Below are 57,414 nucleotides of genomic sequence, written 5' to 3' on the forward strand. Positions count from 1 at the left end.
CTGAAAAAAAATCCATAAGTTTCAAATAAAATCCTCCAATTAAAGTATTCACTTATCACTTATCCCACTGTGCATATATCTGCCAACATGTGTGAGACAGACAAAATTGAATGTTTTTTCACACAGCTGGGGTCACATCACACGCGTTGTTACTACCTGCCAGAAATGCATGTTGCACCATATGTGTGCAATCAGAATTTCAGAGTGGCAAAGCTGGAAACTGCTGCACTTTTGAAAATACCAGCTTCAGTTACAATCAGATTTTAGGTTAGGTTAGATTAAGAGGCTAAGACTGCATCCCAACATTTTGAAAGCCTATAGTCACCGATCTCATTCATTTTCACTTGTTAATTCATCAGTGGTAATAAACATAGGGTGGGTAGTTACCAGCAAGTTTAGTTTTCTACACAAAAGACAATGGCTCTCAATCGCTGTGTAAGTCAGTTTCTATTCTGTCAGTGTGTCATATTTAAAAGTTTAATGCAGACTGAAGACCTACGTGTTTAATCTGTCTGCTGTAAGATTAGACTTAATGTTTGCCTTTTAGTTTTGATATTGTTTAGCCTGTGTTGTGTGTGTGTGTTTTTTTTATTTTTATAACATGCTTTATTTAATGTATCAAATGTTTATTTACTGTAATGCTTCTATATGTAACTATCTAGTAACCCTAGATTGTAGGGTATTTTTTTTTTATATTTTATTGTCTCTGTTTCTGACATTGCAAATAACCTAGATAGTCTTCTTAGATTTACTGTCAGTATTTGTGTTATAATGGAATTTTATACAGCTATGGGCTCTTATTATATTGTAAAAGTAGTATCATCTTTTAAACGTTTGAACCCTAGATTATTAATAACCCCTTAAACCTAGAATGTATTGATAGTTTGGATTAAACCATTTTAGAACATGACTAAGAGAGAGAAATTGGACAACAAGCCAGAGTCTAGTGGTGCTTTATTGCAGAGAAGGGCCCACTTGATAAAAATATAATTAATTAATTCCAGACACTTCACAACAACCCAAACAGTTTCTGAATGAAGCTTCCACAGAGAAGCTTCTCACAATGGACTGCAGCACCTCCCCTTTTCCATCTGATGTCACAGAGCTAGACCTCTATAAAAACAGTTAGCTGGTGCAGACCTTATACAGCTATACTGCCAACGCTACTATTGAATCGAGCTTTGGTTTCAGTGAGTTTCTAATCGATTTTAAACATGAGTAAATTGACAAACAGGTCAGCCAGCCACTTCGGTGTCCAGGAGAACCATGAGCTGGACAGCAGGGACAAACAAGCCTGGGTGAATCCTTCTTACAATGGCTCCCCTCCTTCTTCTCCACGGACAATCAGAGCCATCTACAACCCTCAGTCTTTCATGGCAAACCCTTATGGGAACCTGGGGAAACTGGAGGTCCTCCCGCCTTACCCAACTGATATGAAAGTCATAGAAAGTGCTGGAGAGAAGAATAAGGAGGAGAAGCCACAAGGATGTTGCTCCTTCATCGCTAGAGGAATCTGTGGTAAGTGACTTGTAGGCATATAGTAATATAGGGTGGTGGCAAAAGGATGGTAAACTGTGGAATTACTGTCCAATTGTACTATGTGGAATTACTGTCCGATTGTACCATGTGGAATTACTGTCCATTTGTACCATGTGGAATTACTGTCCAATTGTACCATGTGGAACACAAGGTTATATTTTTATACACAAATTGTTTTTTTTTTTCTTGATAAATAGTATTGTGATATATACAAATATAAAAAAGTAGGATATATTTAATATAAACCGTAGCAGATCCTAGAACTACAGATTTAAAGAGCAAAAGTATAGATCATTGAACCAGATCACAGGGTCTCTTAAGCACTGAGTGCAAGGCAAAATGCAATTTCATAAAACATTGTTATCATACAATGCAAGAAACAACTTGATGGAGCTAGGAGCAAGTACACGCTTCCAGTTATTTGATTCCTTTAAGAACATTTGCCCTTGCCCATTTTGTTAAATATTGTGTAATAACATTTTAGTTTTAGTTAATTTTGTACATTGCCCAATGATGATTTTATATTGAGTATGACGCAAATAATAATAGCCTACTAGTGAGCCATAGTGATTCAAAAATATTATCCAGAAAATAGCTTATATCATGATCATTTTATTATAAGCACTGAACACCTCCTTGTTCATTCCAAAAAAATTGGTACACAATTGGTGATTCACTCTGGCGCTTAGAAAATAAATTCATAAATGTTATCGCTGATAAATTAATCTTGGTTTTTAATATTACCTCCTGCACATGAGAACTTGGGGTATTATTATTATTTGTTTATTTAGCAGACACCTTTATCCAAGGTGACTTACAGAAACAAGAGTGTGTGAACTATGCATGAACTGCAGTCACTTACAGTGTCTGATCTGAAAGACAGAACACAAGGAGGTTAAGTGACTTGCTCAGGGTCACACAGTGAGGCAGTGAGTGAGAGAGGATCTGAACTGGGGTCCTCCTGGTTACAAGCCCTTTTCTTTAACCACTGGACCACACAGCCTCCTATAGATTTATCAGAATGACAATTCAATTTTATTTGATATTCCCTGATACACAGCCATCCTATAACAAAAATTGTTTTTTCAAAGCTTTGTTCTTTTGAATTGGTCTTGAGGTGACCAGGGAAGGTGCTAGAGAAATTGCAGTTGGGTTGCTTTATTTATTCTTTTTCATTTAGAATACACACCAGACAGTGTAGTGACTCCCATTAAAGAATGTAAACACATTGATAGATAAAGAGGATTATGAAATGTCTTGGGTGAACAAATCTCTATGAGTTTCTGATGAAGATTTTAAGCAACACCGTTCGATATCCCTCAGAACTAAAAATATGAATAAAAATATACAGGACATACAACAACAACAGAAAGAAAACGAAATATGTGGGTCTTTAGCTAAATAAAAAAAAAAAAACACATTTAACTTAAATGTGGGTTAAATGTGGGTTAAATAAATAAATCTTTCATTGAATTAAGGGAAGTCCTGAGTTGGTTTGACTTTCGGACCAACCCCGAACACAGCAGTACGTTCCCTTTAGTATGTAATGTCCCGCCTCTGTAGTCAGTGGAACACCAATCCCCAGCTGACACGTGTCCTTTTCCTTCACTTGACTTTACATACTCGTACTTCCGCCCCTCACCAAGGTTCAAAAGATGACATGGTCACGAGATCTTGGTAAGGGAAGTCCCGAGTTGGTTTGATGCCATCTACTGTCGGGAGGCTGAATCACAGACCGAAACCCCTTTGACTCATCACAGTGCCTTTAGCTAAATAAAAAAAAAAAAACACATTTTGCTTGTTCTCCATGTTTTTGTGTACATCTGTGTGGGTTTTCTCTGGGTACACCAGTTTCCTCCCACAGTCCAAAGACATGCTGGTTAGGTTGATTGATCACTCTAATTGCCCTGTGTGAGTGTGTGTGTGTGTGTGTGTGTGTGTGTGTGTGTGTGTGTGTGTGTGTGTGTGTGCGTGTGTGTTGCCCTGTGATGGACTGGCGTCCCTTCCAGGGTGTAGTCCTGCCTTGTGCCCTGTGTCTGCCATGTTAGGCTCCAGCTCACTGCGACCCTGTAAAGGATTACACGGTTATTGATAATGGATGGATAGATGGATGGATGTTCTGTGTGGAACCACAATGGCAATACTATATTGGTAGAACATTACCACATATGTGGGGACATTTTCATTATTTAACTAGTGGCATCACAATGATTTGAATCTATGGCCAGCCCATTGCAGTTCCATTTCAATAGCAGTATGCTGCCATATCTGGATCCTTGCTATTTGTTCAAAATCCATTATGAGGCTGGTTAAGCTACTGTATTGTTTGCTAATAGTTCAGCTAGGTTTCCTCTAATACACTTTTTTTAGATTCTGCAAACAAACAAATGGTTTGCCTTTCATTGAGTACAACCAACAGTTCAACATCCCTATTAACTCATTCAGTTCTAGTATTACTATGTCATATACTGGTGTGTGGTTACATAACAGGTCTACACAGTTTTTACATTTTTTTTTTGTTTGTTTTTTTTTTACAAATGCTGTAGTGACAGTCCTCCTTGAGAATTTACCATATTTCAAAAATATAATTCTTATAAACACAATTGGAACCTGTTTCATTTCATATTTGAATGTTTGTTTATTTTATTTATTTATTTATTTATTAAACGTTTCTACAGAAACATATATGGGCCAAATATTGTCATATGGGAAAACGAATTAGCGCACTGGTGGAGCACTACACTTGTCAATCAGAATTCACATTTCATCATTCAAGAGTCACAGACTACAAGTAGCTACTCAGAGTATTTAGCTATTATCAAAATTTACAATAAAAATATTTTAGTCAATCTGTACAGCAATGTACAATGCACACAATGTGCTCAGGAGTTTTTATTACGTATCTGATCGCGTCCACAAGCATAACAGAAAATAGGGGGGTGAGCAGGTGTTACGAACACTAACAGATTGTTTTCTTTTGGTGATTAAAGCTAAAAAGCAGGAATCATCATTTTATTAAAAACACTTTCTTTGTATCATATTCACTGCTTGCAATAAATTAGGCTTCGTATAGCAATAAAACAATGCTTATAAGATATACAGAGCTTTAATCCAATCTTTTGACCAATACAGAAGTGTATTTTATATTTTTGGACCAGAATGCTGAGAAGAAAAAAAAAAAAACATGTGTGCTTCTGTTGCCAGGACTGTGGGGGACCACGTTGACTGAAGACACAGCTGGAAATCGAGAGAAGTACGTGAAGACAACCCTGAGGGAGCTGGTGGTGTACCTACTATTCCTGACAGATATGTGTCTCTGTAAGTGTCGTTCAAATTGAGAGCACTTTTTAATTCCTCAAATGTTAGTTTTTATATCAATCAATCAATATTTATTTTATATAGCGCCTTTCATAGTGGACCACCATCACAAAGCGCTTTACAAGATAGTGAGGAACAATGCATAATTCATTACATATAAGGCATAGTTCATTAAATACAGTGAAATGCATGGCATATTACATTAAATACAAACAGTAAAAAAAAAGCAAATAGATTAAATACAGGCATAATACATTAAATACATGGCTTGGGTTGTGAATTCTAAACATTGTGGATGAATGTGTCATACAGAATCATATGAACAAGATGGAGTGAAAAACCTGAAATAGCAATTTAGACAACAACTAATAACAGATACCAGGCTTAAGAGCACTGAAAGCAAGAGAGAAAAAGTGAGTCTAAGAGTTGATTTGAAGCGAGTGACTGTGGAGCTACACGCATTAAATATACTATACACATAATATGTGCTGAAATCCTGACAAATCATTAATGCTGTTTGATTGATTTCTTATATGTGATTATAAATAAATTTTATAATGTTACATTATATTTATGGAATGTTATATTATAATTACAGAATATGGTAATACCTATAAATTGCTACTAATTCACTGCAGCAACTATTGCATTGTTTCAGAGTTATCCAGTAAAAAAACACCAGTGGGCTGTGTGCTATGACCACTAATGATTCAATCAGAGCTTCTTTATGACTCTTGTTATTTCTCTGTTATGGTGTAATTCAATCAAATTTTCAAACTTGCAGTCAAACGAAGACACACCTAAAAAAAAAAAAAAAAAAAAGAGTAAAATCTCATATTAGCATTTTAAAAGCCCTTCATTTAAAAGACATTCTGTAACTCTAGAAATTGTCATTGAATGTGGTTATTGAACAGGGTTATAATTTCATGCATGCATAAGTCAAATATCAAGAAACCCCCAAAATATAGTCATTGGCTCTGTATGGAATATACTGTACTGTGCAGCTAAACTGTTGTTCTTCTAAAAATTCAACAATCAAGGCACTGCGAAAAAGTGTGTCCTGCTATTGCTGAGATTTTGGGAGAGCTGAAGTCATTTAATTGACAAGATTCAGATTTTGCAAAATAGGGTCAAAAGTGAGTATTCATAATTTGGAAATTATCTATTTCAAAATACCTCTAACCCTTGTGTGCTAAAGTAAAAACTATAAGAACAAATGACCATGGACCATATAACATTAACAGCATATGGGACTGGATGTCATCATGTATTTGCTCAGCCTTTGAGCAAACAAAACATCAGCATTCTTTCTACATTGATGCTTTTGTGCAAGAGATGAAGCAGGCAGCATGTTATCTTTTTGCCCGTACTATTTGTTGAAATTAGAGCTGCTTTTACCACCTGTCCCAGTATCAAATTAATGTTTGAACTACCTAGAATTCAGATAGATATTGTTCTGACAAGCATCCTAAGCTTCAATAGCGATGCGTTGCACACGCAATCAATGGGAATGAAGTCTTCATGTGTTTGAGCCTGATAAGATAGAAGCAAGCTTACATTGATGTTCCCTTGTTCTTTTTACAGGGATTTAGGGCCATGTAGATTGTTAATATGAGCAATTAGTACACAGGTTTCTTCTTTGTGTGTAGCCAACAGCCAGGACTAATTTACGATTTGCTTTGCAATGTGCTTATATCACTAAGTGGCACCTGCAGAGTATTGTCGCTTGTTGCGACTGACATTTCTCAGCTTGGCTTTAGGAATTATAGAATTTTACAGACCTGATAAAATGCCCCATTCTTCAGCTAAGAAAATGTATCAGCACCAAACAGGGAAAAATTAATCAATCTAAAATTCATATTATAAATTCTGAGATTAAACAAATTAAACTGGTTTAATGTGCAATGTAAGTCAACAACAAACTAATCTTGAGACATGGGCACTCTGTCCTGCAAACATCCTACTGTCATAAAATGTTCAATGCCCAGTTTACGTCTGTCAGCCGAGCCCCATCTATGTTAATAAGTTTAATTGCACATCTTTTTATTCAAGTTTTAATGTTGTTTAGTGTCAAATGATAAACGAGGCATCATATATATTTCATGAGAACAAGTTATATATATTAAGCTTTTAAGAGATTGCTATAGTCTTGGCTTTGTGTCATCCAATTGTGTAATAAAGATTACAAGTTGCATATTTCCGGACTTTCAGTGACATATGGGATGATGAGTTCAAACACATACTACTACACCAAGGCGATGTCTGACCTCTTCCTTGCAACACCCACTAGTAGTGGAGTTGACTTTCAGAGTATCACCAATATGGAACAGTTTTGGGAGGTAAGTATCCAAGTATAATTATTATTTTTAAACCGTATTTTAATGAGCAGGAGGTCTGTTAGATATTTTTGTAGTTATTTTATGGTTCGGTCAGGCTGCAGCTTGAAATATTCTTTTAAAATCCAGCTATTGAACCCACTCGTTCCCTCCTCCGACACCATTTTCTAACAAGATGATATGAAAAGCACGTTCATGTGGCATATAAGGATTGACAGGCACTGTTGAGGCACTTTCTGTCATACTCACATCACTTAAGGACTAGGTTAAACTGTTCTTTTGAAACTGAAAATTATCTCTAACCTTCTCTAAAATAGGTTTTTGTGAAACGCAAACTTAATTTAATTGGCCCTATTCACAAAACCTTAAACTTTATCTTAGGTTAAACAGGATAACCCCTCTCTAGAACTACTGAAGGGGGTTTTCAGGAATAGCAAACCTTATTTACTTAATCAAAAACGGCTTTAAAAAAAGAAAAGATTTAAAACAGTTCTTACAGTTTTGTGAATGTGTGCAGTATTCATAAGATGTAATTCATGAGTTGTTTAAGGAATGTTGGTTTTTGTAAATTAAATAAAGTTTGATATTTATAAAAACTGTTCTTTATTGTTAATGAAACCATCAATAGTCCAGCTTCAGGAATGTCAAACTGTCAATTTTATTCATAAAAACAGACTTTGAAGAAACATTCTTTAATTAACGCAGGAGTTAAAGCTTTGTGAATGGAGCTCAGTGTCAAATATTTGGGGGTCATACCAGATTGTTGACTCCATCTTTGCTTTTTTTTTTTACTATGGTGGCATACTTTGAAACAGCTAAATAAAAATCAGCATACAATATCGCATAGGAATATAGATCATATCTTCATCTAAACAGAATAACTAGCAAGGGTTAAACTAACAATGCAGATTGTATGCAAGGTAAGTCACCTCTGGATAACAGTAAAGCATGAGTAAATACTAGATCATAGGAATTAATGGATTTGTGTAATTTATCTTGTACTAATAGACACAAGTGGGATCCGATGTCATTGGATTTCAACCAACAAAAGGGCAAACAAATTATTTGTTTACCTGACAGAGATATAACGCATATCATCCATTAGTTTGGGAGGCCCAAAGATGAAATAGTTTGCGTACAGGCCACAGCAGCTGGTATTGATAACACCATGGAAACCAAAGTGATCATTAATCCTGCCTCATTATAGAGCTGCATTAGTTCATTTTGTCTCTTCCTAGCTTGGCGTGACTATTTTTTGTTTAGCTGACAGCTGCGCTGGGATAGCAAATACGTTTAAGAAGAGAACTTGTTATTCCCATGTTTATGGTTTTAAACATCAATTTTTTTCCAAATTCCTCAATTAATATTTAGTTTTTTTTTTTTTTTTTTTTTTTTTTTTTTTATAGCAGCTGCGCAAACAGGTCATTGCACTTACAAAAATATACTGCTGTATCAATGCCTCTTTTTATTGAGTCAGAATTATTTTATACATTGCCTATATACTCTGCATTCCCTTCTAGAAGTTTTCCATAGTTAAAGCACAGCAAAATGCAATGAAGTATAGTGAAAGCATGGTAAAGCATAGCTAAGCATGGCTACAAAATATACATCATATACAAAAACATGGCAAACCATAGTAATCAATGCAAAGTATCAGCATGAAGAAAACTACAAAATGGATTTACTATGATAAACTTTTAAAGGGCTAATATACAGCACATCCCATTAATCAGACATCCTATAATCATATTAATATTGGTTGTTGCTCTATTTATTTCAGATGTGAAATGTCTTTAAGCAAAGAGAAACCACATCATATCACTTTGAGGTGTGGCACAGACAGTCCTCTAATCATTTTCTGCCCAATTTAACAGAGAACATCCTGATTGGGGCTATATGATATTCTCTATGATGCCTGACATGTAAAATACAGTGCCGATAGAAAGTCTACACCCCCTTGAACTTTTTTTCACATTTTGTTGTGTCAATGCCTCAGAGTTTCATGCATTTAAATGAGGATTTTTTTTTCCACTTCTCTACACAACATACTCCACACTGTTAAGGGGAAAAAAGGTTTGATTGAGAACTTCTGTCCCAGTTTCAGCTTTCTTGCAGAGGGCAGCAAGTTTTCCTCAAGGACTTCTCTGTACTTTCCTCCATTCATTTTCCATTCTATCCTGACAAGTGCCCCAGTCCCTGCCAATGAGAAACATCCCCATAACATGATGCTGCCACCACCATGTTTCACAGTAGGGATGGTGTTCTTTGGGTGATGCGCTCTGTTGGGTTTGCGCCAAACATAACGCTTTGCATTTAGGTAAAAAAATTCCATTTTAGTTTTATCAGACCACAAAACTTTTTGCCACATGGCTACTACTTTGTTTTTTTTTTTTGCATACTTCAAAACAGGATTCAAGGTGGGCTTTTTGAGTAAAATACAGGCCAGATTTGTGGAGTGCTTGGGATATTGTTGTCACATGCACACTTTGACCAGACTTGGCCATAAAAGTCTGTAGCTCTTGCAAAGTTGCCATTGACCTCTTGTTAGTCTCTTTGATTAGTGTCCTTCTTGCTCAGTCATCCAGTCTGGAGGGACGGCCTGATCTAAGCAGGGTCTTGGTGGTGCCATACACCTTCCACTTCTTAATAATTGTCTTGACCGTGCTCCAAGGGATATTCAAAGCCTTTGATATTTTTTTATACCCATCCCCTGATCTGTGCCTTTCAACAATTTTGTCCCAGAGTTCTTTTGAAAGCTCCTTGGTTCTCATGGTTGAGTCTTTGCTTTGAAATGCACTTCTTAGCAAAGGGAACCTAGAGGAACTGCTGAATTTATCCTGAAATCATGTGAATCACTACAATTTAACGCCGGTGGAGGCCAGTTAACTTGATGTGTGATTTTGAAGGCAATTGGTTACACCTGAGCTAATTTTAGATTGCTATCACAAGGGGGAGGCACTTATCCAACCAAGCTGTTTCAGTTTTTATTTTTAATTAATTTTCTACAAATTTCTAGAATATTTTTTTCACTTGGAAGGTGTGGGGTAGGTTGTATAGATAAATGAAAAAAAGAAACTATTTTAATGCATTTTAATTCCATGCTGTAAGGCAACAAAAGGGACAAATTTGAAAGGAGGTGTAGACTTTCTATAGGCACTGTATGTCTAAATATTCTAGACTGCTGTTAAGAAGCCCAACAGGATAGAACAGTTTCAGGAATATTGACCTTTATTGAATCTGTCAAGACAGGCATAAAGAACACATTATTGCAATAACCCATGAGTTTTAGATTTGTGGTACATTTGAGATAAAGATTGTGTCCAGTTATCTAATTGAATAGACATGTGCACAGCTAACACAGTAAGTATGATAAATGGAAAAGAAAGAAAAGAATAATATTTGATTTGCTTTAACCTTTTTTTAATAACTTAATTGCAGCATCACCTAGTGGACATCTTGAGGTTTGCACAAATCTGGGCTGAGCTATTGTATTATCCTTATAAATACCGTAATAATGATAATATTAAAATTTTAAAAATGATTGAATTGTGGCGATCTTGGTTAACACAGGCAGGTGCATCACATAGGGCGAGTCAATCCTCACATCCTTCCACAGGCGGAAGGCGGGCGCAAACCCGGGACTTCTCGCACTAAAGCATAGTGCTGATACCGGTGTACAAAAGAGCTGGTGTTACTTTTAGTCACAGTGAAATTCAGATTTCTATTTGGTGTGTGTGTGTGTGTGTGTGTGTGTGTCATTTGTAAATTGACAGTTACGTCAATGCAAAAATTTTATATATATTTATCATATATATATATATATATAATATTATATAATATATATATATAATATAATATATATATATATATTACGCTAAAGATATGCATATATTTTCGTGGTTGTACAAATTAGATTCCCAGTAAAAAATTCATTTTTATGTTATAAATATTTTCGAACTTAACTGAGATATATCTTACTTGTTCAATATATTTACGCTTACAATGAAATACGTCTTGCATTTCATTTTTTTATATTTTGGAACTCCCACATCATCATCATAATAATAATAATAATAATAATAATAATAATAATAATAATAATAATAATACCGTTTTATTGGTTTTGCGTTTCAAAGCATAGGCCTATACGTACATATTATTGTTACTTTTCTCATTCTTTTCATTCTGAGCATTTGCAGATATTGTGTAAATAAATCGTTTTGTGTTTGATACATTTTTCCTTGTCATATTTGCTATTAAGCAGTGCTTCTATTTTCAGTGACGTGGACATTGTATCTTTATCTTCTCGTATGAATTGTTGTTAATTTAGGACTGTATCGGTGGTTCTTTTAAATATTGAATACATTTTGTTGAATAAAGTAATGAAGTATTCAAATAATACAGGGGTTGTATTTACAATTGTTTCAAGATTGACCACCTAGCACTGGGCAATGTTGTCCTTGCCTGGCCAGTCTTGTTATTTAGATCTTTATGATGACATTGACCGACAAAATTGGACAGTGTTGTCATTGACCATTGCTTTTGGGCTCTAACAGCAGATAAAAAGGATGCACTTGACAAAACACTTTACAAAGATATCTCACCCTGCATGCCAAGGGAATCAGTTAATACGTGGCCTTATTTTTATATAAAGATACAAAATCTATTAACAGCTTGTGGCAAAGTGGCTGGTAAGGGGAACAGGTGTAGCGGTGATGCGATGCAAGAGTGGTAGGCAGACAACAATATTTCACTGAAAAAGGTTATATAATTATAATCCAGGTTTGGTGACTGTAAAATAATAAATCCCCGGCTATACAAAACAATGTGTAAAGCACAGGAATAACGAAAACAGGGCACAGTCCCGAACAAAACACAAGACGCGGTCACCAGTCCTGGGTGCGTGCAGACCTGCAGGTGCTCGGTGCAGACATAGATTGTGTGGTGTGTAGTGGTGCTCCGGATCGTGCTTAACTGTCTAGTGCTAAATACAAAAACAGTCAGTTGCACGGACAGACACAACAATACAAAACACGAACACAATCCACTCTGAGAACTCCTCTCTCAGTCCTTCTCTCTCTCCAAGCGTTTAACCCAAACGAAGAAAAAGATCAGCATTACCCTGGCACCTATATGTAATCCCACATGATAGTTAGGTAAACGGTTGCAGCTGCCTTATTACTTGCAGCTGCCCCTCATCTACGTTTCAAATCAATACGGTCTTACAACAGAGTCTCGCTTCTTTCCAGGCTGACCCACTTCCCTGTCCCGGAAACGAACTGTCAGGCCAGCCCATCCAGATACTTCTCCTCTCGTTCTTTAGCGCCCTCACAGGTCGGGAGGAAGATTTATCACCAGAACTCGTATTTCTGTCACACCGCTATATTAACAATTTTTGATTAACAATATTTGACTGATAAGCCTGCATTTAAATACAGCAATGTCTGTGTGTAATGTTACACAAATAGTATTGTCCTTAATTTTACATTTAATACAAACTGTTTTTGTTTATCAAAACTCTGTTTTGTAATGTATTTCTGTTGTTTTGTTGTCTGTTGTTTAATGAAGTTCCTCGCTGTTGCTTTATATTGCTGGGCAGCACTTGCAACCTGGGATTGTTTAGTTTGGGGTTGTGGGGGATATTGTAACATGTGAAGCCCTACAGTATGAGGATTGTCAAAAGGGCAACTATTAGAACAGGGCAAGTAGAGAAAAAAAGATCATCGTATTTATAGAGTGCTTCTTTAAATGTCATTAATGATGTATTTTTCTTACAGAACCAATGGAAAGTCAGGTTGCCTATACACAATTCCACAGAAAGAAGTTTTAAAAAGTATTGCAAATACATGTTCTTTGGCTATTTAATCATACTCTGTACTACACATGTAGTTATTCTGAAGCATATATGGTACATTTTGTATATTTAATTAGCCGGCTTGTTACATTGATGTCCCTTTGCCAATAAGCTTTGAATTTAGAGTCCTCCACTGCAACTTTAAAGATGAATCCATAAAAAACTCAAATCAAATGACTTTATTAAATCAAATAACTTTATAAACCCTTACTACGGATTGCTCTAAGTGTTAATAAATAAAGTATACCTCGTTGGGACAGTGAGTGGAAGTTCATGTGAATAAAGGCCTCATTAAGGTTGTTTACAAAGTCCTGGATATTCATTTCTGTTTTATACAGTTTGCTCAGGGCCCGTTGCTGGATGGTCTCTACTGGAGTAAATGGTACAACGACCAGCCCCTGGATCTCGGACCTCAGTCTTTTATATACTACGAAAATATGCTGCTGGGGGTCCCCCGAATTCGTCAGTTGAAAGTGCTGAACAACTCCTGTAAGGTTCACAAGGACTTCAGGAATGAAATCGATGGCTGCTACGATGTGTATTACGAAGATAAGGAGGATGAAAACCCGTTTGGCCTCATCAATGGAACTGCGTAAGTGCTCTTTGTGAAATAAAGAAAAAAAGCCCTGAATGTTCTTTTGAAAGGTGTACGTACTAGTGGACTGTTTTTGAATGAGGCCTAATTCAGGCTCCAATTTGTAAAGCGACTGTTTCTGAGAAGTCTCTGGGTTAGGCTTGAAGGACTTTGTGAAAGGTTTTTAAACTAGTGCAGTAGCAGCTTTAATCTAAGGGACTACATGTAGGCCTAAATGAACAGTTTTTTGGTTATCTACCTGATTCTGTCGAGTCTGCCCCTCAACTTATATATATATATATATATATATATATATATATATATATATATATATATATATATATATATATATATATTATATATATATATATTAAGTCCCTAAAATATCCTTTTCTTTTTTTCTTTTTTTTTAATGAAGGTGGAACTACTTTCCTGAAAATAAACTAAATGGATCGTCCCACTGGGGCATACTAACAACTTACAGTGGCAGTGGCTACTATCAAGACCTGAACATGACCAAGGAAGACAGCGCATATCTGCTGCAGAATTTAAAGGACAATCTGTGGTTAGATCGCGGCACCCGAGCAGTCTTCATCGACTTTGCTGCTTATAATGCCAACATTAACCTGTTCTGTGTAGTCAGGTGGGAAGATAAGTAGTCATTCTACCCCTAGCAACATCTTGTGGTGTGCCACTTTGCTTTACTGGCAATACACTTCTGCGCATTAGGTGGAGCTAGTGCTTACTAATATAAAGACATTTGGATGATTATGTTATGTGTCTCGATGGCAGGAAGTTAAAACTGAAGAGCAGCTCCTAAACTCATAGTCAAAGCACTTGCAGTAATTGGAATAAGTACTCTCAGACTGATGGAAAGGTGACAATAGACAAGTTAATTTCTGGAAATAAACCCTGTGGTAGTTCCATTAACCCTTTGTGGTTCTATATCGGACCCTGTCCAACATCATCAAAAAGACATAAAGCAATGGTCTCTAGTCGTTTTTTCTCTGGAAAAACCCAAGAAAATCTTGCAGTGAGTGAGACAGATAGGAGCTAGCTGCTTCTGCATCCAGCGCTCAAAGAATAACACACAGACATTTGAAGAGCTTTTTGAGATGTTGTAGTAATAAAATAATGACTTCGGACCTTGGATAAAGGTGTCTGCAAAATAAAGTAATAATAATAATAATAATAATAATAATAATAATAATAATAATAATATGTATTCTGAATTAAAATTCCCACTTTATTTTCTGTTACAGGCTTGTAGTAGAATTCCCTGCATCTGGTGGAGCAATACCATCTTGGCAGATTCGGACAGTCAAACTCATTCGTTACGTCAATAACTGGGATTACTTTGTCATTGGCTGTGAAATGATGTTTTGTGTCTTCATCTTGTACTATATGGTGGAGGAGATACTGGAAATCCGGATCCATAAACTGTCTTATTTCTCATGTGTCTGGAACATTCTGGATATCGTAGTAATCATGGTAAGCCTTACACTGTCTCTTATACAGGGTCTGTCAGCAGAAATGCTGAGGGTTCTGTTTATTACATTGTTTCATAGCTTTCAGTGCAATATATATCAGAATCTGAACCTTCACCATTTAGTTACTCTTCCCTAAAAGATTGTTTAGTTTCATTTTCTTGAAAACAATTTGACACAAACATTTTACTACTTGCAGCTGGAAAGGGTGTATATATATATATATATATATATATATATATATATATATATATATATATATATATATATATATATATATATGGTTTGCAGAAGTATTCACCCCCTGCCAAGTTTTCACATTTTGTTGAATTACAAATAATGTATGCACAGTTTTTCAAACATTTTTTTTTTTTTTTTTTTATTAATTGCTGTAGTGGTTAAACTGAACACTGTTATATGAGGACAAGGTTAAACGTCAGCAAAACTTGCAAAGAAAATGTACAAAATGAAATTTACTGGTTGCATAAGTATTCAGCCCCTTAAGTCAGTAATTGGTAGAAGCAGCTTTTGCAGCAATTACTGCTATGAGTCTTTTTGGATAGGTCTCTACTAGCTCTGCACAGTAGGATGGTGACATTTTTGCCCATTCGTGATGTGAAAATTTCTGCAGTTCTGATAAGTTTGCTGGGGATCATCGATGGACTGCAATCTTTAAGTCTTGCCATAAATTTTCAATTGGATTCAGGTCAGGACTTTGACTGGGCCACTCAAGAACATAAATTCTCTTCTTGTTCAACCACCCCAGTGTGGCTTTGGATTTGTGCTTTGGGTCACTGTCCTGCTGAAATGTAAATTTCCTCCCCAGTTTCAGAGTCTTGGCTGACTCAAAAAAGACACCCACGTCCCCACACAAAAAAAAAAAAAAAAAAAAATATATATATATATATATATATATATGATTATAATATATATATATATATAATATATATATATACACGCAGCAGCCTGTGGGTGAACCCACTCTGCCCCAGTTCTCGGGCTGGTAGCTCCCACCTCCACACTCCGTCCAAAGTAGTGGCTACCCCTGCCCCCTAGTCCGTTCGCCCTCCCTGGTGCCAGTAGAGGGGGTGACGCTGGAGTAGCTTTGTTTCCAGGCAGCTTAGTGGGCATTAGTTCTGCTGTCTGGTACTGCTTTGCCATTTGAATCACCCTATCCAGGGTTCCAGGTGCCTGTCGCTGCACCCACAAGTACAGCCCTGGAGCCAAGCACTGCAAGAACCGCTTGACTACAACCACCTCCACCAGCCTGGCAGTGGTGGTTGATCCCGGGTTCAACCATCTCTGGGCATAATCCTGCAAGTGGTGTGCAATGGCCCAGGGTATTCCTCCTCAGCAAAGCTCTCCTCCCGGAATTTGCAGTGATAACCGTCCGGAGTCGACCCCATGCTGTTGAGGATGCCCGCCTTCAGAGTGGGGTAGTCCATCATCACCATGAAATCCAAGGTCCTCGCAGCCGTCTGCCCCTCCCACATCAGTTGTGGCAGGAGGTAGCTAGCCCACTGCTCTCGGGCCCACATGGCAGAGATTGCCATAGCCTCAAATACCTCCAGCTATGCTTCTGGCCGATTCTCTGCCGTCATTTTCATGGGCCACTGTAGCCATGGGTCTGGCCCTGCAGCTCTTGCACTCCCCTGCACCACCACAGTAAGGGTTTTGCGCAGAAGATCCATTAGGGTGGTGAATTGCAGGGGATCCATTCTGCTTCCTGGTTTTGCACTGCTGTGTTTGGGCAGTACCAATGAATGCAACCTCTCATACCGTGTGTGGACGGGTGTGGGTATTCACTGACACGGGAGACGGAAATGTGTATTTGCAAACACCGCACAGGTGGCCAGTTTTATTTATCTATTTTTATATTTTTCCAATTATCTATTTTAGCCCACAGAGGGCACTGTTCGTGGCCTGAATACCAGCAATGGTAGACAGGTCCACAGAAATACCCACAGGTAAACAGGCCCACTGGAGCATTCACAGGTGCTCTGAAATAATAATGAATGACAAAAGGCGAAAGAAAAAGAGAAAATAAAACACAGTAATAAAACTGCAAAATAAAGGTGCTGCACTATGCAACGTTACCCCGACCATCAATATCCGCATGGCCTGGGTCTCCATCCTAAGATCACCTGTTCCCTCAACCTGCTGATACTGCTTGAGTTTCTGCCAAAGTTTTTCCCCGCTGCTAAAAATACCTTTTCTTTCTTTTTTTTTTTAGTTTATTGTTGTGCTTGTTCTTCTCAGGCTGTGCTCAGTCCAACCACAGGGCTTCCACCAGCTGGCTTATTTCATATTAGAGGGGCAGGCTGAGGGAACAACAGAGCTTTGTTTTATAGTGTCAGCAATCCCCCAAGGCCCGTCTCTCAGCCACTCAGACATGTCAGGTCCAATTTATTCTTCACACATGCTGCTTATTTTACACGCGCTGTTTAAAATAATATATATATATATATATATATATATATATATATATATATATATATATATATATATATATATATATATATATATATATATATATATAACTTTTTTTCACATTTTGTTGTGTCAGTGACTCAGAGTTTCATGCATTTAAAAGAGGATTTTTTTCCACTTATCTACACACCATACTCTGCAATGTTCAGGGAAAAAAAAAATAATTGAGAAAAAAATTATATATTAAAAATACAAAACTGAAAGATTATAATTGGATAAGTCTCCATCCCCCTGAGTTAATACTTGGTGGAAGCAACTTTGGCAGCAACTACAGCTGGGAATTTGGTGGCATAGGTCTCTACCAACGTTGCACACCTAGGTTTGGAAATATTTGACCATTCTTCTTTACAAAACTGTTCAAGCTCTGTCAAGTTCCTTGGGGAGCGTTGCAATCTTGAGGACAGCAATCTTCAAGACATGCCACAAATTTTCGATTGGATTTAGGTCAGGGCTCTGACTGGGCCACTCAAGGACAGTGACCTTTTTGTTCCGTAGCCACTCCAGTGTAGCTTTAGCTGTGTGCTTTGGGTCGTTGCCAAGCTGAAAGGTGAACTTCCGTCCCAGTTTCAGCTTTCTAGCAGAGGGCAGCAGGTTTTCCTCAAGGACTTCTCTGTACTTTGCTCCATTCATTTTCCTTTCTATCCTGACAAGTGCCCCAGTCCCTACCTTTGAGAAACATCCCCATAACATGATGCTGTCACCATCATGCTTCATAGTACGGATGGTGTTCTTTGGGTGATGCGCTGTGTTGGGTTTGCTCCAAACATTCCTACTTGCCACCCTACCATACAGGCCAGATTTGTGGAGTCCTTGGGATATTGCTGTCACATGCACACTTTGACCAGTCTTGAACATAAAAGCCTGTAGCTCTTGCAAAGTTGCCATTGGCCTCTTGGTAGCCTCTCTGATCAGTCTCCTTCTTGCTCAGTCATCCAGTTTGGCAGGACAGCCTGATCTAGGCAGGGCCTTGGTGGTGCCATAGACCTTCCACTTTTTAATAATCATCTTAACCGTGTTCCAAGGGATATTCAAGGCCTTTGATACTTTTTTTATACCCATCCTCTGATCTGTGCCTTTCAACAACTTTGTCCCAGAGTTCTTTTGAAAGCGCCTTGGTGCTCATGGTTGAGTCTTTTCTTTGAAATGCACTACCCAGCAGAGGGAACCTACAGGAACTGCTGAATTTATCTTGAAATCATGTGAATCGCTACAATTTAACACAGGTGGAAGCCACTTAACTTGTTGTGTAATTTTGAAGGCAATTGGTTACACCTGAGCTAATTTAGGATTGCTATTACAAGGGGGGTGGACACTTATCCAACCAAGCTATTTCAGTTTTTATTTTTAATTTATTTTCTACAAATTTCTAGAATATTTTTTTCACTTAGAAGTTGTGAGGTAGAATGTGTAGATAAATGGGAAAAAAAAAAACTATTTTAATGCATTTTAATTCCGGCTATAACGCAACAAAAGGTGAACATTTGGAAAGGGGGTGTAGCCTTTATATAGGCACTTCACTTACTTTCTAACATTTTAGAAGAAACATCTAGGGGTTTAAAATACCATGAGTGTTATAGGGCATTTAAAAGAGTAAAATATTGTCAGCCATTAAAAAAAAAGTTATTGTGATCAGTAAACAATATCTTTACTAATGTAAGTCTATTCATTTGATCTAAACTAAAAATATTGCTGATAATAATGCTATTTTTCTTTCCACAGCTGTCCATCGTAGCCATCATATTCAATGTGTTTCGCACCCTGAAAGTGAATGCTCTTTTGGGGAAGTTACTCAAGAAACCTGATATTTATGCAGATTTTGAGTTCCTATCGTTTTGGCAAATGCAGTACAATAACCTAAATGCGCTGAACCTCTTCTTTGCCTGGATTAAGGTATTGGTTCTACTCTTCTGGGTGTATGTTACCTGTTTCTGTTGGATGAGGACATAATAGGAGCTGTGATCTCGTTTTCCATGGTTGTAACCAACTCTACATGTCTAAAAGGTTTCTGTGACAATTTCCAGTATGCCAGCCAATTCTGTGATTACAGTTTCTATGTATGCATGTTTATAAAACAATGTTGTCACCTTTAGCCTTTCTGATCTAGTCACAGCTCTGCATTGTATGGGTGCTTTTGTCACAACACTGTACACTATCACACAGATTGTTCCTCGGATTTTAGTTTAAACTCAAAATGCCATAATGGTATCTTTTTAACACAAGTGCACTGGGTCCTTGTTATCCTGTAGCATTCGCATGTTACCAGAAAGGATACAGTTATCTGTGTAAATCCAGTTTATACAAAATTACTATAAGAAGCTAGGTAAAAAGCTGAGTAGATTAGTTGTTTTATGATACCCTGATGTCTATATTATTCATATGTATGTATCCTTATTTTTTTATAATACCCAGAATACTGCTAGCATATTCCCAAGTTTGTGGTTATATGAGTTCCTACCAAGAATACTTAGATATTAATAATGTAAAATAAAAATAATGTAACTGCAGTGAATGTAGTCATCCTTCACTGTGTTCATGATTCCACCTGCTAGGGTGATATAAGAACATAAGAACATAAGAAAGTTTACAAACGAGAGGAGGCCATTCGGCCCATCTTGCTCGTTTGGTTGTTAGTAGCTTATTGATCCCAAAATCTCATCAAGCAGCTTCTTGAAGGATCCCAGGGTGTCAGCTTCAACAACATTACTGGGGAGTTGATTCCAGACCCTCACAATTCTCTGTGTAAAAAAGTGTCTCCTATTTTCTGTTCTGATGTCTCCTATTTTCTGTTCTGACCACCAGTTTTAAGATTGGGGTTTAGCTCCTATGGAAATTAATAATAACTGCTACCTGAATACTGGGTTTTGTAAAGTGCAACCATACTGTTGGTCTTTATGTTTTTTCAGATCTTCAAGTACATCAGTTTTAATAAGACCATGGCACAGCTGTCTTCAACCCTGGCCCGCTGTGCAACAGATATCCTGGGCTTTGCCATCATGTTCTTTATTGTGTTCTTTGCCTACGCTCAGTTAGGCTACCTTCTCTTTGGAACCGAAGTGGAGTCCTTCAGTACCTTCGTCAAGTGCATGTAAGTTAAGCCTTAAGGTTATTACTGAGTTCATGTTTCCCATATAACATACAATATCTGGCCGCATTCTTGTAAATATTTGTTTGTGAACGATGTTCTCTTCCTTTCTAGCTTTACCCAGTTCAGAATCATCCTTGGTGACTTTGATTACAATGCTATTGACAAGGCTAACAGAATTCTGGGGCCGCTGTACTTTGTCACCTATGTGTTCTTTGTCTTCTTTGTGCTGCTTGTAAGTTGGCTTCTCAAATAATAATAATAATAATAATAATAATAATAATAATAATAATAATAATAATAATAATAATAATAATAATTAATGTTATAATATGTGGTTTGTTAAAACCCTGCTGTTTTGAGCTTTCATTAACCCAGTCCCAATTTTGTTTTCCAGAACATGTTCCTGGCTATTATAAATGACACATACTCTGAAGTCAAAGCAGAGCTTTCTAGCCAAGAAGATGAATTCCAGTTTTCTGATATCATAAAACAGGTATACCATATAACTCCTAAAACTGTATTTAGAAAATCATTTCAGTAAATTCCTGTTGCATTACTTCACATGAAGATTAACTCGTTGGGATACAATCCGATGGTCTCCCTCATTTAGCATCAACTTAAGATACAGAACCATGATTAGATGGTGCTACCATACAGACAGGGTCGACCAACAAGGCAATGCATGACAGTAAGGGTTTTATTGGTAAAGAGTGCAGTTTTTATCATTGTGCAGTGTGGTAGAGCGGCCGGGTGTCTATGTTGGTCAGGAGGCAGAAAGGAAACTTAAGACTGAAGAGCTGCAAGTTTATTTTCATAAATCAAAATTAACAACAAAAACACAGCTCACCAAGCTGGGCAAACAAAATGAAACAGAAAATCCCTCAACTAAGTCTTTCAATATCACTGTGGGTGAGGTTTTAAATAAAAATACAGGAGGATTTCTCTCTCTCTCTCTCTCTCTCTCTCTCTCTCTCTCTCTCTCTCTCTCTCTCTCTCTCTCTCAGAAAAACCTCCTTGTTTTCAGCTCCCTGGTCATCTACCTAATTGAGCTTTAGGCTTTCTTTTTATATGATGTGGCTGTTCCTAATCAGCACCAATTACACTGGTTATGCAGCAAGCTCATGAAATAGCCTTTATTTACAGGGCTATTTGAAGACCATGATGAAGCTGAAACTGAAAAATGAGAAGATATCTGATGTGCAGAAGGCTTTAGGATCTGGATCCAATGAGCTGGAGTATGAAGATTTTAAAAAAACCCTGAGACAGTAAGTCTGCTATCTGCCCTGTATAGATTGGCAGGGATGGGGTTAAATTCCCCTACCTGCCTGGGTTTATTGTGCTCAGGTGGCTGTTGTTGTAGCAGCTTACATTTCTTCGGCTGCTTCATCTCCTACCGCTTCTGCTCTTTCCCATTTTTGTTATATATATATATATATATATATATATTATTTTTTTTATTTTTTTTTTAAACTGGCCCTAAAGTTTAAAAAAAAAAAAAAAAAACCCTTGCAGTACTGCTCAGAGCCTCTTCGAGGCACTATATCCCACCATTAACACCATGTGTGACTTATACTTTTATTAACAAATAAACACAAAATAAAAGGGCGCAAGGGCCAAAACAAAGGTATTTAAACACAAAAAACAAAACACAAAGCAAAACTTACAAAATTAAGGTTTCTAGGCTGGGCGATGCCTTCACTGGACCGGAAAATACAAAAGAACAAAACAACAAACCAGAAAACAGCAAGCACAACCATCAGCTTGCTTCCTCAGCTCCCTCCTCTCCCTAATGGGAAGCTGAAGCCTCCTTTTATGTCAGGTGGCTGGGTGGAAAATAAAGGGAGAATTATCAATCAATCCATCTATGTTGCCAAAGGCTGGCAAAGCCTGTATTAGGGTTACTAGCAATAGAGGCTTTACACCTAGTAGAAAGGGTAAATGAAATAGTAGAGCCTGAAAATTTTTTCAAATGAAACTTCCCAGATGTTTTTTTTTTTCTGGTTTGGGCAAATTAGAAGGTGAATACAACATTTTCATTAAAGTTGATGCAGTACCCTATGCCTATACCACTCATGAGAAAGGTGAAAGAGGAACAGAAGAGAATAGAAGACATGGGAGTCACTTCACCAATAGAGAACATGACTGAGTGGTGTGCTGGAATGGTGGTAGTGCCAAAATCAAATGGGAAAATCAGAATTTGCCTTGACTTGACAAAGTTGAATGAGGGAGTGCACTGGGAGCAATCGATCGCTCAGCTGAATGGTGCAAAAATATTCACAAAGCTAGATGACGTTCAGGGTTCTGACAAATACCTCTAGTGAAAGAACCAGCAGAGATAATAACATTTGTCACACCATTCGGGAGGTTTTGCTTTAATAGATTGCCCTTTGCTATCTCATCAGCACCTGAAAATTTTCAGCAACGCATGTCTCAACTACTGGACGGCCTGACTGGAGTCCTATGTCAAGCCGACAATGTTCTAGTTTTTGGCAAACACCCGGCACAACATGAAGATTAAATGCAGTTCTAAACAGGTTTCAAGAAGCGGGCCTTACTCTAAACGAGTTTGCTCAGTTGGAAGTTTTGTTTGTGGGACACAAGATTAGTATAGCTGTGACACAACCAGACAGAAAAACAGCATGCAACAAGAGAAATGCCTACAGATGTGAGCAAGTTTCTACCACATTTAGCAGACGCCACCAAACCACTGCAGGACTTGCTAAATAACAGAAATGGCTGGTCATGAGACTACTAACAACAAGAAGCATTTGAAAAAATCAAAACAGACTTGAGCTCACCGCGAGTCTTAACACAATATAAGGCAGAAGCCAAGACAATTGTGTCAGCTGACCCGTCTTCATTTGGCATTGGAGCTGTGCTAATGCAATTGCAAGACAACAATGAGTGGCGACCAATAGTATACATTTCCAGAGGACTGTCAGAAACCGAGCAGCGGTATGCACAAGACGAAAAGGAGGAGGAGGAGAAGATACTGGAGAGTGAGGTCCAGGTGTACATTGATTTTGTACAGGACAACCTGCCTGCCTCTCCATCAAAGCTACAACAAATAAAAACAGAGCAACAGCAAGATGGAATCTGCCAGCAACTAATCCAGATGTGTAGAAATTGGTGACCAAGACAAAAACAGCTGACGCTACAGTTGATACCATACTGGATACATCAAGGTGCTCTACTCTGTGTAGGGGAACTGCTCTTGAAGGGACATAGAATTGTGATTCCTGAAAGACTACAGAAAGAAATGCTAACAAATGTGCATGAGGGGCACATGGGAATTTTGAAGTTCAGAGCAAGAGTGCAACAATCAATCTGGTGGCTGGGACTCAGCAGCCAGAATGAAAAGTTGGTGACACAGTGTGAAATCTGTGTGAAGAACCAAACAACCTACCCAGAACTGACGATTCCAACAATTACCAAAGAGGCCATGTTAGAAAGTGGCACCAGATTTGTTTTACTGGAAAAACCACACATACCTCCTAGTAGTTGATTATTATTCAAGATATATTGAGATCCTAAAAACACCCACCTCAACGACAGCATATATCATAAATGGACTCAAGTCCATCTTTGCTAGGCACTGGGTTCCATAGGTGTTGATGTCAGATAACAGGCCGCAGTTGCATCAGGTGAGTTTTGAGAATTTGCAGTGGAACACGATTTTCAAAACATTACAAGTAGCCCCCACTACCCAAGAAGCAATGGGGATGCTGAAAGAGGAGTAAGAACAATAAAGATGTTGCTCAATAAGAATTCAAACCCATACAGAGCTTTGTTAGCATATAGGGTCACGCCATTGCAGCATGAGCCATCGCTGTCTGAACTACTAATGGGAAGTAGACTGTGATTCGCCCTTACCAATGACACAAAATCAGCTAACACCATGTTGGCCTCATAGAAAATCTTTTGGCAAAAACACAGGGTTTTGAAGAGCCAGCAAACAAAGAACTGCAACAGGAGACACCACACCACACAGAAGACTGCGTTGCCACCACGATAACGTGTGAGGATCTCCAACAGAAGGTCGTCCGGCACAGTGTTAGGAAAAACTGATGTGCCTCGCTCATGTAATGTTGAAACATCTTCTGGGGATAAGAGAAGGAACAGGGCACATCTTCAGGCTCTTCCAGGACTCCCAGAAGAAGATACTGACAGCAGTGGGTCCCTAGAAGCAAGCCCTGAGCCAAGCAAGGGGGAGCCCAGGATACGGACAAGACGAATTCTACCAAAGAGAAGGGCAGGGCCACCTTTGTAGTTAAGACTTTGTCATGTAAAGTTGGTGGTAAAGAAAAGAGCGAACAATGGACATTTAAAGAACTGTTGCTAAAGACCAGCTCCAACAGTATTTTAAATAAATAAATATGTAAATAAGTTATGGGTTAAACAGAATTAAAATGCTTTTCCTTTGGAGGGAGGGAGATGTGGTAAGATATGGTGTTACACTGACATCTACCATTAGGGGTTAATATAGAAATGTCCTACATGGGGCTATGTAGGAGAAATAAAGATTTTGGTTGTGTTCAGTACCATCCATGTTGATCTCTGTTATTTTCCATACATGCTTAAAACACAGAAAAATGATTTTCATTACATGAGAGTAGATGTTGAACTTCATGCTGATTTGAACTCGGCTCTCGCCAAGATAAGCACCAACTAAGACATAGCTTTACAGTAAACTACTGTGACCCATCTGCATCTTCATCCATTTGCGTTTCTTTCCACCTGATGATGTAGATATCTTTCTGCCTGGTGTTGATAGCTGAAGTGTAATGCTGGCTCCAGAGATCAGCTTATTTTGCCTCCCAAACGCATTAGCACACACAATGGCTGTGATGCTGGCTCCAGGGATCAACCACAGTGCGGATTGAGCTAAGTAGGATACATCTCTGGGGTCTTCAAGTGGGCACCTTCCATCCTCAGTGTTTCGTCGACTAGCCCACAACACCTCAAGAGGGCTCGACAGTGATTCTGGCATCCCAGCATCACCCCCCTCCATCCCCCACTCATCTCAGACCAGCTTACTTATCTGTACATCAGTGTTGCTTTCTTTCTATTGTGCTTGAGATCCCCAGCCAAAAGCTTTTTGTCTCAATCACAGCCACTTGCTGCTCCTTTCTGCTGCTTCAGATAAGTTCTTCACTGTGCGACACAACTCTTAACCACTGAACCCCACGTCTCTGAGAAATTGGGTTGTAGAAGAATGTGCCACAAATCCTCAACAACCCACCTCCACTGGGTAAACCCGGACTCTCCATCCTCACTGTTCTGCTTCAGCAGCTATTTGAGCATACCAAAGTTTCTTCCTCTCATACGCCTCATCCACAACATCCTCCCATGGCACTGTTAACTCTACCAGATGAACAAGGCGTGCTGATCCAGACCACAAGACAATGGCTTGTCAAAGGTTAGTGGTGGCAGTCTCAGGTGGAAAAATAAGCCGCTGACTGACATCTGCTAGCATTTTTCATTCTCTAGCACCTTCTAGCTTTCCTGGACAAGGCTTTGTTTTAACACCTTTTCTTGGTGGTTGCTCTCCTGGACTGAGGAATATTGTCTTTTTTGTGTACAAAATAACAAAATAACAAAACGAATGAGAGATAATGTCGCTAATGTTAAAGAATAATAATTTAAAATGCAGTCAATCTGAGTGATTCTGATTTCTATTGCTCTAGTATTGAGGTTAATATTTTGTTTACTTGGCTTTGAGATATTCTGGACAATATTATGATTACTCTTCATTATCATTAAAGAAGGTATACTAATCCTTTACATTACAGCAGTGTTCCAGTTATGCATATGGAGTGAAGCCCAATGTATACAAAACTCTATTCCTCCTCGGATTTTTAAACCACGGCTCAAAACTTCACTCAAGTAACCTCTAAAATCATAATTTTTCAGAATGGGTCACAGCAATCATGAGATCTCTGAAGCCTTTGCTAAGTTCGACCATGATGGAAATCATATCTTGGATAAAGTAGAGCAGAACAGAATGATAAGTGACCTGGAGGAGAAGAAGGTAAGATACTGCATTAGGGGTTCACATCTCAAATTGCTAGGGTAGAGTTGGAAAGAAATACTGTTCCTGAAATTGTCTAGGTCTGGAATTTATATGGGTCCATGGTGGCAGTAGCTTATGGAGAAGCTTAATGTGGTAATGAAGTATAGAAAATGTACCCAAAATATTCGGTTACTCAAAGTATCAATATCTATAGTTGTATATATAGTTATGATCAATATGTGACACAATTCAGTAAACTTTAATTCCTAGAAAAAAAACAAAGTAATTACACAATTTACTTAAAGAAACTAAAAAAGCTACCAACATTATTGTTCTCTTTTAAACTGTTTTAAATGAGTAAACTTTTGTAATAGAAGTGTGTGTGGTTAATAGAGCAGATACATACCACTACTGTAAAAGCAGAGAAGTGATTGCATAATACATTTTTTTTTTTACCACAATGAATATGCAGTTTAACATAATATGATTTTATTGTATATTGATACAGAATTAAAATATGTACCTTTTTAATCTTTTCCTGCTGTTTCTTACCAAACCTGATGTTTTACAGATGTCCCTAAATGCAGAGATAGAAAACCTTGGAAAAGACTACAGCAACAACACATTTAACAAACCAGTGGAGAATAGTAACAGCAATGGCATATCACAGGCAGAGTTTCAGATGTATGTAATTCATTATTCTTCTGTCTGTCACCGTTACATTTATCATTTTACAGGGCTATAGCTGAGGTGGGTGTCTGTATATCCGTACATACCAATGTCACAATTTAGAGATTTCCATATATCTAGAGAACTGCTTATCCAACTGTGATATGTAAGCAGAAACCCACTCCAGAGTGTGTGGCAAGACATGTCTTACACACGCCTTCAACCATGCAGAAGTGCGGTAAGATATGCCTGACTGCACACCCTGGAGTGGGTTACTGCACATACAGTGGCTCTATGTTTATTTTGTAAAAAAAAATAAAAATAAAAATAAAAACAATACTATTTTAAACTTTAAGTTTTATTGAATGTACCCTTCCACCAGCACAGAATAGTTCCTATACTTTCTCTTTAGAATCTACAAATTTGCTGGAAAAATGTAAGACTGAGGAGTACATTTTGTATACATTTTTTTAAAAGCGCAGTTTGAATGTATTATTTTCCTGCAGAGGAAAACTACAAAAAGAAAACTAAAAATAGAACTGCTTGTTTACATGTTTTATACACTTTGGTAAGAAAAGTTAACGTTTGAAATCACTGTTTTCCTAGTAATCACGCTCTGCCCCTTTATTTTGTATTCCTCCAAACGCTCCCTGCGTCTCTTCTCATCACTACAGTAGTTTAACTTCTCCAGAGTCTCCCAGATGATCAGTGAGGCATGATGCAGAATGTCACCCATATGAGTTAAAGTGAACAAAACTATTCACTGCAATAGAATTGATGTCTGCATACTGATGTCTGCAGTTAGCGTGCATTTACCTTTTAATACTCATCTAAATGTGAACCTAGGGTTGCTGTTTTTTTGTTTGTTAGTTTTTTTTTGTCATACAAGGCCCCTTCATTGTTAAGTTACAGTGCAACTGATCTCCACCCCAATTTCAGATTCTGCACTCCGTTGAATTTGGTACTTCAGCCTGGGGCTTCCAGGGAACTATCAAGATCGAAATGTTGAGATTGTAAAGAAAGTAAATCTAAGGAAATGGATTATCATTTAAAATTTTTGATTCTGTTTCATTTCTGTTAACGGGCAGTATGGTGTCAAGAAGCATTTTATTAATTTTTTAAAGCTGTTGACCCAGCGCTGTTTGATCTTCACAGGTGATCCGCCCCTAGTTATGCAGTAAGACAATTTTTACTGCCCGGTCATGTGATCTTGTTCAGCTAAACACGGCCTTTACTTTATCCAAGCCGTTTAAAAAAATGCACTGGGAACTTTACGTAGCTCCAGTTATTGGAGTCTTGGAGTATATGGAGGCTGTTTGATGGTCCAATGCCTGTCACACTTACATTTTCACTAAAGAAATCTACTTATGATTGAACTTATAAAGGACATCTTCTGTGCTTATATGGCGGGTGGGGCTTAATTTAATGTTCTCAAATCATTCAGTACCTCATGATCCCCTTGCTTCTCTGCTTCTTTCTATATTTTGATTGATGCTAACTGAATTAGTCTTGTTTCCAACAAGGTCCTTTACTACACACAGAAGAAGCAGGTGCAAATGTTACGGCAGAGGGCAGCCCATGTGGAAATGATTATATTCTGGCTTAAGAAATGCATCTGTGTTTAAAATCCTACAGTAAGGTAAACTAGTTGTGGAACATACGTCTGTGATTGAGCCTTTTTAACAGAGTCTCTGTTCTTTTAAAAGGCTGGTGCAACGAGTTGTTCAGTTGGAGCAGTCTGTTGGCAGCCTTGTGTCTAAGATCGACGCAGTGGCAATGAAACTGGACACACTTGATGAAAGTAAAATAAAACGCAAAGACCAGATGGGCAGGATGTGGAATATCAATGAGGTGAGGTTTGTTTTACACTTATGCAGTTCCTAACATAGCCCCCCATCCACCCATAATATGGCAGTCTCCAGTTGCACTTAAGTTGGGTTACAGATCTCTGTCATACAGCAGGTCATAGGCTGATAAAGGTAGTTGATCAACCTTCAGCAGTCAACAGTGAAAGATAACGAAAAAGCTTAAAGGGTTTAAAGAATCATAGCTTAACTTTCATTATAATGTACTTCTAAATTATACCTTACTTGAAAAACATTCTGTGCTGTATTTTGTCGTTTCTTTCATTTTCCATTTCGGAGAGACCCACTTCCTGCTGGACTAACTGAGCGAACCCTTCGTGTGTTTTCTGATTTACCTGCTCAACACAATCGAAGTAGCCTGTCTTTTAAGTACTGCCACCTTATCAGTGGAGAATGACAATGTTAGCTTTTTTCTAAAATGACTAATAAGTTCTTAGAATAAACAATTGCAAAGCATTTATTTGAGTTGAGAATAAAAGTGAAATGCTGTTCTGTTTTATTTATTGCTGGCAAATATACAAAAAGATACTTTTAAGTCAAGTTTTTCAGAGCTGGTTTATTTCTACTGTTACATTAACGTTACTGTAACAAGAAAAATGAACAAATGAATTAATAGCCTATGCAAAATGTGAGAATGACAGTTTACTAGGCTTCTGGTTCGAAATGGCACAAGATGACAACCAACCATTGGTGGTGACCTCAGCTCACAAACAGAGTAGAGAATAATAGGTGCATCAACTGACTTTTATCATGGTGCACCTGACCGGAAAAAATGAAGATGCTAATTCCAGGACTGCAGCCAAAAATGTAAACATACCACCAAGCTTCGGGATAGATCGTGGTTGTCTGAAGCAGTTCATAATGCCTGACCGGGATGACAGGATACAGCACAAGTTCTAATACACCACAGGCATTGTTACAACATATATGGAGGAGATACTGGCTCTTTAAGTACCAGTAATGTAAAAAATGCACTAAAGTTTCCCACATTAAATATTTATACGCAATATTGAATGCACAACATTCATTAAATGGGTGTTGTATGTGATATATTAGCTAAAAATTACTATGTCTAAGGGATTAAATATATAACAATATTTTCTCCAGGGTGGGAAGCATTTTCAAGGTTAGTGCTTGGTGAAGGAGATGGATGACTTGGAGGGTCCTACATTCGGATCCAAGAACAACTGGCTTTCCAACACAGGACGATACAATACCAATCAACAACCATTTCTAGAGAAAGAGTCACAGACCCCTTCTGGCCTGCTGTACACTCGCAGAGAGAGAGAGAGATAGAAAGAAAGAAGAACAGATATAACAGATATATTTAAACACTGTACTAGAAAGGTATTTCTGCCATTCTGATACAACATGCACTTCAAAACTACACTGTGGCTGTGCACATGTGTTACATTAATGTTGTAAATGTGTTTATACCCTACTTGGTTATCTTTTCAGTCTCAAAACTGCAAGAAAGTTATGCTAGAATGAATGTTGTAACAATGTAGTTTAGGACATTAGGGCATTGTGACTACCCCCTACTCACACACACACACCTAATATTGGGTTAGTCTGCCTTTTGCCACAGTGACAGCCTGGAGTTGTTCTGGCATAGACTCCACAACCTGACACAACCTTATAATACCCTATAAAGGTTCATTCAGCACAGTGAAGTTTGCTGTGTGTTGCAATATGCTTTGTCATACCTCTTGAGCTTTACAGTGGTTACCTGTGCTTTAAATTACATTCACTATGCTTTATGGCACTTTGCTTTGCTTTTACTATGGTAAACTAAGTAAAAACATATTAACAAAGTTGTTGTACTTTTTGGTGAAGGTTAAGAAATCTATTTATTTATTTTGTCGCCCCTCAGAGTGACACAAATATACCAGTAGTAGATCATTTCTTATTTTCAAAGCTAATGGAATGTAATGTTGGTAAATAAAAGCTGTTAGTTATGTAAATCTTTTTGTCTCTTAAGGTCTAGGAAAGAACAACACAGCAACAAATCTTCTCTAATCTTCTTTTTTTTTTATTTTTTTTAAACTGAGAGTTTGTGAGCCATTGAGCCATTGCATTATTTTCACTTCACTTTCACTAGGGTTAGGGTTAGGGTTAGGGTTAGGGTTAGGGTTAGCTAAAATATAATATGAAAAAATTTAATTTCCACATTGGTCACCAAGAACTGCTTTCTAAATAGCACAGTGCTCAGAAGGCTATACTATGGTTGAATGTGTACAGACTACAGTGTACAGCTATGGCCAAAAGGTTTGCATCACCTACAATTTTAAGATTGAGAGATAATACAAATTTAAATAAACTATATGAACATAATTTTTATATTTTATTTAACACTGTGTAATCAAAGAAACTCCAAAAGTCTACTGGAAGACATAATAGTACAGTATTTCCTGTTAGATTTATAAATGTCAGTTGTTCCCATTTTTGTCAGTTATTTGTTAAATATATGGAAAACTACAAAGCAGTATGTGATTCATGTTAACCTAACATTATTTAGCAGGTTTCATTCAATTTTATGAAACAAAATTAGTTAATTATATAGGGTGATGCAAAACTTTTGGCCATAGCTGTAAACTGTAATATTATTGTGGGACACCTCTAACCCTTTACGGTCCATTTATTCAGTCCTTGTCAGGTGCATCAGGTCCAGTTCATTTTCATACACACTGTTTTTTACATGCACTGTTTATTTTAATTTTTTTCAGAGTAAAACAGGTTTAAAAGGCACTGAATCGCAAAAGAACACTCAGTACTGTATCTCTAGCCAAGCACCACCCCTTGATCGCTGTATTTTTCACATACCTCTTTATAGATGTGCATACTGATAAATCCTCTCCTGATCGTTCGTTTTATCACCAAACTCCTCAATAATGCGATCCAAGTCATTACTTTATTGCTATAACAATAGAGACTTGTACTTTAACTCTGGAAAGGGAAAATCGTAACATCGGACCTGGTCCAACATAGGGCCGCACAGGGTTATTGTTAACCTGGTAGAACAAAACAGCGCTTATAACTTCAAAAGACCTAAATGTATATTGGTGTATTGTAACATTTGACTTTAAAACAAAATAGACATGTATTTATTCAAACCTATTCATGTTTATTTGTAATAAATAATGTCATGTATACTGCATGCAGGTGTGTTAGATGATGTGGTGGAGACTGGAGTTGTGTGTAATGTTGACAAACTTCTTCTGGAAGTTGCCACAGTGAAATTCATTTTGTGACCTATTTTTTATGTAATAATAGGAACTGTATCTTGTGTGCCTTTACTGTGTAGAAGGACAGCTATATATTTAAATGACATTGTGTAATGAAGCGTGGGCCCAATACGCAAAGCTATTTTAGTTATTTAAATAATGTTTTTTCAAAGTCTGTTTTTTATTAATAAAATTAAGTTTGATATTCATAAAACTAGTCTTGGAGTTTGGTAAAGGAACCGACAACAGTCTAAAAGAGTTCAGTGAATACCACACTTAATTTAATCTATCAAAACAGATTTTGTAAAACAAATTAAGAATATTAAAGGGAGCGTCTCATTAGGGCTTTGTAACATTAACTCTAAGTGTACAATTGATGCATTTGAAATTGCAAATAAAGTATCTGACCTGTGTGCTTGCCTTTACTTGCTGTAGCTGCCCACATGTTCTGACTGCTGGGTTACATGTCCCCCGAGGAGGAATAGAGAAGCATAAAGTAATATAGCAAAAATAAACTGTTCTCTTGTGGTAAATTTGGGGTCTCATGTTGCATGCTTGTTGCATTACTGTGTCAAGCCCAAACATTAGATTTCTCTAATGTCTTTGCTGCAGCTGTGGAGATCCAATGCTTTCCAATGGGCTGGGCTGCTGTTATCACATCACACAACTGCAGAGAACAAACCTGCTCGTTTCAGCTCATATCACTCTCGAATTCAGCTGGTGATTGGTCCCAGTTTGAGATACAAATTGTATTATATTTAGAGGTGAACTGTTGACAGCAATGCAGTCATTCTCCAGTAGGATTCTGGAAAGCAGAAGCACAGAGCAGTGAGCATGGGTTGGGGTTAGGGTTGGGGGTAGTTATAAGGGATGTTAATCACATTTATACAAACTCAGCCAAATTCATTAAAGATAAATACAATGAGACTTCCCATTTAAATAGAGTTGTAAGTCTAAAGATTCCTCGTGTAATCACAGATACGCTCTTTAATTATTTAAAACCTGTACCAGAAGCTATAACATTAGTATAGTATGTAAAGTAATACTAACAAGAGGATGCCATTCAGCCCATCTAAGGTCGTCTGGTTCCATGTAGCTGATTAATCTCAGAACTTAGTCAAATTGGGTCTTAAATGATCCAAGCAATTGGCCTCAACAACATGACTAGGCAGCCTATTCCATACACTCGCCATTCTTGTGTGAAGAAGTGTCTCCTCCGTCATATATAGTGTGGGAGAACTTACTTTTTAAAAGTAATCTATTACAGTTACAAGTTACATGGACGAGATTTTAACTAGCTACAGTTATAGTCAGAAATAGCTACTTCTCAGACACAGCATCAATTTTACAGGGATATATATTTTTTTGTTTGGTCAGGCTGCAGCTCAAAATATTCTTTAGGGATCCAGCTGTGAAACCACTTGTTCCCTCTGACGCCATTTTCTAGCAAGATGATATGTTCATGTCACATGTAAGGTTTGACTTGCATAGTTGAAGCGTTTTCTGATCTCCACGTTATATAGTCCTTTTTCATATTTAACATAAATTTAATCAATTACCATATTTCATTATCTGTCTTAAAAGGGAACCATTATAGTTACTGAAAACTGTAAACAGATTACAATTACTAATGGTAATCTGTTGGTCTTTTGGCCTTAGAATTGTTTGTTTAATGAGTCCATCTTTAATTTCAAGCTATGTCTGTAAAATTTCAAAATTTTAATTTTAAAATGCGTGTAAATTGTGTAGAAAACAAAAATCACCTTAAAGTCTTAGTAATGGGTCCATTAGATGTGTTCTAGGCATTAATATAGTGGTTTACATGCAACCTCAAAAGCTGCTGCTGGGGGATGGTGCCCCCTTAAAATGTCCTAATAAAACAATATTATTTTGCTCTTCTTCAATAAACTGGACTATAGTAGCCTATAGGCAAAAGAAAATCATAATTGCATTTCAATAAAATGCAAAAAAACATTAGAGGAGGACAGAAAACCACAGATCTCAGTTATTTTTTAAATCTGGACAACTGTTTTAATGCTGTTAATTACATCAATGTTTCAAAAAGCATTGTGACATTTGGACAAATAATTTCTCTAAAGTTAAATAGCTGAATACAACCACTGTAAGAGCTTTTAACATTGCTTGAACAGGAAAATGTGTTTTAAAAAGTGCAGTCAGAAAAGAGGTTAGTAGCCTACTATTCCAAGAAATTGCCACTGGACAAGCCACACTGGTTTCCACTTAAACAATGTTAAAGAAGGCCATTCTCTAATTTGGCAAGTCAATGTACATTAGTATTTCTGTATGTACTAGTGCTGTCACTACTGAGATGTACCTGTCCTTCCCTTGTAAATAAGCTCTTAGGTACAACGTTTGGTACTGCAGGAGAGGTCAACCAATACATGTTTGGTATTGTACACCAACATTAGCCAGCATTTGAACAAATCATTTATCTGATGTTAAACAGCTGATTACACCATGAAAAAGGTCTGTAAACAAGCTTGAGCAAGAACAATTTAAATGGCTCTGCTTTACTGAAACGTTCTAATTTTGAATTTACGGCCATGGCTGGGATGAATGCTACTGACTTGTTATCCTCTGCTATAAAACAGCTGTAAACATCTGCTATCTGGCACAGCAGATTCACTTTCAAACAGAGTTGACGCACACACAAAAGAGGTGGGTGTTCTGTTGTACTGTTACTTTTCACCCAGATGAGGCCCCCAGCCTGTCACTGTACTCTTCAACAGCAAGCAAAATCAGGACTTTAAAAACTTAAATAACCAAAACACACTGCAGACCACTGAACTAAATGGAAAGGCAAGGGCTGGATGCGAAACGCAAACCCCACGGTTCAAAGACAAACATCTTACCATTCAACTAAAGAACAAAAACTGCAGTTGACAGGTAAATACATGTCTTATGCTGATTGCAATATTACGAACCCATCAGTTGATAGGAAGTGCTCCATTATAAAATCTGTATAAAGAAAGAGTTGTATTTGAAAATATGCGTAATGCAGTTTTCCCATGCATGACTAAGATTGTATTCTCTGCACATTGTGCATTCCAGTGTCTGTTTCACTTACATCCTTTATAAGATGAAATTATATGAAATGTTCTGGAGCATGTGAAAATACAGGACAAGGTGACACACGCCTTCATGTACATGTTCTGTCACGTGAGAGCAGGTCATGTTTGTATAAGACAGCCTTTAAACTGTTTACACAAACAGGATGTCAAATATGAACCTGAAGTGAATAAAATCTATATGACCAAAGCTGAGCACACAAAAACTGACAAATTAGAAAAGTTGCAGTGGTGAAATTTGGTATCGAGAATATGTAGCATAATTTACCAAGGGTCTAGGGATTAATGAGGGTGTCTGTCTATCTGTCCATCTGTATGTCACACTTATATTTTTGTATCTTAAAAACACACTGAAAATTACTCATTTTAATGTGCTTTAACATACTTCATTAGCTTATCTACTGACATCTACATCTTAAATACCACTTATCCTATTTTAATTAAACTATCCATTGCAGTTGCCTATTCAATTCTATTCAGTACATTCTATTAATATATACTACGGTCATCAACTTTCTCGTCATACATGGTACTGACACACTTGTTATTATTCAGTCTTAGAAAGTTACAGAATTTATATGCAACAGACCTAGTATTTAGTTGCAGTTATTGGTTCTAGAAGCAACTCTATATTGCAGATTATATACTGTCTGTATTTAAGGAAATTCCTGAATTACCTTTACACACAGTAGTAAAATGTCATGTCATGTTGCCGATACCTTAAAACAGGTTATGTCACCTTTGATCAACGTTTGAAAGTGAAGCTGCACTTTTTGGATGAGAAGCCAGAGTAAGTTAATTGCTTGACACAAGAAGTCTGAAGTAACAAGGAACATAATAAAATGCCTCAATATTGGATATTGGCTTTTTTTCTCCCATAACACTATTACACTGTCACAGCAACAAGCTCACATTCACACACATTCAGTAATCTTACCTGTCATTCATTTTTATTTACTACACTGGTCTCAAATGCATGCATATATATATATATATATATATATATATATATATATATATATATATATATATATATATATATATATATATATATATAGTAGCATGTTTGTTGTTTTGATGAAAAATATATATATATATATATAAAAGTATTTTCATAATAAAACATCTGCTACTATTACTATACGAGGTAAAAAAATGTTTCCATTTTGCTTGCATTCCCTTCAAGGAAATCTGTTATTTTTGTATTTCCTTGGTCATTTCAACTCAGAAATCTCTTTAGGGTCAAGTATCTTACTGGCTGCATTACAGTAGTCAGGATTGCAAATGTTAGTATTCTTACAAAAAACTGTGACAGTATGTGTTAAATGTACCCAATGGCCAGGTGCAGGTCCTATAGTTATGGCCAAAAGTTTTGCATCACCTAGAATTTTCAAGAAACTACAAAATGATATTGCAAAAGTCTACTGGAAGCCATATCAGTAGTACAGTATTACTTGTTACATTTTGAAATGTCACATTTTTTAATTTTTTTCAGTTTTTCGTTTCAGTATATGGAAAACTACAAAGCAGTATGCAATTCAATATGTTAACATAACATTATTCAGAATGCGACTGAATGTGTTAATTTTATAGGGTGATGCTAAACTTTTGACTATAGCTGTAGATCAAGCTTAAGGACTGTCTTATATCTGCAATCATGGTACTGTAGTTATTTCTTATGAAAACAATTTGTGAAAAGGGAGCCAAACACCCTGGGGGCTGCTACTGTAGTCTTCCGTTTCTTAAATAAATTGTGGCTACACCCTCACACACTATTAGAAGCTGAAAGTATAACGCATGCTAGCATTAAGGTATATCACCTTAGATTCACTTTACCTTTATGTTTCCTGCAGCTCAACAAGAATAAATTCATAGTAAAAATGACAACTCCTTCCTGTCTTTGGTCAATTCAATCTAGATATCACATTTAAATCAAACTTAACCTATATTTTTACTCTGAGATCTAACTTCAAGATCTATAGAACGAATCATGGCATTATATTTATCCACATTTTCAATATATTTTTGGGTCAGCTGGGAAATAAAACCACACATATAAGACAAATGATTCTACCCATTGCACGCACATCAACACTTCTTTTATTAAATCGTAAAATCAGGAGATAAATAGTTCAGCACTAAATACATCTGCTTAGTATATGGTTTCAGGCAACATAAAGAGGACACTGTAAAGCCATATAAAATACTGTTTTACAAAAAAGGGTAGAAATATGATAACTAAATAGGTAACAAAAACATTTGTGTTAATTGTCTGTATATGTGTCATTCTGTAGAACTGGATTCTCTACAGATTTGCAGCCACCAATGTCCCTAGAGGATCAGAGACAGCACTGAGGAATTGTCATAGATCCCTCCAGAACAACACCTAGCAGACTTGTGATATAGTAGTGTCACTTTGGCTGCCTACAATGACCCTACAACTACCTATAGTGTTATGGCATGTGTTATTTAACACAAAGAAAACCTGGTTTCATAAAAATAACAGACAAAACCCAGTGGTGTGCTTATCTAACTGCAACCCAGCCCTCTGTGAGTTTTCACATACTACATGACAGCTAAGTTTACTCAATGGTCATAGGCCCCGATCTTCAAAAGTTTTGCGCACCGTATGTGCATTGCAAATGGCCGTTGTGCCGACATTCTGCCAAGTTGCCATATTCGAAACGTCCTTTTGTGAGTCACAATCCATTCTGCGTTGTGCAGAAATAAAATGTATGCATCATGCAATATGGGAGGAGTGGCCAACAATATGAGTGATCCTGGTATATTCGAAGGTATGCGCCAAGCACAAAATCAGGTTTGTGATGTGCAGAATAAGGATTATAAAAGGACTGCGTTAACTCTGCGCACACTACCATTCCAGCATTGACTACAAACAGGCAACAACGGGAAATGTGGGCAGCATGCAGCGTGTCCGTCAACATATGGATGTGAATGATGCAAGGCACACCCAGCAACAGCAACCCCAACATAGGTGAAGATATGCTGAAAGGATGCACTGGCCTCGGCACACATATGAAGAGCTCAGCAATGAGCAAGTCATGTCCAGATATCCTCTCGACTCATCTATGCCACATGCTGCATTATGACCTGGCCAGAACAAACCTGCACAATCATGCCTTGTCTGAGCAATTGGTAGTGTCTGTCTGTAGGTGTATCCTGGCTACCGGGGCTTTCCAGAAGGTAGCAGAAGATACAGTGGGGATCGCACAGTCAGTCGTGTCTCGCCACCTCGACAGGTTCATGACTGCGTTGCTGCGATGTGCTGAGGAACATATGTGACAGGGTCTTCCTCGGGTCACGCGTGTGGGTAGCCGCTGTTCAAGCATACAGAGAGACAGAGGTTGGTGTTGAAACGCCGGCACAGGCGCGCAGGATTTATTAACAACAAACAGAAAGAAAGTAAAATAAAGGCGGTCATGTGACGTTACCAGCGATGGTAACGCACAGAGGACAAATACAGAAAACTGTACAAAAAGTGCAAAATAAAACACAATACCCCAAACTATAAATCAAAAGGTGCCGTGAAAACAGCAGGCCTTGCAGCAGCCCCAGCGATCGCCATGCTTTTATACTGACTCTCCGCTGAGACACGCCCACCCGCCTGCTGGAACAGCTGATTGCTTTCAGCTGCTGCTCCACGCAGACGGGTAATCGTCCCCAGCGGAGCGCCACAGCAGCTAAACAATTAAATCAATATTAACAATTAACACAAAAACATACAATAAACTACATATTCCATTGTGCAAGGCTTACGCTTTGCCACAAACATATTAAATTCCCCAGTACCAAAGCAAACAGGGAGGAGATAATGCAGGGTTTTTATGAGGTTGCGCATCTGCCACGTGTGGTAGGTGCAATTCACTGCACCCATATTGCAATCCGGGCACCTGTTCCAGTTGTCCTGTTCTATCAAGATTCCAGTTTTATTCGGAATAGTGGACAATTTTAATAGCTATTCCATGCCATGTAAACAGTGTATTCCGTCCGTATTCTGGATACCAGTATTCCGAAAATGTGATACCGAATACCCACTTTGTATTAGGATACTATCGGTCTACTAGCCCTTCTAGACATCTTATTCAGAAAACCAGTTTTTTTCTAGACACACGAGTCATCATTTTATATTCTATAATATATAAGACAGCTTGTGTGCCCAGCAAAGCCTTTGCAAAAATTGTGCACAAATATATTAGTACTTGTATGACCCCAAACTGGTTGCCGACTATGCAATATCTTCATTTTTTTTGTAGCTCAACAGTCAATACCAGGATATATATAATTTATTTATTATCCTTTATTTAACTAGGTAGTCACATTGAGATTAAAACCTCTTTTACGAGTGAGACCTAGCCAAGGTAGCAGCAAGTCAATCGGACAACAAGAACAAATACACAATAAAATACAATTAAGACACAGGCAAATCACATTTAAAACAATAATTAAAATACACAAAAGTAGTCAACTATTTAAACAATTACAACTCTCAGTCACAAAATCATGCAGTTTACTCTTAAATTGCAATAAAGATACCTGGGTCTGCAGCTTTAGTTTGGACTGGAACTCATTCCAGGACCATGGGGCATAATAAGCAAAGGATCCTTTACCAGCCTCGATACGCACATTTGGGATTTTAAAATGCAAAAAAGAATGAGATCTGAGGCTATGGTTACTATCAGAAGCTATAAGGTATAAGGAAACATGCACTCACCTCTGTACAGCACACTGCCTTCCTTGTTGTGGGTGGGTGGGTGAGTAGAATGAATAAAATAACGCATTTCTGTGGATTGTGTATATAAAAATGCTTCATTACATTTACAAATCAGAGAGTGTGTTACCACGGACTTTGTCACGGCACAATATTATAATAATAATAATAATAATAATAATAATAATAATAATAATAATAATAATAATAATAATTCAGAAAAAAAAAAAAAAAAAAAAACAGACAGTATCTAAAGCCTTTTTTTTTTTATTTGGCTTCAAAAACATACAGCTATGTCGGATCAGATGGCCTTTAAAGAAACCTATATAGTGTTTCCTCGTAATGCAATACTGTCCGTATCCAATAAAACAGTGGTGTTATCAGTACATTAATTTGAAAACTGGGCACCTAGCTATGGAGCCAATTGTGTATTTGAATGGTCCGTATGTATGTGTGCATGATATATTGTGTGGTCTTGTCTGCTGTCATATCGGTACATACTGTGGCAACACCAATGACAGTAGCTTGTCGGGGTAATGCTATTACTAATGGTGACTGTCCATCATTCTGCATTCTTGGCTGTTGTGTGCAGTTACTATATTGGTAGTGAATGCGCAGACGGTTTTGCGAGGCACAAAAGTTGCTCAAATAACTGCTATATTCCAATGTCTCGCAACTGCTTTGTGCCGTTTTGGAATAGCTCTCATTTTGTGCCAAAGCACTATTTTTTTTGCGAGGCACAAATTTAGCGAGGGGATTGCGCAAAGATCCAAGATTGGGCCCATAGTGTATTACATTACAGACGAGCTTCAGTGAGTTACAGAAAATAATTCCATCTAGGGTTTATGTGATGTCATAAACTACGAGACCGTTAGGTCAAATAGTTTATAAACTGTTACAGAAACCCGCGATGGAATTATTTTCCTGTAACTCACTGAAGCCCATTTATTTTTTTTATTATAATACATGGATATTATCTGTGTTAAAAAAAAGACAATAAATGGGTGTTAACATTCAAATTGCAAGTTAATTTAATTAATAATAATAAGCACTACCACCAAGCTACGCTTGATAAAAGCCTTGGTCTGGCCGGTAGCGACATATGGTTGTGAGGCTTGAACGATGAAAAAAGAAGAAGAGAGAAGCATTCAGGCCTTCGAAAACAAATGCGTCAGAAAGATGATGAAAATTTCATGGACGAAGTTGATGACCAATGAACAAGTTTAGAAGCTGGCTAGTACACAAAGTGAGCTGTTAAGCCACATTAAATCTCACAAGTTGAGATACTTCGGGCATACGATAAGACAACCACACGACACAATTGAAGGCAGTGTGATGACAGGTCTTGTAGAAGGGGTCAGAGGGCGTGGAAGACCAAGAATATGCTGGTTTGACAACATCAAGACGTGGACCGCATTGTCTGGAGCTAATCTGCTACATGTCACACGAGTCAGAGGGCTTGGACGGCTCTGACCTTTTCATGCAGCCAACCGTCATGAAGCGTCCTCCGAAACGTGTTTCTGCCAATCCATTATTTTCGTACCAGTTCCATCAAAGCATTACACACAAAAGACAATAATCCTCCGTCCAGGCGAGCAACCACCAAGAAAAGATTTTAAAACCAAGCCACGCCCAGGACAACTGGAAGCTGCTAGAGACTGGAAAAGGGCAGATGTTGGTCAATGGCTTATTTTTACACCTGAGATTGCCACCACTAACCTTCAGCTAGACATTGACTTGTGGTCTGGATAAGCACGCCTTGTTCGTTTAGTAGAGTTATCCGTGCTGTGGATGTTATGGATGAGGCGTATAAGAGGAAGAAACTTGCCCAACTAGCGAGGATGGATATTCCGGGTTTACCCAGTGGAGATGGGTTGTCAAGGATTTGTGGCACATTCTATAACCTGGTTTTTCAGAGATGTCAGGGTCAGTGGTCAAGAGTTGCATCAAACAGTGAAGAACATATCTGAAGCAGCAGAAAGAAGCAGCAACTAGTTGTGGTTGAGATGGAAAGATTCTGGCTGGGGATCTCAAGCACAATAGAAAGAAAGCAACGCTGATATACGGGTAAGTAAGCTGGGCTGAGTTGAGTGGGCAACAAAGGGTGGTGATGCTGGGACACCAGAATCACTGTCGAGCCCTCTTGAGATGTTGTGGGCTAGACAACAAAACACAGAGGATTGAAGGTGCCCACTTGAAGACCCCAGAGATGTATCCTACTTAGCTTAATCCAGACGGTTATCATGCTGATGCGCTGGGGAGACCGCAGTCTGGTTGATCTCCGGAGTCAGCATCACAGCAGTTGTGTGAGTTGATGTGCTGAAGAGGCAAAATAAGCTTATCCCTGGAGCCAGCATTACATTTCAGCCACCAGCACCAGGCAGAAGGATATCTACATCATCAGAGGGAAAGAAACGCAAATGAATGGAGATGCAGGTGGATCACATTAGTTTACTGTAAAGCTACATCTTAGTTGGAACTGATCTTAGTGAGAGTCAAGTTCAATTCAGCATGAAGTTTTAACATCTACTCTTGTGTAATGGAAATCCTAATAAAATAGTTTCTTATTGAATTATAACTTAATTTGACTTAAATTGAAGTATAACTTAATTGTGCAATCTTCAGTTCGACAAAAATAATTCAGGACTGCAAGGAGTTTGTTTGTTAACTTTGTTAGTTCTGATACTTATGTGTATGAAATAAAGACTGCTGTGCAGGATTAAAATAAGTGGAAGGATAACTGGTCAATTTTTCTTTAGTTATTGCCATGAAAAAATATGTTGGCATGTTTGTTCTTTACATAGGAAAATTTAAATACTAAGTATTTTAGAAGTAGGTTTTACTAAAAACATATTTCATAAGCTTCATGTCCTTTAAGTACGCAAACATTTGTCTACTTTATTTCTTTGAGTTTCTCAGTTTTAGCTCAAAAGGATAGGTTTCAATAGGTATTGTATTCTGCACTCAATGTCCTTAAAAAAATTGAATTGTTTCAAAACTTACAAATATGTCACCCAGCTCAGTGGTGTGTGGACAAATTAGGCATGCTCACTGACATATTCCACTTACATTGGTGTGGGCATCTGTCACAAAGACAGTTGTAGTGGATGACGTCAGACCAGAACCAGGAGCTAACAAATAAACAACAGAGAGGTGGAGTTTGGTGAAGCTGAGCAATTGTTTTCTTTCAGCATTTAATAATGAAACAGACAAACAAGGCACAGGACACAGAACGTTCGCCAAAATAAAGAGACAAACAAAATGGACTACACAGACAAACACTGTGAGCTGTTATTACTATAACTATTACTTGCTATTACCTCTCCAATCCCGTTCTCCACTCATCGAACACACAACCCCGACTGAGTAAAAACATGCTGCTTTTATGTAGCTGATCCGAGACTCAATTGCTAATCAATCATTCAATTTGAGTCTCGGTAAAACTGCACATGAATTATTAAAAGTGCAATTCCCTGTGCTCACATATTACATTTTACCTGCACGTGAATTGCTGTGCAATCCTTGTGCCTAAATACATATATACATTTTGAAAACTCGTGTTACACAGACCCATTTACATCCCGTGTACCAATTTGACTATACACCAACACTAACACATTACACGTAACATACAACACAAATAAATAGCCCAGGGGCGGGGCACTTTGCTACAGCATCTGAAATATGTCTCCTGTTTATAGTAGAGAGCATGTTCAATGTACATTATCTGGGTTACTGGGTTCAATGGTACATTGGCCAGCTGTATTACCCCATAGAAGGAGTTCTTGACTTCCTCTGGTTTCCAAAGATTGGCTGGAAACATTTTCTTATTCATGCTCACATTGGTGTTGGTGTCATACACAGCCACCACAATGGGTCTTGCTATCAGTGCAGGGATGGATGTTGTTGCCATAGCAGATCTCTTCATCACTATTTGTTTCGTCTTCATGATTGTAAGTACAGCCAGGCACATCTTCCAAACATGTCCAAGTTTAAACATTTATAATTCTTAAGCATTAAAACAAAATCTAATCCACCTAATCAGCCGAACACGGGTAATTATTGCATGCTTTTTAAATCTTTATTAAAGAAATATTCAAGAGGATCTATAAATGTAAATCTTTTTTTATGTTTACAACACCACTGCCTCTATCTAACAGCCTCTTAGCTTACAAGCCATTTGAGCTAGGGACTTTATATAGGCACCTCCAAAATTGTTGGCACCCTTGATAAAGATCAGCAAAAAAGGCTGTATAAAATTAACAAGGTAATCAGCTATATTGTAATTTTCCAACATATGGAATATATTGTACTTTATTAATAATTCAAGGGAATCAACCAAAATTACACATTTCTCAAATTAAAAATGTATTTCCAAAAAAATTAAGTGTCAATTATTGGCACCCTTGTTTTCAGTTCTTTGTGCATCCTCCTCTTGCAAGGATAACGCACTGACCCTTTTTCTATGATTTTTTTATAAGATGAAGAACACATTGGAAGGGATCTTAAACCATACAGAATCTTTCCAGATCCTTGATATCCTTTGGTCTGCGCTTATGGATTGCCCTCAAACCACAGGTTTTCAATGGGATTCAAGTCCGGAGACTGAGATGGCCATTGCAAAATGTTGATTTTGTGGTCAATTAACAATTTCTTTGTAGATTTTGATGTGTGCTTGGTGTCATTGTCATGCTGGGAGATCCATTTGCAGCTAAGTCTCACCCTCCTGGCAGAGGCAACCAGATTTTTGGCTAAAATGTCCTGGTACTTGGTAGAATTCATGATGCCGTTGACCTTAATAAGGGCCCCAGGACCAGTGGAAGCAAAACAGCCCCATAACATCAAAGATCCAACACCATATTTTACAGTAGCTATGAGGTTCTTTTCTGCATACGTATCCTTCTTTCGACGCCAAACCCACCACTGATGTACGTGGCCAAAGAGCTCTATGTTCCTCTCATCTGACCATAGCAACCAGTTCCAATCCAAGCGCAAATACCATTTAGCAAACTCCAGGCGCTTACATTTGTTGGTTGCTCTCAATAAAGGCTTTTTCTGGCAACCCTTCCAAATAGGTTATTGGCATGGAGGTGACGTCTACTTGTAGATTTGGAGACCTGATGACCCCAGGATGCAACCAAGTTCTGTAATTCTCCAGCTGTGGCCCTTGGATTCTTCTTTGCCTCCCAAACCATCTTCCTCACTGTGCGTGGGAGCAAGATGCACTTGCGTCCTCTACCAGGCAAATTTACCACTATTCCACTTCTTAATTATTGCCCTAATAGTGGTTAGTGGTATATTTAGGTTTTTAGCTATTTTTTTGTACCCATTGTCTGATTTATGAAAGTCAACAACCATTTGTCTCTTTTCGTTTGTGAGTTCCTTGCCTTACCCCATGATGAGGGATGACAAATGGATTTTACATGCTTGTTACCTCTTTTTATACCCCAGTGAAACAGGAAGCCATGGAAGGCCAAAATACCGTTCCTTAAGACTGAGATGTACTTAAAAAAGTAGAATGTTAATGCAGATTTCATTTTGTTTGATTTTATTTATAAGAATCTTTAGGGGTGCCAATAATTTTGACATCTATCTTTTTAAGGAAAATAAATTCTTACTTATTAAACATAAACGTTTTCTCTGAGCATTTGTATTAGTATAAAAAAATATAGTTTTACCATATTTTTTAGCATAAAATATAGCTCATTACCTGTGTTATTTATTTTATACAGCCTTTTTTGCTCATCTTTATCAAGGGTGCCAATAATTTTGGAGGTGCCTGTATATACACTGAACAAAAATATAAACTCAACATGTAAAGTGTTTTCCACATGCACAAAAGCTTATTTCTCTCCAATTTTGTGGACAAATTTGTTTACATCCCTGTTAGTGAGCATTTCTCCTTTGCCAAGATAATCTGTCCACCTGACAGGTGTAGCATATCAAGAAGCTGATTAAACAGCATGATCATTACACAGGTGCACCTTGTGCTGGGGACAATAAAAGGCCACTCTAAAATGTGCAGTTTTGTCACACAACACAATGCCACAGATGTCTTAAGTTTTGAGGGAGCGTGCAATTGGCATGCTGACTGCAGGAATGTCCACCAGAGCTGTTGCCAGAGAATTGAATGTTCATTTCTCTACCATAAGCTGCCTCCAACGTCATTTTAGAGAATTTGGCAGTATGTTCAACTGGCCTCAGAACTGCAGACCATGTGTAACCACGCCAGCCCAGGGCTTCCACATCCGGCTTCTTAACCTGCGGGATCGTCTGAGACCAGCCACCCAGACAGCTGATGAAACTTTGGATTTGCAAAACTGAAGAACTTCTGCACAAACTGTCAGAAACCGTCTCAGGGAAGCTCGTCATCCTCATCAGGGTCTTGACCTGACTGCAGTTCGGCGTCGTAACCGACTTCAGTGGGCAAATGCTCACCTTCGATGGCACTGTCACGCTGGAGAAGTGTGCTCTTCATGGATGAATCCCTTTTTTTTTAAGGTATCTGTGATCAACAGATGCATATCTGGATTCCCGGTCATGTGAAATCAATAGATTAGGGCAATGAATCTATTTCAATTGACTGATTTCCTTATATGAACTGTAACTCAGTAAAATCTATGAAATTGTTGCATGTTACGTTTATATTTTTGTTCAGTATATATATATATATATATATATATATATATATATATATATATATATATATATATATATATATATATATATATATATATACACAGTACTGTGCAAAAGTTTTAGGCAGGTGTGAAAAAATGCTGTAAAGTAAGAATGCTTTCAAAAATAGACATGTTAATAGATTATATTTATCAATTAACAAAATGCAAAGTGAGTGAACAGAAGAAAAATCTACATCAAATCAATATTTGGTGTGATCACCCTTTGCCTTCAAAACAGCATCAATTCTTCTAGGTACACTTGCACACAGTTTTTGAAGGAACTCGGCAGGTAGGTTGGCCCAAACATCTTGGAGAACTAACCACAGTTCTTCTGTGGATTTAGGCAGCCTCAGTTGCTTCTCTCTCTTCATGTAATCCCAGACAGACTCGATGATGTTGAGATCAGGGCTCTGTGGGGGCCATACCATCACTTCCAGGACTCCTTGTTCTTCTTTACGCTGAAGATAGTTCTTAATGACTTTTGCTGTATGTTTGGGGTCGTTGTTATGCTGCAATCAGATGCCTCCCTGATGGTATTGCATGATGGATAAGTATCTGCCTGTACTTCTCAGCATTGAGGAGACCATTAATTCTGACCAAATCCCTAACTCCGTTTACAGAAATGCAGCCCCAAACTTGCAAGGAACCTCCACCATGCTTCACTGTTGCCTGCAGACACTCATTCGTGAACCACTCTTCAGCCCTTTGGTGAACAAACTGCCTTCTGCTACAACCAAATATTTCAAATTTTGACTCATCAGACCAGAGCACCTGCTGCCATTTTTCTGCACCCCAGTTCCTGTGTTTTCGTGCATAGTTGAGTCGCTTGGCCTTGTGTCCACATCGGAGGTATGGCTTTATGGCTGCAAGTCTTCCATGAAGGCCACTTCTGACCAGACTTCTCCAGACAGTAGATGGGTGTACCGGCGTCCCACTTTTTTCTGCCAATTCTGAGCTGATGGCACTGCTGGACATCTTCCAATTGTGAAGGGAAGTAAGCATGATGTGTCTCTCATCTGCTGCAGTAAGTTTCCTTGGCCAACCACTGCGTCTACGGTCCTCAACGTTGCCTGTTTCTTTGTGCTTCTTCAAAAGAGCTTGGACAACACATCTGGAAAACCCTGTCTGCCTTGAAGTTTCTGCCTGGGAGAGACCTTGCTGATGCAGTATAACTACCTTGTGTCTTGTTACTGTGCTCAGTCTTGCCATGGTGTATGACTTTTGACAGTAAACTGTCTTCAGCAACCTCACCTTGTTAGCTGGGTTTGGCTGTTCCTCACCCAGTTTTATTCCTTCTACACAGCTGTTTCTGTTTCAGTTAATGATTGTGTTTCAACCTTTTGAAGGCAAAGGGTGGTCACACCAAATATGGATTTGATTTAGATTTTTCTTCTGTTCACTCACTTTGCATTTAGTTAATTGATAAATATAATCTATTAACATGTCTATTTTTTTCACATCTGCCTAAAACTTTTGCACAGTACTATATATATATATATATATATATATATATATATATATATATATATATATATGATATCTATATATATATATATATATATAATATATATATTCGGGAAGTACAATTATACCAACGACTATGGTTGCTGATTTTAAAAGTTACATTTGTTTCATTGTAGTACTAATTTGACTTTCTTATTTCATCTTTCAGATATTCTCTGGTCATCTAATGAATCTTCCCTCAGTTATGGGTTGGTTGAATTGGCTGAAATATTTTTGCATCCCAAGATATGGTTTAATGGTGAGTTCACAAGCTTAAAATGCTTTTTTATACCGTAATTATTATCCGTAGTTCAGATTGTCTGTGACAGTGTTAAGTGTGTTCATTCTGGTTTATTGCTTCTTTTCACAGGCACTACAAGTGAATGAGTTCAGAGGTTTATATTTTGTTTCCTTTTAAACCATCCCAGAATATATTTTAGTAACATCTTAATATCTCAAACTATTTAAAGGTTATATAAACACTTCAGTTAAAATGTGCCAGTAACCATGAGCTTGTCGCAAGATGCAATATGGCTGCCATATTACTTTCATGATAGAGTCTATACACGTATGCATCTGTAACTGCATAATTTCTAAGTTAACGTTCAAATTACAGTGTGTGACAGAGGTGTACTTTTTTGGAGTGGAAGAATGGTAAAGCACAGGTAATCACGGTAAAGTACAGAAAAGTGAGACATAGACTATGACTTAAATTTAAACTATCCACTTCATTTTCTACACACATGCTATGGAGAGGCTTACCTCTGCAGACATGGCATAGGGTGTAATGACTGGGCAATGTGGGAAAACATTGTTGCTTTTGGCTGTATGATTGTCATATTTCTAACCATTGCCTACATAAAACTTAAATTCATGAGGAAATTCACTTAGATATTGGATGTTTTTTTTTTCCCCCTGATTAAATATAGTAATCACAGGTAAGAAATAAGAACATGATTCAGAAATTTCTAGCAGTAGTTTTTGTTATGAAAAAATACTTTATATACTCTTAAATACTCTTTTACTTTGGAAATTGAACTAATTGAAAGCATATACAAAAGCCTAACATTATTCCACTGAGCAGTTGAACTTTTATTTAGTATCAAGCTTTCATGAGAAGTATTATTAATTTACAAACTTTAACATAAAAAGTTAAACAATTTCCTCTAAACAGCTGTAAGGTGTTAAACATGATAGATTACATAAAAAAAAGCAAATATATCTCAAAACATAAAACAGTGAAAATACTGAATAGTGACAGCAAACGTGAACTAAATCCAGGTCTAAAAGTCAGCAACACAAGTATGCAGAAGCCCTCTCTCAGTCTCCTGAACCACACTAAAACTAGAATGAAACTACCTCTCATCTTGAAGCACATTACCCGTAGTATATGGGGGGGCTTTCATCACTGTGTCCTGGGGGATAGTTTTAGCTATTGTTTAATCAAATACAGCTACAAGTACACTGCATCACCATGACAATTATAAAGCAAATACAATGTTGGTGTAATTAATGTTAAAATGAAGCAGTAACCACACTGCAAAGCTCACTGTGCGGAAATGAACTAAATGAAATATTAGTTGCTTTCAAAACTGTAAGAATTACTTTGAAAAATCATTATTTAAATAACTCAAGAGAGCACACTGTAAATGGAAGCTTTGTAAAAGGAAGTTTAGAACAGAAGGTAGGAAACCATTTTTGTTTACACCAGGAATTATAGATGCATGGAATAGCCAATAAGATGAAACAGTGGGATCAAAATCACTGGGAACATTAAAAAAAATAAAAATAAAATCTATATTCTGTCCTATTAAATTAGATTCCCTTAGTAAAGACACATGGAGTGCTACCAGGGATGAACAGCCTCTTCTTGTCCCCAAACTTTTGTCATGTTCTTATGCGTTAAAGCTATTCCATATGAATAGATCCCTGCACGTCATATTCAATTTCAAACTTCCAGTCACTGTATTGTCAGTTTTATGTAAAGTTCACATTGTTTAGTCATTATATATTTTTGTGTGAAAGCAATGCTATCACACACGCACAGGCCATAAAATGTTAGGGAGCTAAATTATCAAGGAACATGCAAGAAATGCTGTAGAAGTTCAAGAAACAAACTAAAAAGAAACACCAGACTATTACTGGAAATGTTGTGCAAATTGTTTGGTAAAAACATTAACTTAGCAGGCTGTAAGAATGAGCCTGGGGTAGGTGTGGCTAACACGGTAAACAATGTAACAAGCAGCTGCCAGAATGTCTCATTGTATATGATAAGGTCATTAATTACAATACCTGTTGGCAAGTGAAATATAAAGCCAGTAAAAACTATAAAACAGTTTAAAACTAAACCTTAGCGACTGACAAAATTACTATTGTATTGATCTTTAACTCCAATCTTCAACAATGAAAGGTTTATAATTGAAAGGCCCAAACAATACATTTGAACAAACAGCAATAAAATGTGATTCAACACTATACAAATGGTTATACTGACACAAATTGAAGCTACAATCTAGCCTATAAAGCAGTTCACCTTTAAATTCTGCTTTCTTTGTTCATTTTGAAAGTGATATACAAAAAAAATATATTTTAAAAGAACTATATTCATTCACCAGGTGGAGGTCTAAGCAATGTATGTGTTGAGTCATAATGTATGCTTTTTATTTGAGCATTTTAAGGATACGTTGGTGAAAAAAGTTTGTGTCAACATAGAGCAATGAAACTTTGGAGGTAGCTACAGCAGACAATGGGTATGAGAACTTTTATCATAGAGGTCTTGTCATGTATCATTTGTGTAACAGATAGACCTGGATACTGCATAACAGCAGGCACATGATTTATTATGCTGTCATTTGCCATAAAGTGTTTGCAGTATAATTTTAGTTTAATAGCTCAATAAGTGTGACCTGCAGTGAATACTTAAAATTTGTAGTCAATAACTTTGAAAAAAAAAGTGGGAAATTGCATGATGTGAAACAGGTATTTCATCCAGTAGGACAAAGAAAACTAAACAAATATGCTGATCCACTCCTAAACTAATTTACACTTTATCATCTGTAATTTATATCCTCTTACAATTGATTTTGAAAGGTTTCCCTGCCCGCCATTACTAACTCACTGTTTCCATAGTTGCCGGGGATTACTAATTACATAGAGGTCTTTTCTGAAATCATCTCACTTCAGAAATTCACCTTACAGAAGTGGTTAACTATATATATATATATATATATATATATATATATATATATATATATATATATATATATATATATACATAGTGGCTCTCAAAAGTATTCCTCCTCGGACTTTTCCACATTTTATTGTGTTACAACATGGAATCAAAATGAATTTAATTAGAAGTTTTTGCCACTGATCAACACAAAAAAAGTCCATAATGTCAAAGTGAAAAATAAAATCTACAAATTGTTCTAAATGAATTACAAATTTAAAACAGAAAATAATTGATTGCATTAGTATTCACCCCCTTTGCTATGACACACCTAAATAAGCTCTGGTGCAACCATTTGTCTTTAGAAGTCACATGATTAGTTGAATGGAGTCCACCTGTGTGCAATTAAGGTGTTTCACATGATTTCAGGTTAAATATACCTGTCTCTGGGAGGTCCCACAGTTGGTTGGTACATTTCCTAACAAAAACTATATCATGAAGACAAAGGAACATTCAAAGCAAATCCGAAATAAGGTTCTTCAAAAGCCCCAATCAGGGGTAGGATATAAGAACATTTCCAAGGCATTGAATGTCCCCCAGAGCACAGTAAAGTCCATTATTAAGAAACAGAGAGAATATGGCACAACTGTGAAACTGTTTAGAACAGGCTGTCCTCAAAAACTGAGTATCCTGGCAAGAAGGGTACTAGTCCTAGAGGCCACCAAGAGACCTATGGCAACCCTAAAGGAGTTACAGTCTTCCACAACTGAGCTGGGAGACACTGTGCATATGGCAGCAATAGCCCGGGTGCTTCACAAAACTTTATGGGAAAGTGGCAAAAAGAAAGCCATTGTTGAAAAAAAACTCACATCAAATCTCAGCTAGAGTTTGCCAGAAGGCATGTAGGAGACTCTGAGACCAAGTGAAAGAAGATTCTATGGTCTGATGAGACCAAAATAGAGCTTTTTGGCCTCAATGCTAAGCGCTATGCTTGGCGCAAGCCTAACACCACACATCATCCTGAAAACACCATCCCTACTGTGAAGCATGGTGGTGGCAGCTTCATGCTATGGGGATGCTTCTCAGCATCAGGGCCTGGAAAACTTGTGAAGATACAGGGTAAAATGGATGCAGCAAAGTACAGAGAATCCCTGGAGGAAAACCTACTGAAGTCTACAAGAAACCTGGGACTTGGGAGAAGATTCATCTTCCAGCAGGACAATGACCCCAAACATACAGCCAAAGCCACACTGTAGTGGCTTAAAAACAAAAAGGTCAAAGTCCTGGAGTGGCCCAGTCAAAGCCCAGATCACAATCCAATTGAGAAAATGTGGAAAGAGTTGAAAATTGCTGGGGTTCCCATCCAACTTGATGGAGCTTGAGCAATTTTGCAAAGAAGAATGGGCAAAAATTGTAGTGTCCAGATGTGCAAAGCTGGTAGAGACTTACCCAAATAGACTGTAATTGCTGCCAAAGGTGCCGCTGCCAAATATTGACTCAAGGGGGTGAATGCTTTTGCAATCAATTATTTTCTGTTTTGTATTTGTAATTAATTTAGAACAATTTGTAGATTTTATTTTTCACTTTGACATTATGGACTTTTTGTGTTGATTAGTGGCAAAAACTAATTAAATCCATTTTAATTCCATGTTGTAACACAATAAAGTGTTGAAAAGTCCAAGGGGGGTGAATACTTTTGAGAGCCACCCAAAATATCATATATAAAAAGTAAGAAATAGTCTACAAATGTTGATAAAAGTTAATAGTGCATGTTTCCTTCTTCCCTTTTTAACCTTGGCTATCAGCTGCAGCCAACTTATTAGATCCTGAGGCTGGGCGTTTTCAGCAATGCTGTAATTATGATTGTTTAGATAATTGTATTCACATGTTCAGGGGAATCCTGTCAAAAATTCCTTACATAGTATCTATGGGATGTGTTTACTGCAGATCACAAGATCGGAAGCAAAAAGGTGAATGCAGTTCAAGAAATACGGAAACATCCACACAAAAAAGTTGTATAACAACAGAAGTGCCAAATATGCCTCAAGAAAAAAAGTACGTGGCTTAAAATTAAACTACAGTGACCTCTATTGTTTTGGTAGAGGAAACTTACAGTAATGCTAAAAGAAACCTATATTGTTTGACAAACATTTCCACTGAAAGTCAGTTGAAGACGTTGATTTTGACTTTTACTCCACTCGTGTGTCACAGGTGTTTCTTATAGGATTACTACATATTATATCATTGAATGTTTTTATGGTTATGGGTGGAAGAGTAACAATGCAAACTGCTTTTAATACTGTATCAAGCTCTTAGGGTCCTGGCATATTATTCTGTCTAAATCAAAAATCTGTGACTGCCACTGGTCTATAGCCAACATTTAGAAAAAGAATTGTCACACCTGACACTGAAAATTATTTGGAAACTGTTGTTTAATAGTTATGAAGGAAATTATTTGACATTGGCATAGTTGCTACGTGTTGTAGAACATAAGGTTATTAATGAGAAAGTCTGTTCTTACACTGTTTTGAGTGTAATAGAAAAGCCTTATGAAAAAAATACACAATACCTTTGATTAATCATTGTACCTGTAAAGTACATAGCCAATGTGGAATTGTACCTCCAGTTTTCACAAGAGGGCAGCATACACTAAATTGTACAGATAGGAGGGCGTACTGCATGTAATTTTACCTGCAATGTCCACAACTGAAAGTACACACACCCTCATATCCAGGTATATTTCAAATATTAGCATCTTTTGGGAGTTCCTTTTGACTGCTGATTGTTACATTCTTGAATGCCCTTTGTGTGCACCAATCTTCTCAATTCTCCAGTCCCAGTGCTGTCTTTTTTTTTTTTTTTTTTTTAGTTCTTGAGATGCTTTGACACCCATATACATAGACCTCATAATTGAAACAATATGCAAATGCTTACATAAAGTATACACTTCTAAATGTAAAATTGTTTATTGTACACTTAGGAATCAAGGCAACCATTGCAAACATGAAGGGACTATTTTGAATCACTAGTCATTTATTTTAAAATAAAAATTTAAATATATATATATATATATATATATATATATATATATATATATATATATATATATATATATATATGTTCTGAAACATAACACTACCAGTAGCTGTAGTGTTTAGCCATTTTATACAGAAACATTGCTACATGTTTATGTTAAATCAAGAGTAATCTCTCCAGTGTTCAATATTGTAAAACTGAGTCAATTGAAATTGTAATCCCTACCACTCTGCATATCTCAGTAGCAGGCCGTTTCAAATCGCATCGATAACTATGGATACTAATCCTCCTTTTACCTTGACCATCTTCAGGTTAGGAGTGGAAACTACTTTCATTTGAAGTTATTTCAGGTAAAAATAATTTTAAAACAATGCGAGACCACCAACAACCCAATAGTTTAACAAATCTCATCAGTGGTTCATCTGCTTTTCAACTAAAAATAACTACGCCAAACAGTGTGATCATTAATTTTGTATATTTTTCTAGCATTCCCAAGCCAAAAAAAAAAAAAAACAAAAAAAAAACACCACAATGTATACATTTTACAATGCATCTTTAAATATTTTTTTTTTCTTTACAAACATTTATGGTACATAATTTACAGATATACAATGAATTAAAAAACATTCATCAGCCCCCCCACCCCACTGTAGCACAAATCTGTAAACTTTCATAACAAAAATGCAGACACCAGATGTAGTTTGCAGAAAAAAGAATTATATATCCTTTGGGCACAGTAAAAAATTACATTTCACAGTAACAAAGAAATCTGACTTGACAACAGTACAGGAGACATATATAACAGCCATGGCTCGACAGACCAATCATAATACTGCATTTCCAGTTAACTCCACCTCCCGCTAGCCACCATGATTCTTCCAAAGCTTGAGGATGTCAAGGCATTCTTGTATTTTCCCCATGCGCCAAATGGTACTACCATCGTAGTTACATTATCTTGCGATCCATACTGCAGTGCCTGTCAAATTAAAAGCATGTCAGTCAAAACACCAACCAAAGACTACTGATTATACTAATTGTGCATATAGCTAGTGAAAACACTAAAATTACATCTGGTCACCAATTACAGTTATGAATGAGGTTTTAATATAACTGCCTAGATGGGATTCAAATTCCAAGCCCCCTCTACTAGTCAGGCTCCCAAGTATTTTCAACCATTAAGGTCTTTTGTGGCGAGATATGGAATTGCAAGCATGACCTTTCAGTTAAGTACATAAAGACAATACTATAGAGTTGCTGTTAATCAATCATGTGTCTAGGTCTGTTTAGTAATAACATTCTAAACCGGAATATAATTTTTTGTCCGGTGTATAGTCAAAAGCAGTTTTTTTCTACAGCCTTTATTCTTCCTTGGCTGGAATCACTACTGCAACTGTAGATAAACATACGCTTACTTGATCAGTAACAATAAGAGCAGCTTCAGATGGATCCTGACACTTCTTCACAAGGTCACACATTTCTTGTCCTTCCATGAACCCACTAACTCCATCAGTTGTTAAGACCAAGAAGCAATCTTTGGTATGTTGCAACTAAAAAAAAAAAAACAACAACTTATTTTTCAGTTGAAGGGAGGAGGTAGAGAAGGAACAGCAGCAGTAAATTAGAAATCAGCAATGCCCATCTTACCTTTACTGTAGTAACTTCAGGCTCTGCCGACACTCCGTAAGGTTTAACATGGAGATCACCAATACTCCGAGTCATAGCCAGCCTTCCGTTGACATAAGGCTCACCAGCACTGTTCCATTCAATGAAACCACCACACTGCTGAACCCTGCAAAAAGTTTAAGAAAAATTGGTTATTTTGAAAAAGATACAAAACAAGGGAATGTGTACAGTGGGTAGTCAAAGGGGTGTGTGTGTGATAAGGTGAAGGAAATATACCACGCTAATATTTACTTTGGCTAACCCGACGGCTTAAGAGTCCGAGAATCACTAGTTCAAATCTAGAGATCTCCAATGCAAAGTTATAGCAGTGGCCCACCTTCATATACCCCTTCCCACATTCCTGACCTGTGCAGCATGCAATCTAAAAAGGTACAGTTCTGTGAATGATACTCTTTAGGGATCTTGACACTGGACTCACCTTTGCCTTTCATCTTTTCGTCTTGGGCTATGATCTTCAGTTAAGGGTTCTGCTTTTCCCTCACGACAGAGGACAGCTGGACTGTCTCCAACACTTGCAACCACAAGCTCAGTCTTATTGCGCAGCAAGGCAACGGTCGCGGTCGTTCCAGCAGAGAGCACAACATCTAAAGGAAGAAAAGAAATGTCAGCAAAGAGAACCAGAAAAATAGGACATTGCAAAAGATTTCGGAAAATTTAGTATAGTGTAATTTGCACATACATACACACACAATATGTATAAGATATATATATAATATATATATCATATATATATATATATATAATCTATATATATATATATATTTAATAATAGTATTTCAATTTATGAATTGTACACAAAAAAAATTGAAATTTTAAAACTCAAATAGGTTATAATACATTTTCACATGTAATGCATCAAATGCATGATTGTTTGGTTTACTTTTAACTGTACACAAAGATTAAAAGATCTGCTAAATAAACTACAATTTTAAACCATACTGAAACTTAGAAACTAATTATTGCCTATCTGTGCAAAGCTACTCAAAAGAAGAAAGAACTCACGAGGAGTTTACATTGTTTTTAAAAAACATTTGCAGTCTTCAGTAGTCCAGACATGGCAGGGCTGGACTC

General features: G+C 37.3%; 2 protein-coding genes across 2 annotated transcripts; one reads left to right on the plus strand and one right to left on the minus strand.

Annotated features, from left to right (window-relative positions):
• The first annotated feature begins 1,164 nt into the window (after positions 1–1,164).
• On the plus strand, positions 1,165–31,283 carry LOC121321531 (polycystic kidney disease 2-like 1 protein). Its single transcript, XM_041260518.1, has 15 exons — positions 1,165–1,518; positions 4,744–4,857; positions 7,069–7,196; positions 13,386–13,639; positions 14,040–14,264; positions 14,884–15,112; positions 19,318–19,488; positions 20,502–20,683; positions 20,795–20,915; positions 21,078–21,176; positions 21,827–21,948; positions 26,597–26,714; positions 27,268–27,380; positions 29,072–29,216; positions 30,338–31,283. Exons 1-15 carry the CDS (start codon positions 1,215–1,217, stop codon positions 30,359–30,361), a joined length of 2,349 nt encoding a protein of 782 aa, XP_041116452.1. The 5' UTR covers positions 1,165–1,214; the 3' UTR covers positions 30,362–31,283.
• A 23,913-nt stretch (positions 31,284–55,196) lies between these two features.
• On the minus strand, positions 55,197–56,994 carry LOC121321674 (protein phosphatase 1K, mitochondrial-like; the record flags this gene model as incomplete). Its single annotated transcript, XM_041260664.1, has 4 exons — positions 55,197–55,636; positions 56,073–56,207; positions 56,305–56,449; positions 56,762–56,994. Coding segments are annotated over 4 exons (645 nt in total), but the record flags the coding sequence as incomplete, so codon positions are not given.
• Positions 56,995–57,414: the final 420 nt, after the last annotated feature.

This window comes from Polyodon spathula, chromosome 10 (genome assembly GCF_017654505.1).
Source record: "Polyodon spathula isolate WHYD16114869_AA chromosome 10, ASM1765450v1, whole genome shotgun sequence".
Lineage (NCBI taxonomy): Eukaryota > Metazoa > Chordata > Actinopteri > Acipenseriformes > Polyodontidae > Polyodon > Polyodon spathula.

Coding starts and splice junctions, on each gene's coding strand:
- LOC121321531 (XM_041260518.1), top strand. CDS start 1,215: ATGAGTAAATTGACAAACAGGTCAGCCAGCCACTTCGGTGTCCAGGAG. Junction 26,715..27,267: donor GTGACCTGGAGGAGAAGAAG/GTAAGATACTGC, acceptor GATGTTTTACAG/ATGTCCCTAAATGCAGAGAT. Junction 29,217..30,337: donor GGATGTGGAATATCAATGAG/GTGAGGTTTGTT, acceptor TATTTTCTCCAG/GGTGGGAAGCATTTTCAAGG.